The sequence below is a fragment of the Crassostrea angulata genome, chromosome 10 (genome assembly GCF_025612915.1).
Source record: "Crassostrea angulata isolate pt1a10 chromosome 10, ASM2561291v2, whole genome shotgun sequence".
NCBI classification, from domain to species: Eukaryota; Metazoa; Mollusca; class Bivalvia; order Ostreida; family Ostreidae; genus Magallana; species Magallana angulata.
The window spans coordinates 18,867,957-18,940,045 of NC_069120.1; the positions used below are offsets into that span (position 1 = coordinate 18,867,957).

The window sequence follows — 72,089 nt, forward strand, 5'->3', positions numbered from 1 at the left end:
TCTGTAAAAATCAAACACATGTATTTTGCTTTGTGTTCTTTGAAACATCGTAAATATGACATCGATGTAAACTTTACTACTCATAAGAGAGATAAAACATTTATTTTTTTGTATTAAAATTGATTTTATCACATTATCCGAAATCAAATAGAATTATGTAGATCGGTTTTAATGTCTTTGCATTTGCCCACTTAAGATTAATCCATTTTGGCTCTTTTTGAAATTAATATTTTGTGATCTGTAGCAATGATAAAAGATATATTTTTGTTTGCACAGCGGCAGTGGTGGTTATGAGTCTAGTAAAATGCTTAATTCAAAGCTTGGAGTGCAGAATAATTATGGAATGTTGTTTGCTAGTCTAGGCTCTGCATGCAGTTTATTGATTTTTTTTTCATATTAAGAACCATATGTATGCATTCATTTATTTTGATGCACTGAAACACCGAATCAGTTGCTGCAAACAATGTAAACAATGTTACTAAGTCGAAAACTGAAGATATTGCAATAATTACCGGTAAGCTGAGCTTGCTTTGGTTACATCTTTTTTGTTAGTCTAAGATCGGCTACTTTTAATGTGAATTTTCCCGACCCTAATTACTCTCCGCATTTCAATATCCTTCCGAAGGACATGTACCTAGCGTGCATATGTTGTAGGGAGTTTGGTATAACGCCATGAGTTTCCGAAAGGAGGTAACAAATTCGCAGTGACGATTGTTATCCATCCTCACAATGTCAGGGGTCCTGAGTCCACTCGTGTCCGTGGGACCCCTGACAAACTTAATTGAAATTTTGCGGGCTGACTGCAGCGACATCGTACGGGGATTATTACACATCTCAATATCCTCCAACCAATCACATTAAGCCTTACAACTAACCTTTTGGCGATACAGACAAGATGGCGGAATTAGATGTTGTGAACCGAGTTTGTAGAAAATTCAATGTAAAATCGTTGACGGAACAGCAAATTTCGGCAATCGATGCGCTCAACAGAGGAAGAGACACATTTTTAGGAACAAAGACGGGGAGTGGGAAATCTCTAGTGTACGAAAGCTCTCCAGTTGTTCTCGGAGAGAATGGTGTTACGACTGTGATTGCTCCACTTAACAGTATTATGTCTGAACAAATAGAGAGACTGGACAAGCTTGGGTACAGAGCTGTGCAGATATCAAATGACACTGATAGGGAGGCTGTAACGAACGGCTATTTTCAGTTTGTATTTGGGAGTCCTGAATATCTCGTCGGTGATGACAAATGGAGAGATGTCTTGAGAAGTAATATATTCACACCAAAACACAATTTGATAGTGGTCGATGAGGCCCACACCGTCATCCAATGGTAATAAAATATAAATTAAGCAATCCAATCAATATAAAACGAGTATGCGTCTTGAAAATACTTTGTTTACAAAATAAACATTTATGTTTAATGACACTTTTCAAAAACAGTATGTATGTGTATTCTTCAAATTTAAAGTAAAAGTTGCCTTGGTGTATATTTTTAGGGGGCTAGAACATGATCAAGAAGGGCCATTTAGAGAGTGGTTTGCGCACATAGGAGAGATGCGATCTTTATGCATCGGGGTACCATTACTGGCACTGACAGCTACAGCTAGCCCCACACACAGACGCCAGATTATGAAGAATCTGTGTTTTCGTGATCATTCTTGTGTAATTTTAGACAGCCCTGATAGGCCAAATATAAAATTAAATGTATTGAAAGTTAAAAATAATGTAGATTTAGAAAATGTGTTCCATTGGTTAACAACTGCTTTAGTTGAGAAAAGAGAATATTTGCAGAGACATTTAATATTTTGTAACTCTATTAAGGACTGTGCATCAATTTATATGCTTTTTTTTAAAAATATGTGGATCTAAATATACATGTAATTTCAATATGTATCACAGTAAAACAAGTGATGCCACTAAAGAAAAAATTCGTAAAGACATGCTTGAAGCTAATGGTAAAATAAGAGTGTTAATCTGTACAAATGCAGCAGGAATGGGTGTTAATTTTCAAAATGTCAATAATATTGTTCACTATGGTCCACCAAGAGATTTGGACACTTTGGTGCAACAGATGGGCCGTGCTGGCAGAGATGGAACACAATCAAATGAACATTTCATTATCTACAAAGCAAATCAACTTAAAAAGGTGGATGACGATGTAATTAAGCTTCTTAAAAGCACTGTTAGCTGTAGACGGAAAATTATCAATGAAGCTTATATTCAGAAACATGCAAGAGCTAGTGATCATTTCTGTTGTGACATTTGTGAATTAGTGTGTGAATGTGAAAGTGACAGTTGTCCATCAACTCATTCTGCAAAAGATGTTATATTGAGTTTTAGAGACGAAGAGAATGAACTAGAAATGCAAAGAGAGGTAGGAGAAGAAGAGAAAGCCATTGTTCAACAAAGACTTCACTCATTGAAAGACAGTATATTAGAAGGAACCAAATCTTTTATTCACAGTGATATTGTTTGTGGGTTTTTTGTTGATGAAATTATTGCAAAGTTGCCCTGTTTATTTACTGTAAATGACGTACTTGATAAAACAAGTGTTGATTCTTTAGCTTTAGCCAGCAGCATTGTCCAAATAATTACAGAAATATTCAACGACAATGAAATGTATGCATTGGAAGAGATTGATTCTGATTAATATCCTGACAAGCATAAATCTGACTGTTATTATCATGATTATAGTAACTGATATTTAAGTTCAATTACTTAACTGTGCTTTCATGAATTTTCAAGGGCATTGATTTTCATGGATTAAATGTTGCTGCAAATGACAGTTTTACATATTTTGTAATATCATGGCCAATGATTTTTTCAATACAACATAGTTAGATATTGCACTTTATATATAAAGGAACATTTAATTTCCTTGATCAATTTAAGATGAAATCCATGAAAATTAATATTCAATGAATATTTATGAAACCACAGTAGTCCAATGAAGTATGAACAATAAAAAATGTTTGTTTAAGGGTTTCAAGATTATTGGAAAATGCCTTTCTATATAGAAAAAAAATTGTTTTAAATTTGGTAGTCAATTTTAAAAATATATATATATAAATTTCTTAAATCCTATCTGGTTTCTTCTTATCAAACCTTAAACAAACAGTTTATTATAAAAAAATTTTGGGGGGGAGTGTTACCCTCCACATAACTGATCAATAAACAAATGATGAGTTTAATCAATATTGTTTTAATAAGTAATAAGATAAATGGCACAAGACAAAACACATCTAAACAAGTGAAATCTACTGTTGCTGTTCAAAACTAGCTCGTTCTTTTTGGCTTGTTATCCATTTATGGAGATTAACCAAATTAATGCGTGAAAAAGTGTCCTTAAAATCTTTAAATGCATTAAATTTTCTCCCAGGAATGTAGCTAAATATGTCATTAGCTCTAAGTTCGTTGATAATAAGTTGAAGATCTTTTTTCTTGTCCACACTTGGTTTGGTTTGACCTGAAGTTTTCATGCCAAGTTGCTGCTGAACACTGATCCTTATTTCTTCCTGCATTTGCACACATGAGGCAATCTTCTTAGCACTTTCATAAGTAAGATTAGCACCTTGTTCCCGCATTTTTTTCTTGATCACATGTACACATATTTCAACGAGATTGTCATTAGGGATATTTTTCCCCAACACTCCATGAATATTTGAGGAACAATTCCACTTGTACTCAAATGCCTCACGTGGTGACAGAAGAGCACATTCATATGCTAAGAGTCTCCACAGCCACAGTTTATATTTGGAATGGTTAGCAACATCAGCACACATCATTTCAAACTTAGCATTTCTGAATATACGTGTGCCATCACCAAACTTGTAAGCATCTTCTGTGTCCCTCAGTAATAACGCAAGTTTCATAAATGAAGAGCGCCATAGTGCTATGCGGTCTTGTTTAGATGATGGTGATTCAGATGATTCCTCAGTTGCTGTATGAAACACCCAGTTATGTTCATTTTGCAAATGTCTCTTAAAGTGACCTTTTGTCTTGTACTTTCGATCACATGTACATGTGTACTGCTTCGATTCAACTTCATACATTTCACTGATCAACAGCTCCTGGTTGTCCATCTCAGCAGCTTGTGCTGTGACAGTTGGCAAATTATCTGCAAATAAAATTTCAATTCTTTTTCAACTCACAAACAAAATATATCACACCTTACCAAACAGACAGATAATGACACCACAGCACATTTGATTAAGCTTGATAGAAAAATTATCCAGTATAAAATTATTGTAACTATACTGACCAGTAACCTGGTACATACCTTCTTCAATGTAGATAAAGGAGTCTAAAATCTGGAAACATAGTTCTTTTATCCAATCATGCTGTTCTTCTTCTCTTTGAAGATGTAACAAATCAGGGAGAATGGTCCTTTTAGGTTTTTCATCAAGGCTTTTGATGTCTAATACTTCCATACACGCTGTGAGAAGAAATGCATCTAAACAGTCCCTGATGAATGTCATATGAGACCTATAAGAATGTAAAATTGCAATTCATTGTATCATGCATCCTCATCATACAAAGTCAAATATTTTCAGTAAAAATCACTTCATATAGAACATATTAAAGTTAATTTTTAGTTTAATATCTCGCATACTTTTTGCTTAAAGATCAATGAAAATTAGAATTGGATTTTCTGCAAGTTTTTTTTAAATGCAGGAAAAGCACCTCTGACCAAGCTGTTTATTACTAATAGATTTACCTGAACTTCTCAGTGACGCCATCTGGGCCACTAACGTCTCGTCTCTGCAGGACATTTCGCAACTGAAACAAAGTCCCTTGATCTGCAGCTGATGAGGGCTTGTAGAATTGCTGATAAATGTTCTGAAATTGGATTAATAAAGATTCATTTACATATAATTTCTTATTAAGCCTTTTTCATCAACAAAAAAATTTCATATTAATATCTAAAATAAAATGTATATAAGAAAATTTAAACATTTTTAATCTTATCATATCAAACACAGGCCTAAATTTTACATTATCTTATTATTCTTATGGTATTTACTGTGATTTGGTATTAATGGTTAAGAAATGCAATGGAACAAATAAATAACATAATAAACTGCGCAGAAAGGGGGGGGGGGGTTCTGACTTTAAATTTATACTGAATAAATTCCCATAGTAAAATGACAAACAGGCTTTGACATCCCCCACCTAATCTGCTCAAGGATAAAATCAGTTAAAGCATTAGGTTGCAGGGTTGTCTCTAAAAATTGAAATAGAAGGAAGAAATGAAAAAGTAGAACGGGGTCAGGGGGTCTTGCTTATAGGTACATTGCATTTGAAATGCAATAATAGCCGGGTAATTAAGGTATTATAGGCAGGGGAATTCCCCGCTCCCCGGGTCTTAGAGACAACCCTGCAGTTTGTGAATTCAATAAAATTAGTATAAATATAATCATTTGCATAATTAGATTAGTACTAATATAACCAATAACTTAACTAAGTTAGTATTAACTGCATAAAATTACAAGCTAGTGAAAATATAATCAATATTAAATGGAAAATTCAGGAAGGTGGGTTTATCTTCACAATGAATGTAAAAAAACATTCAGAACCATTCAAGAAACTTACTAATATAAGCCATCCAAAAGAATTAAAAAAACTGCTAACATCAACAATAACATCTTGAACAGGAAACATGTTTTTTTAGGATACCAAGAGTAAATTCATGATTCGATGGAGACCCTCAGGTCTATGCACAACTCCTGCAAGGCGGTTTAGTTCACTTTCATTGTTCATCATAGCCAGCTGGCTGGAATATGCACGTTCATTGGTTAGGACATCCCCACCAAATACAATTTTTTCCACAACATCTTCACCTGCATGGGGAACATATTTTCTATGCACATGTTCAAGAATTGAAATCATGTCATCGGATTTATTCTCACTCTTGTCGAGTAGGTCAACAATGCTGTATTTTGATTTTTCTGATAGTTCTTTTACATAAGGGTGGTCAATGTACTTAGGAATGCATTGTGAATATGGCTGCAGACAGTCAATGTACTTGGTAATGACTTGCGCAATATGATGGATCATATTGATATGAAAACTTTCACAATCTTCCCTACTAGGCAAGAAGTTGCTGTTAGCTACCTTCATAATGTCTGCTTTGGGCTTATCACACGGTAAATCATCTGCCAACACTCTCCTTTGTACTGCCACATTTAAAAACCAATGAAGACTTTTTCTCTGTTTATCTTTTGTCATATTTGTTGGTGATATGGTGTGGTCTAAATTGTCTCCAATGATTTCAAACCTTGGAATAGTGGGTGAAATCTGATCAGCATTTCTTGTAATAAAGTCTTTCAAAATCACTCTGCTCCTTTCACTATTGGCAACTACATCTACTGATTCATTTAACTGAAAATGATTCAGGTGCCTTGACGGTAAACTTGGAAATTCTATGCTACCAAGTTTGGTGTTTAAAGTCAGTGATTTCAACTCTGTAGTTGGATTACATAATACATGTACTGGTTCTGACTTGGGTACATCAGTACAAAATTCTTTTCTTGTTACATAATCATTGCTTGATACTGTCAGGCAAGAATGGTCAGATGGACATGTAAAATACTTATTTGCCTGTGGAGTTTTAAATGAATTCACCATATCAAAGAAATGAACATCAGTTGTACCTGATTCTGTTTTGTCTGCTGATGGTGGTTCATACTCCATGACTGACCTCTCTGCTCTCTTGCTCATCGATATTGAATGGTTCAACACAGTTTGGCGAATCTGCTTCTGGAAATTGTCATTCAGCTTTTCTGTATTTTGTAGGACAAGTTTTCCTCGTTTCTTTGACACTGACTGTGGCCCGATGGATAATCCCATTTCAGCGAGAGTTTGAATAGTCTGAAATCATAGCGATATTTTTAAAATTTCAGAAGAAAGTTTTATATTTTTTAGAACAGTAAATTTCTAAACTGCATTATTGTTGAATTAATTTTTTTTTAAAATGATAACAAAAATACCTCATCTGTTGCACCTCCATGGTCTAGAATTTGTCCGATGATTTGATGTACTTGTGACATATGTATGTTTCTGTTCCAAAGCAGAACTGATGCAGCTACAGCTAATCTGGAAATATTTCTCTTTCTGGTAACTGTTTGGAGTACATCGTACAACATTGGTGCTCTCTCTTTCAGCTCACTACAGACGCTCTCAAACTTAAAGTGAATTTCATCTTGACCACGCAATACTGAAGGTTTTGATGTCTTGCATAAAATTTGGCATTGGCTGTTTAGATCAGACAGCATCAACTTAACCAGTTCTTTTTTCAGCATCTCTATTTTGAATTTTTTTTTGGAGATTGTCTCTGCTTTACAGCCTCTCACCAGGGATTTTAATACAGCCACCCAGGGACTGTCTTTGATAAAGCGTGTTCTTACTTTAGAATCATTTTTACCTGGAAAATGCACCTACAATAAAAAAATTCTACAGTTGTATTCGTTTTATTCATCTATTTACTTAATTCTATAACTCTATTTGAGTAAAGTTAATATTCATAAATTTAATATGTGTAATTTTCAATTGAATACATCCTCACAACCTCAGGAGTCCTGACTCAGGACCTCTGACATTATTAGGATGAATTGAATAATGCAAATAAAAATTAACAGTTTTAAATTCACAAAATAACTGTATACACATGTATGTATGCTCCTTGATCTGTAGGCTAGAGCCTACATATATTTGAAGACAAATTATATAAACAAACACAAAAAAATTGGGGAACCATATTAGCACAGCAATAGAATAAACGTACCTTGACTTTGCTTGGTGTCAGTTGATCTTCTGAAAGTCTTTTCCTAACTTTTGGTTGGGCAGTGTGTTGTACTAGGACTTTCTTAGTTTTGCGAGGTGTCGGAGTTCTTATTATAAGACGTTTATTTGACTTGCGTGGAGTGCATGTAGAACTACACGCACCCCCAACATTTTCTGAATTTTCTGATGTGACACTAGGCCTAGCAGGTAACAACACATTTCGCTGAGGTCTGAGTTGGTTAATGATCTCATCTTTTTCCCTCTTAAGTGCCGATAACTTGTTTTCTAAATCAAAGTCAATTTTGCTCAACCAGTTAAGCTTGTTAAAACATCGATAGCAAGTGTATTGCGGTGATAATTGCTGCTCTGGAATAAAACTGAGGACTTCGTATAGCTGCTTTTTTACATTGAAAGTATCACTGTAGATATTTCTGCGGTTCTTCTTTGGCAGTTTCTCCAAACACAAGATACATTCATCCATGATCCATGCTTCTACGCCATATTTGTTTACATCTATGAAAGCCGCAATTTGATTGGTGCTTCTCTACGAGAGAAGCACCAATCAAATTTGGCCCGCAAAATTTCAATTAAGTTTGTCAGGGGTCCCACGGACACGAGTGGACTCAGGACCCCTGACATTGTGAGGATGATTGTTATCATAAAATTGATAATCAGTGAAAATACAGGTCACTTTAGAAAAGTCTCAAAAGGTAATCTATTCTTTTGCTAGTAACCATAGCAGTATTTGGCGAAAATATGTTCTGAAATTTGACTTTAATATTATCTTTCTTTTTAAAAGCAAACGAAAACTTATTGCTTGAAATCAAAATAATCTCTTCAGCTCGAATTTTCTGTGCAATCATGGGTTCCATTGGAATCATCTTTTACACAAAAAGTGAAGCAAAATTAAAATGACCTGTTTCCCTTACTCTTACTAGTCTTTGATTTCAGGTAAAATAAAAAATCACGTTAATCTCTGTATTTTATGACTTTTATTGTGGTTCTTGAGAAGAAGATAAAAATGTGAAAAGTTTACAATGACGACGACAACGACGACATCGACAGACAACAAACAAATTGTGATCAGAAAAGCTCACTTGAGCCTTTGGCTCAGGCAAGCTAATAAAAACCAGGAATTCAAACTACAATGTAATTCATTAGTTAGTATGGAACTTGAAATTGCTTTAAACAAAGCTAAGAGTGCACAATTTTCCGGAGAGGATGCCTAAATTTACTCAATCACCCATGCTTAGTATTTTGTTTTGATGCACTTGGAGACCGAAGCTGTTTTCTGATGCATTTGAAGACCGAAGCTGTGTTTTGATGCATTTGAAGACCGAAGCTGTGTTTTGATACATTAGAAGACCGAAGCTGTGTTTTGGTGCATTAGAAGACTGGAACTGTGACTGCTTACAGTACACAATGCTACAGACAATGACACTGAAAGGAAAACTGAGGATATTTGCGATACTACCTTTTGCAGGAGTCGTTTTAATGACAGCATCCTTTGTAAGTCCAGGATGGGTCAATTTTAATGTAAATTTCATTGAATACCGATTTCTGCCAATCCCCCCATACGAAGGCCCATACGAAGGCTACAGATCGGCTAATAGCGCACATTTGACGGGAGGTTTGTGGTATTACACCGTATGTGTCAGAGATTTCATACCCAACAGCGACGGGTTCTATGATATCTTCCCGAAGACCGGGACAAGATGTCACACAGGCTTAAACTCTTATGACTTTGAAGAGCGGTTATACCATGGTAAGTACCTATATTTTCTTTTTAAAACTTTTGAGGGCATAATTCCTGGTAACATCTGTATCAGCTTAGCGGTTTTTTCAAAGTATTTATTATCTATCGTTTTTGTGTTCTAATTTGATTTTGAGTAAAGCTCTTAAAAAAGATTAGAATGGTTGAATAATATTTAACGGCATACAGGTAAATATTTTTTGTGTAAAGGAGTGCAATTTCAATTTATCACATCAGTATGGCGAGCAACTATGGCTTGCGATGAGGTTGCTTTATTTATCCTTTTTTATTCATAAGGATCCAGTCAAATTAAATGCAAAAAATAGACAAAAGTATCATACTGAAATAATTATTATTGTGTGGCAATAGCCAACTCGACGACATAATTGATGCGCCATAGGGATTAATTATACACAAACAACCACTAAGTCTGTTTACCTCATGATAATTAAACTGGAAATATTCATGAAATACATGTAAAACAACTGTGAAAATTTTAAAAAAAGTCTTTATGAATGCAATTTGTACTGCTGGACATAACTCTGCCTTTGTACAAATTCACCAGAATTTTGCAATCTAAAACAAAATATATAACACCTTTACTTTAATAAACCTTTTAAAATTATTACAAGGTCAAAAAGGACACTTGATGCCAGGAGTCCAAATCATGTGTTCGATTGCTATGTTTTGTGCAATAAATGGCTTCATTGGGACTATTGTCTACACAAGAAGAGAAGTAAAATACAGATGGACTGGACTAACGGCTTTCATAAATCTATCCATTGCAGGTAGCAAGATTGACAACAGTATAACACAGTAAAACTTAAGTAGAACCTTTTAGGAATTAAGTCATGCCATTGGTCATTTTTATGCGTTTTTCCAAATAAACAGCCCCTCTCATTTAAAAAATCAGCTCAATTATTTTTTAATTTGCTGAATGCATGTAATTTTCTTTTTTTCGAGGTGGAACCTATCTTGCAGCGATAGTGAATACAGCTACAGCAACCCCAAATTCTCCAGAAGTGTACTACATGGACACAAAGATTTATAATGTCCAATATTATTGTGCATGGGGTCTCTTTTTGGGAGGATTTGGGTGTGTCTTAGTTCTTGTCTCCGCTCTTGGGCACCTGTATATTCTGTTCAGAAACTTACATGCAACAAAAAATGACGTAAACGATTACCAGACGTTCAAAGTAGCAAACCAAGGAACCATATTACAATTCCCCTACACAAGCATGGTACCACCAAGATGCAACAAAACGTTTGCGTTCAATGCACCTTTTTTCAACAGTCTTCAAGATGCAGCTACAAGTCCAAAAGAAAAAAAAATGACCAAGTAGTATTTTGGTCATGTTTTGTTGAAGAAGAGATTTGAACGGTCATATAATCTCTCAATTGCTATGTTAAAATAGATTTTAAATGTAAATACATTTGCCTGCTTTGTCATGTATATGTATCAGTCACTTTATCCTTTTGCAGCTTGCGTTTTGTTACAAACATTGTATGACATTATGGTTATGTAAGAAATTAATAATAAACTTGAGTCCAAAGGTAAAATACATGTATCTTAATTGACATGAAAGGAGTGTAAAACAGAATCTTAAAAGGGAGAGAGGCGCCCAATCGATTAATAATTTGAGAAACTTTTGCTTCTAGTCAATCACGATTACGAGTAGGTATATTAATTAATTAATCGGCTGGTTGGTTGATAAATTCTGAGTTGAACTTATAGAGAAGATTCAATAACGATGAGCTTTTAACCAACAATCTTTGCTACTCTTCTCATCATGCCAGCGCAAACCATGAAAATTGGTATGTCTGAGCACTTGGCAACCCCCCCCCCCCCCCCCAAAAAAAAAACAAAACAAAAACAAAACACCGTCATGACCAGCTTTTAAGGATAAAATTCTAAACAGTTGGGGTATCGATTCATTATAATTTATTCTAGGTCTCTTTTGATTCGAAATTACATGTACTTTCTGCTAAAAATGGATATCGATTTCTTCGGAATGTTAACCGAAAAGTCAGTTTAAGTTGTCTTACATTTTTAATAAAAGAATGTTTCTTTCACAGAAATTTAGAATGGCAGAAGAAACTTCGTTCTAAGTAAATTTAAAGTTTGCACTCCTGTAGAAATGACGTCACCGCGGGTATTAATTTAAACAAGTAACAGGGGGAATTTTTTTTTGCATGTTAGAAATTATATAAAATTTTCTGCTGTTTTTTCCGAAATGTCATTTCGAGAGAAAAAAAAATTATAAATGATTGTTTTTTATTTTCTCATCAAGCGAGTCAATTTTTCAGATTATACGGAATACATATTATTCTCCAGTTTGATATCGTATTAAACATTAAGATCTAGTTATTTGATAACATTATGGTCTTCTACTGTTTCTAGCAGACATTTACCGGTATATAAAGGAGCTGTTGGACTGAAGACGAAATTAGTTAACATTCAGAAGATAATTAAGTTTCACTAATATTAAACTGATCCAAGATTTGAACGTTTAGTTTTTTCAATTGTTTATTTACCAGAATAATTTAAATAAAATATCGTTTTCAAGATTGGATTTCTTTATCACTAGTTTTACGGACTTCTTCGTTTTAAGAGTTTTACATCATATAAATTTTCTACCGTTTTCATGCAAGACTTTTTTGTCTGTTTATATCAACATTTTATGTTGTAAAAAATCGCTATATGTAGTTTATATAAATATATATTTTTATATTGGCGTTTCAGAGCAGATGGAAATAAAAAAAAATACTACTGCAATCATATCATTTCACAAATTTGAACTGTTTTCATAAACAATTGGTCAGATAGGTTTGAATGCACTCGTTTACGAAATTAATTCTTTCGATCGTATCTCGATCACAATAATGTTAGAAGAAATGATTTCTTATGCACTATTTTCTTTACCTCCGTTTCAGCATTAAAAGTTTGTGGAAAAATGTCCAGATTGATTAATTTTCAAAGACGTTTGCTACTTTATGGCCTTACATGGTTAATAATAGAATGTTACAAAGAGTGTACTACTGCATTCCTCTTAAACTATTTGTACTTTTGCAATTGCTTGCATCAAAGCTTAAAGTGCACCATTACCGAGGGAGGATGTTTATCAGTCATACATCAAAGCGTAATTTGTGCAGTTGCTTAATGCATTATTGATATTCAACCTATTACGCATGCCCAGTATGGTGTTTTGATGCACTTAAAACCGAAGCTGTGTTTTGATGCATATGAAGATGGAAACATAAGTGAAAATGCTACTGAGCCGAAAACTGAAGATATTTGCGATACTGACCTTCGTAGGAGTCGTTTTAATGACAGCGTCTTTTGTTAGTCCAGGATGGGTCAATTTTAATGTGAATGTCGTTGAAGATAGATTTCTCCCTGACCCTTTGGACAATGATGGTAAAGTCGCTCTTAGTGTGCATATGACGGCAGGGGTTTGGTTTTACACCATATGCGTTTACAAGTTCAAACGTGGCAGCAACGGATACTATGACGTCTACCAGGAAAAGGAGAAACAATGTACCACACGCGCAAACTCTTACGACTTTGAACAACGGTTATACGACATCAGATTTGGTATGTAATATTTTTTCCTTTCTTTAAATATTTTGGTTTATAAAAAAATATCGATAAACCTTGTTTCATGCAATAAGTCACGTATTTTGTGGGAAGACCGATGAATTTGGTATTGTTACTTTAAGGCGATAATTCTACACTTTCTTGGCACAAAGTATGAGCGATATGATCTTCCTTTTCGAATTTATCTGTTCCCTGAATCAAACGAAAGAAATTTGTTAATGAACAAAACAAAATAGATACTAATAACAATGTAAATCATGTGGATTTTAAAGGTCTTCCGTTGGAAACGGAAGACCTTATAGTTTTCGTACAGTTTCTTATTATCTTTTTAACTTTTTGTACAAGGACGACTGAATAGAAACCTAATGTTGGAAATCCAAATCATCTCTTCGATTGGAATTGTCTTTGCATTGCTGGGCTTCATTGGAACTATTGTCAACACAAGACGTGTGGGAGAATGCAGATGGGCTGGTCTTCTGACTTGCATTAGTCTCTTAACTTCAGGTAAGAAGATAACATATAATATTTTTGTCCGAGTTTCTTACTTTTTGTAGGGAAGATGTAAGTTACAATTAAGGAAAATTTTCAATAGCTAGTGAATACGATAATAACCGGGTTAGGTTGGTTTAAATCACAATCTGTTAGTCAGAAAATAATTATACAATAATAATAATAATGATAATAAAACTTTATAACATCGTCTCGATCCAGTTATATGAGTATAAAATGGGTTGCTAGATTTGTTATATATCTGATACACGACATTTATAAATGTAAGAACATGTAAAATAACTAGTCAAGATGTGATGGTGAAGGACCGATATATCAATTAACACATACGTACTACTTGTAATTTTATGAATGTCACTGGGACGGAGAGGAATCAGAAAAATGTTGTTTTTGGCAAAAATTTATGACCCCACTGAACCCTCGACTTAGTTTACCCCCACATGAGATAGTTTGTTGGACTGTTTTGTCCCGTAAACAGCACACTAGCTCTGAATCATGCGACCACAATGCACTTCTTGGACCGAAAGTAATGTAACAACGAAAACAAACCGTACTCAAGATAAGTTATACACTGTGTATACTGTACAATACGTTCCACTTCTTAAAAAATGTTTTTCCCCTTAAAATGAATAAAATAGTACGTGCACGTGTTTCATTGATATCATTGAGCAAATGTTTAATTGTATGATTAAAAATAATAATTTTCCGAAAAAAAACCAATCTTCTTTGCTCACGATCTTGACCAATTTCTTCGATTGGTCGGTTTTGGCGATGTCAGGGCAGACATTTATTTAAAGGCAATTGCAAGTTCTTCGGAATAATAAATTCAATAAAATTCGGATAAAATATAAACCTAGCTTATTATCATAGGAAATATCGTGACAATACTGAGACGGTCATATGGCTTTCCTTGAATTTTTGTTCTCTGATTAATTATTATGATAACAAGTGTTAGCATGCGTCAAATGTATTTCTAGATAGAACTATTAATACTGAATCTGTAGTCTGTCCCAAGATATTAATGCAACATATTTAGACGATATTTAATTTAAGTACTCATACCTGTGAAATGCAATTATAATCCACGAAAATATTCGAGATATCCTAACTGACACATTATCATTTTTCAATCGGAAAATACCACAGGAACGAAATAGATTGCTTACGAAGACTCATGAATAATGAGACACGTTAAGGTGGTACGGGACATTTGTTGATATTAATGTGTATAAAGTACATTATAATTATATTATTATAAACACATTCACTGGTTTTGAATTTTCAAATTTTACAATATTTAACCAAAAACAAAGTTATAAAAGTATTTGGAGAAGTAAAAATTATAAAACCCCGAGCGGAATTCGAACTAATTACACTTCATTTTATTGTTTACTTCGATAAACAATATGTCACAACATGGAAGTTTCCCATACCACCTAAACATCTTTTCTCCATTCTGAAGTTACTTTGAATTAATACCTCGCACAATATTTTCAGCGTTATCATCCTGTTACTTTCATTTCTACGTGAAATGCAATCCAATATAAACATGTAGACTTTCCCTTTTAACCGGGTATTGAAACCCGACAAGCTAGAGGGGATGTTTCAGTGGAGAAATTCTAAAGTATTAGGATTTTTCAAATAACTGAATGAGCATCATGTGAAACTTGAGGCATTTATAAATATCGGATAATTGAAGAAAATGTGCTGCATAAATATCTTTGGACAGACTATAGTAAAATTTGCATTTAATTTCATATTCAATGTATCACCGATTTATTTTTAATTATTTTTCTGTTGATTAAGGTGGAACCTATATTGCAGCGATGATAAAGACAGCAGTAGCAACCCCGAACGCACAGAGCGTCTTTTACGACGGCTGGTTTTTTGAGGATGTCCAATTCTATTGTCCATGGGGTCTCGTTTTGGGAATAACTGGGTGTCTCTTTACATTAGTCTCGGCCATTGGTCCTATGGTTGTACTAATAAAAAATAAAACACACAATGACGTAAATGATTACCAGACGTTTAAAAATACAAACCAAGGAATCCTCCAACAATATTCCTACCCTATTATAGCACCACTAGGATACCACGAGACGTTTGGGCTGAAAGTACCACTTGTTGATGAAAAGAGAGAGGAGAATATTCTTGGCCCAGGTACACTGAGTAAATGACTTTTCGACTAGATCATGCCGCAGTAAAGACTGAAGTATCTGAGATTTAGATGTAGTATACTTCATGATGTGTTCTTGTTTTCTTGCTTAATGCAAATGTGCATGTTCAATGAAACTTCTGCTCATGTGTTTGTATAGTAATAAACATAATACAATCACACAAACACAGATATTTTGTGATGTATAAAACCTACTTTCAGATATTTGATTTAAATAAAATGATGGTCAAAATGGTGTTTATCTTATTGATTTTAAACAAATGTGGTTCTTATATGCGGAGTAACAATACAAGAAAATCACCTCATTCGGTAAACTACAGCTTACTAAAAATCACACAGCTTAAAGGACTAGATGTTTTGTAATTAAAAAAGTAAATTAACAAACTTATGATACATTACCTTCCAACCTCCTACTAAAACTCCAGTGCATTTTAAAAGGGGCTGTATTGTCAACAAATTACCAACCAGATATGACATAATTTTAAAGATAAAATTTTTGCTTAAAACTTTTATTCGCCTCCACTTCCTCAAAGAACTGTTTTTGTTTAACAAATGCGTACAGAGGTACATACGTTTTTTAACATAAACTTTGCATGTTTGAGTTATCAACAAATAAATTTAAGTACATGTAATTGAATATTGGAGATTGAAAGAATATCAGGATTAAGTTTTGACATTTTTACCGATATTATTTCTGACTTGCTTTGAGAATATCCACAACGCAAATGATTCCTCGCTGGGTTCCCTCAAGACCAATGTCTTTAAGTTGTGGCGGTTTTTAACGCCAACTTTGCAAATTAACAATGATTTTTTCTGGTTTATCTAAGTTATTTTCATTTTTTTTTCTTTTATTAATTATATATAAAACAATTTACAAAATTGTGGTCATAGATAGCTTATACGTAGATATGAATTTCAATTGAAATCATAATTCATTTTCAAGTATATAGGTAAATGAAAACATTATTATGCACACAGTGATAAATATAATAACACATAATAACATAATGTATCGTACGAAAACATAATAATACATACGAATATTGGAATGTTACATTCATTGGTTTACGTAATAAAATAAGTTGAACCCCTGGCTTACCCGGTGGGCATAACACATACGTATTCATACAGTCCATCACTACGTCCCCGGGTAAAGCGCTAATACACATAGACAGTCCCTATGTGTATCGGGTATATTACTGTTTTGAAAAGAATTACAATGTACAAATATCACAGTTTAGCTATCAAAAGTTGAAAAAGCTCATTTTCTTTTGTACTTTTTAGCATATGTCTGCCCAGTGTCTCTTAAAAATTATTTTCAATTTAAACAATACAAATTGGGTTCATTGAGTTTGGCTATGCCTTCAATATGCATTGTCTGGTCGCATATATTACCTAGATTATATTGGCGACATGCTATTTCAAACATTGCTCCAGAGACATCTAAGCTTCAGATTATCAGTTTTGTGGCTACTCTTCTTTTGAAGAAAGGTGGTGCTTTAATTAAATATGTCGATATTAAACCCAATCAAAGTAATTTATTTCTGAATGACGGGGTTTATTTGTCTCCTTCAGGCAATCCTGAGTTTTGTCAACAATACAGTCAGCTCAAAGGCAAATTATCGAGGGTAAACGTTTATGTTAACCAAGCATGTGATCATGAGTATAGGTTGTTCTGGAACTGTTGTGGCTCTGATTATGAATGTGATGAAAAGCGATTATGTATATAGACGTTTTGTTATGTGGCTTTTGTAAATGATGCTATGTAAGCTTGACATGGTCAAAATTAAACCGCTGTGATGGCAGTTGGATTTCATTTTGTGTTAAATCCAATCGGTGCAGTTTTGACATGTAACCATTTGCCGAGGGATACTGATGTCTCCAGGTCCCCCATATCTTATATGGTTTTTTGAATGAATTTTGTGAATGTTATGCTACCAAAAGATTACAAGTGGTAAGATCGGAGCATAGAGTATGAACATGCAAGTGGCAACTGTGAATGTTGATATGAATAGAAAGCCATGACTGTTCCGCCATTATGTTTTTTAGTAATATTTTCACATATCAGGTGGTTTAATATTTATTACGGGCCGCCAGAAGGCGGTCCGTTATTTGATATACATTTAAATTTTGTAACTGCGTTTCTTCGAGAGAGTTTTTTTAATAGAAATAATATTATGCTTATTTTTATGAATTAAAATAAATTTGCATTTACAAATATGTTTTATACCTTTAAAGAAATATTACATATTTTTTTGTTTTATTTGTAAATGTACAGTGTAAAGTAGTCATAGACTGCCGTGATAGGAGCATTTTTATTGAGACTATAATATATTCGGAAAATATCGGAGTTTTTCATTATTTTCAAAATAATGTATCGGGATCGGTAAACGGGGCATACTAAAGACCTAAAATACTCAAGACCTAAATGACATGAAATTTTATACAAATGATATATTTGAATTTATATGTGCTGCTTGAAATAAAATGACTTTTGCGTGTATTTATTACTTTTCCATGTGAAATAAAGTAGAAAAATATCATGAAATGACATCCATATCAATTATTTACGCAAAAATATGAAAGAACTGAAAATTTGATTTGACCTTAAAACTTGAGCTTACCTGATTTATTTTTAATTCTTTTGAGAACCTCATGCAATTAAATAACCATAATAATCTTCATAAACTTAACTGTAGATAAGATTGATAATTCCATTTAGGAAAAATGTACCTGGTTTATATTTTACCTTTAAAATTGTGCAGATTCTACCGGATGAGCATGACCTTAAATGTATCTTGAAAATAATTCATTTTTATTTAATTATGTGGTCCCTTGAAATCATATAAACTAATGCATTAAGTTTTAATTCAAAACAATGCAACAACAAAATCAAAATGGTTTGAAATACATAATCTCCAAGAGAATAATGATGAGTTGAACTTTGTATTAGAATAATGTACAAATCAATGTGTTCTCCATTACTTCATACAATGGCAATTATCATACAATTACCTTTAGAAATATTTAAAGTAATGAACTCGATTTTTAATAATAATAGTAAAATGTTTAACATCAAAACATGTTGCTGAAAATATGTTAAAATTTTCATAAAAATTAGTACTACCAAATCGTTATTTTCTTCTTTGTGGTGTGTTTTATGTAAAAAAAAACCCACTGATGATTCATACAACAATCATATTTTTGTGGCCCATTTGACGCATGCGTCAATTTGAATTCTTGTGCATTTTGAAGTAACATTGTGGTGTTTTCAGGCATTAAAGCAAAAGAGCTATTGTGCTAAAAGTGAATCTAGATAACATTAACAAGATGATTTTATCTTTTGCATACTTTAATTATTCAAGTAATGAACGTTAATTAAAATGAATTGTTTATTGAGATTCGACCAAAATAAAACTTTTTTTCACTAGATGTATAAACTTCTTTGTTTTAAAAGTTATTCATTATTATTGAGTTTTAAGCGTTTTCATGTAAGAATATTAATGTCAAAATTAAATTTTGTTTCAATTATTAACTACGAGTATTGGTATATTTTTATAATGCCATTTCAGAATAAACGGAAGTGAAAATTGATAACTGCCATCATATAATTTCACAAATTTGATCTTCTTTCATAAAAAGTTAGTCAAAGAGATTTAAATGCACTCGTTTACAAAATCAATGTTTCCAGACTTATCTGAATCACCATAATGTGAGAAATTTTGATTTAAATACTTTGGAACAAGATGTTAGCTATTTTATGGCTTAACATGATGGTTTATAAAATAATGTTTCAAAGATTGCACAACTGCATTGCTAATTAACTATCTATCTGTATTCTTGCAACTGCTTGCATCAAATCTAAAAGTGCACAATTACCGAGGGAAGATGTTAATCAGTCATACATCAAAGCACAATATGTGCATATGCTTAGTGCATTTTTGATATTCAACCTATTGCGCATGTTCAATATTTTGTTTTGATGCACTTTACAACCTAAGCTTCAGGTGTGCTTTGATACATTTGTAGACCTAAACATACCTGACAATGCTATTGAGCCGAAAACTGAAGGTATTTGCGATACTGACCTTTGTAGGAGTTGGTTTGATGACAGCGTCTTTTGTTAGTCCAGGATGGGTCAATTTTAATGTGAATGTCCTTAAATATAGATCTGTCCCTTTGAGTAATGAGAATACATTTGCTATTAGTTTGCATATGACGGCAGGAGTTTGGTTTTACACTATATGTGTTTACAAATTCAAACGTGGTACCAACGAATACTATGACGTCTACCCGGAAGCCGAGAAAAGATGTGTAACACGCCCAAACTCTTACGAGTATGAACAACGGTTCTCCGACGGCAGTGCGTTTGGTAAGTCGTCTTTTTCTCTTTTTTTATATTTTGGTTTATTACCTATGTATAAACCCTGTTTCATGCAATTAGTCAAGTAGTTCGTGGTAAGAACAATGACACTAGTAAAATTGTTACCTCAAAGGCGATAACTTTACACTTTCTTGACTCCGAGCATGCGCGATAGGATCTTCATTTTAGATTTCAATTGTTCCCCGAATCAAAACAAAATAGATATTAATAACAATGTACATGTAAGTCATGTGGGTTTTATTTTTTTTTTTACCTTTCGTACAAGGACTGAATAGAGACTTAATATGGAAAATCCAGATCATCTCTTCGATTGGAATTGCCTTTGCATTGCTGGGCTTCATTGGAAGTATTGTCAACACAAGACGTGTTGGAGAATGCAGATGGGCTGGTCTACTGACTTGCATTAGTCTCTTAATTTCAGGTAATATGATAACATGTAATATTTTTGTCCGTGTTTCTTACTTTTTGTAGGGAAAAATAAGTTGCGGGACCTACGGAGGTTTAACTTTATTTTTAAAGTCAGTGAGATATTCTGTAAGCAATATCATATTATAGATAATACTCACATAAAATCAACTAAACTTTCATGATTTACTGACGGTAGAGCCATCGATATGCAAATACAAAAAGGTAAAATTTACGGAAGCCCATTTAGGACCTATCAAAAAATATTTTTGAATTTGATATAACGAATTCTTGAATTTGTTAAAACGAATTTAAATCGTTATAACGAATTGTTGAATCCGTTATAACGAATTAAATTTGTTATAACAAATTTTAGGAATTCGTTATAACAAATTTAATCTGTTATAACAAATTCACTGAATTCGTTATTTCAAATTTCAAAATCTGTTTTTACAAATTAAATTTGAAATAACGAATTCTTGAATTCGTTATAACAAATTAAATTTGAAATAACGAATTCTTGAATTCGTTATTTCAAAGTTTTAATTCGTAATTCCTGTTTTTTAAACTCGGTTATAACATATTTTCACCCAATTTGTGGTAACAAATTTCATGTTTTGGGGAACAAATTAAACGGGGCGGACTTCATTTGTCCCATATCGGCGTACGACGAAATGCGCCGATCAATTGATCGGCGTTAAACGGCGAAATGGTATTAAATGAAGTAAATATAACCATGGTAACAGATGTAACAATTCCAAAAGGCACCTTACTTTATCAGCTTTGCTAGAATTCCTACATAGATAGAAACAAAATATTTAAGAACTATATGTAGCAATGCAGTTTCACCAAAAATACAATATATACAGATTTGTTTCGACGGGTTTCTGTGCAAAATTCCAAAAATTTGTTTAATCAATGCTATCAATCAATGAGCATGCTGATTAATAACATATATATTCATTTTTCATCTCATTACATCACCAAACCGTGAGATTACGCCATACTTAAAAAGAATACCGGTCTAATAAAATTGATATAAGAATAAGGAATCTTTCTTTGAGTATTACTAGTCTCAGGTGATTTTGGCTGGGACGTGTTCAAATCAAATAAAGCTCGACGGGATTTATGAAAGATATGACCACGCTCTGACCGAAATTATCAACTCATAATATTCAAAGAATGATTCCTTATTACTTTAATACTTATATTTATATTATTTCCAATTTCTACACTTTAAAACAAAATTCTAAAACCACTGTTTTTTAATGAATAAAACATGCTATGTATTATTACGCAGCGCAGCCAATACTGTTTTTCGGTTATGCTGTATGACACGCCCATTTTGTGTCGCTCGTTTTTTATGAAATTATTGGGCTGGGTTATCACAGTAAAGGGCACTTAGAAATATTAATATAATATTTTATATGATGTAGCTACCGGGCATTATAACCAGGATGTGCGAATGCGTGAACCAACTTTCCATCAGAACGATGTATAGAATAGGCTATTTTTAGGAGTTGATTTTAATCAACTCTCCTACATGTATGCAGTTACTCAGGCAAACCGAAAGTGAAACAGTGTTTGGACCTAAGTACAAATCAACATTGCTGACAAAATTTAGTTCTAATCGATAAATTCGATGTAATGAGTTCTTAAGCATTGTTTTTCAAGGAAACTTATTTATAGATACCTTGTAAATATTTAGATTTTAAATGGTACGAACAATTTAGATAATTTTTGAAGTCGTACATTTTATATATTCCTACGCCAGAGCTCGTTCAACCAGATGCTCGGCTGTCTCCGTAAATCTCCGACAATCAGAGAGTCTCTCTTGCTCAGTGTCGGTGATTAACGGATACAGCTGAGAGTCTGGTTGAACGAGACTAGAGTTCAATTTTGCTTGGATCCATACAATTTCTCATAACTATTCCGATTACTGATACATAGTTTGATAGAATAGATCTTTGAATATTATACAACATGATTCATATTGGGTTTTCACGAAATTCCTGTGGAAGAATTCTAATTATTAAAAATGTGCGTAATTCAAATACATATAGGAAAGTACATGTACCTGCCATGCAAAGTTACATATCATTGATTTTAAAATAAATAATAATCGAAAAAATCAACTCCCATCAGTTCTTCAATACTTTGATTTTATATAGTACAACCAGGCACTATAACCAGGATGTACGCATGCGTGTACCGACTTTTCGGTAAACGTTTGGGAGGAAATTCGAACTGATATTCGCGCAATTTAAAAACGTATAATAGTAAAATTCGAAATTTACATTATAAATGTTCATTAAAAGAGATAGGAATGTTGTGTACAGAAATTTACATTATAAATGTTCATTAAAAGAGATAGGAATGTTGTGTACATTAGATTTACACCAAAATGTTGTATAAATAATATGTTTACGGTGTGACCGTTGGGGCGAGCGCAGGGGGAACTACAGATTTCTCATCATTGTTAAATGCAACCTGTGGACTTTCCCAACCAAAAACTTTGGCTTTGTCTCGAAAACCTTTACCACCACAATGAACCCGTGGTTTTCAAACATTTATTCCAATATGTCCCACCCTAGGCTAATACACTCACACAAACTACATGTATCAATGAACATTGATAAAATGTTAAACGGACATATCAAAATATCTTGATGTAAAATACAAAGCCGTTTTAGTTTTTTTTATGTAAATATAATTATGTTTTATTTAGCATTCCTTTGCTTTTTATTAATGATCATTAAATCAGTAAACAATAAATTACGTGTCTGTGTTATTTCTCATTTTTGCCCTTGTTCTTATCTGTGTTTTAATTATTTTCCTCTCTAACATCAGTTTTGTTTTAATCTTTTTAAATTTTTATATTTTTTATTTGCTATATATGCGTTGTAGACATTTGCCCTCACCCTTTTTAGTGTGTGATATCCAATATTATTTAAAGATTTGGCCACATATTTAACAGTTTATTTTTTTTCATTATTGTTTTATTCATTTATTACAAAATGACGTGGCTGCACGTAGATCTGATAATTTTCTTTTTTAATAAATGTTTGTCATCTACCTAACCGTAACGTATGCATATATGATTGGATCAATATACAGTAAATTAAGCATGGAACTTGCATGGTTATTTACTAACCAAAAACAAATATCAAACCAAAACTAATCAGCTAAAAAGTCGCAATTAACACTGATACTAAGTACTTCCTACATCATGTGAAGATGCTTGATCCACCTCTAGCGCGAGATCACTTTGACGTCAGACTTAACTTTCTTGCTCTCGACAGTATTCGTAAATGTTCGGATAAATTCGGGGAAGGAAATGACGTCATATGTCAACAAAGGTTCAGATAGGTACAGTTTTTTACGTAAGCAAATGTGTTGTTTACTTCAGTGTTTTTAAAAGGATTTTTTGTTGTTAAATGAAAATGATGTATGCGATTAAGAGTTAAGAATTTTCCGTAGAAACGCTTCCTGTTCCACCATGTTGCTATGCACCGCAAAGGATTATTGGGATATGTAGAACTTTTTCACGTGGCCTCATAAAAATTTATTTGAACAATGTGCAGATTTCAACTCCAATTTTCTCCGGATCCGCTCCTACACGTTGTCTTTGGAGCTCGCTACGCGAGCGGCGCTTCGCGCCGCCTCGCTGCGCTCGCTATTAGTATTTAAGAGAACAAAAAAGAGCAATGTTACAGGAAAACAACAGGCACTTAGCATCGGAGGGGGAGGGGGAGTGGAGTAGAGCAGGGGCAGGGGGACGAGCTAGACTACCCCCTTCAGCACAAGCTTTCTCGCAGCAAACATTTTTCTTAAATTTACATATAAAAGGTGAATTAACAAGGAGTCCCCCCTAATATTTTTGGACCAGGTAAAAACTGAAATGAAAGGGAGGAAATAAACTGTAGAATTGAAGTTTAAGGTACGCCTTACCACATACCCCCACGGATTAGGATTTTTAAATGTTTTAATAGCATAGTGTATGTATCACTAGGGTCAGTGTTCGTATCATCAGGGTCTGTATACCCATAAACTGGGTCAATATTACGATTATCAGGATGTCTATATCTATTACCAGGGTCAGTGTACGTATCACCAGGGTCTGTATGCCCATCACCAAGTCATTAGAACCCATCATCAGGGTCTAAATGCATATCACCAAGGTCAGTGTTCGTATCACCAGGGTCTGCCCATTACCAGGGTCTCAAAACCTATATTGTTATAGGTATTTAGACCCAGGTGATGGGTATACTGGCTCTGGTTACGCGTATACATGTACACACTCTTGTAATTGGGTACACTAACCTTGGTTATAGGTACACCGACTCTGGTAGTACTTACTCTGACCCTGGTAATATGTACTCTGACCCTGGTGATGGGTATACAGACCCTGGTGATGGACACACAGACCTTGGTGAGGGTTATAGATAGAGCTACATGGGGTCAGTGTTCTGACCACCCATACCCCTCCACAATAACCCCCCCCCCAGAAAAAATAGGAAAACAAAATAAATTGTCCTTCTCCTCCTAACCTTGAATTTTTTTAAATTGAATTTAAGCGTAGGTGTTTATAGAACCTGGTGAAAAAGTTCTACATATCCCACTCTGAAGAGGCGTAACTCTATTATTTTTGCATCGATTTCGATGCAGTTTTTGCATTAAATTCTGGTAAATAAATTCTATGAAATAAGTTCGACATTGGCTGGGCTGCATGTACCCTTTTATAAATCAGCATGCTCAATAATTAATAGCATTGACTAAACAATTTTTTGGCATTTTGCGCAGAAACCCGTATATCTGTATATCCTGCACAATATTTTTGGTGAAAATGCGTTGCTACATATATAGCAGTTCTTAAATATTTTGTTTCTATCTATGTAGGAAATCTAGCAAAGCCGATAAAGTAAGGTGTCTTTTGGAATTGTTACATCTGTTACCATGGTTACAGCAACAGCTGTGACAATATGTTCCTCCACTTTTGTTCTTACGCCAGTTTACTTCATTTACCATTTTGCCGTTTCGTCGTACGCCGATATGGGACAAATGAAGCCCGCCCCGTTTAATTTGTTCCCGAAAACATGAATTTTTTTATAACAAATTGGGTGAAATATGTTATAACTGATTTAAAAAACCGAAATTACGAATTAAAACTTTGAAATAACGAATTCAAGAATTCGTTATTTCAAATTTACTTTGTTAAAACAGATTTAAAAATTTGAAATAACGAATTCAGCGAATTTGTTATAACAGATTATATTCGTTATAACGAATTCCTAAAATTTGTTATAACAAATTCAATTCGTTATAACAGATTCAACGATTCGTTATAACGATTTTAATTCGTTTTAACAAATTCAAGAATTCGTTATATCAAATTCAAAAATATTTTTTGATAGGTCCTAAATGGGCTTCCGTAAAAATTAAATAAAAAATTTGAAAAAAAAGAGTTAATAATATGAGTATAATATGGGTTAGGTCGGTTTACAATCTTCGTAATAAAGCTAACATCGTCACAACCCAGTTTATATGAGTGTAAAATGGGTAACTACGTTTATTATATATCTGATAGACGATAATTATAAATGTAAGAGCATGTTAAAATAATCATTGAAGATGTGATGATGAAGGCCAACATGTCAATTAACGTAGTTAGTACTAGCTACACGAATATCATTGGGGGGGGGGGATGAAAAAAACTAATTTTTATTTCATTGCAAATTTACTTGGACTCATTGGAAGATTTTTGATTCAGTTACTTTTATTGGGTAAATTACTTGTAGCAACAAAGCTCAAAGTTGGGCAAAATCAATAAAGTGTTTCTCTTGGAAATGCTTATGTATTAATTTTATGGAAAAATTTGGTTGACAAAAAAATGTTTTTGGCAAAATTTATGACCACACTGAACAGTTTACATCAAAATGAGATAGTTTGGACTTGGATTATAAATTTGTTCTGTCCCGTAAACAGCATACTTCCTCTGAATTTTACCACAACAATGCATTTCTTGGACCAAAAGTAATTTTAAAAAGAATCAAAGTACTGGGAGTACTGAAAGACGGGGTCTTGAAATTGTCCTGGATTTCCTCGAATATGCTTCCAAAATTGTTTGAAAAGTTTGAATTATTTGTTACAATCTATGTTAATTCGGCTTTTTTGCAATTGTCTGATACTTTGTCTAAATTTCACCCAAATCCGGCCTTCATAATTGTAGAAAATTGACAAAACGGTATATTATGTAAAATAAGACCCCAAGGAAAATTTTTAAAAATTACTACTAACCGGGAAAATCAAATAACTATATCAAAGTAGATAATTTTAATCATAAAATTTATTCAATTTTGTGATCCAAGGGAAATTTTAAATCCACAAGTCGGACGGTATCCGCAATAAAAGTTTTATGAAAACCCCAAAAACTCTAAAACTGCTGAATTAACAAACAAAGTGAACATTTGTATACCGATAACAAACACAGGCATCTGACGTTAGAAATATTTTTTTGTCCCCCACCGCAACGCGGTGCAGGGACATAGAAATGCCGGGCGTCCGTCCGTCTGTGGGTCCGTGTGTCCGTGGGTCCGTGTGTCCGTGCGTCCGTCCGTCACACTTTTTTGTAAGCGCTCTCATGCCTACAAATTTTGACGGATTTTCATTAAATTTATACCAAATGTTTATACCACTAATACCTTGGTCAAGATCGAAAATCAGCATTGGTCGATACTTTTTGTTGGAGTTATGGGACTTTGACCACAATAATGACTCAGTTTTGTCCAAAAATTGACCTTGTAAGCGCTCTCATGCCTACAAATTTTGACGGATTTTCATAAAATTTATACCAAATGTTTATATTACTAATACCTTGGTCAAGTTCGAAAATCAGCATTGGTCGATACTTTTTGTTGGAGTTATGGGACTTTGACCACAATAATGACTCAGTTTTATCCAAAAATTGACCTTGTAAGCGCTCTCATGCCTACAAATTTTAACGGATTTTCATTAAATTTATACCAAATGTTTATACCACTAATACCTTGGTCAAGTTCGAAAATCAGCATTGGTTGATACTTTTTGTTGGAGCTATGGGACTTTGACCACAATAATGACTCGGTTTTATCCAAAAATTGACATTGTAAGCGCTCTCATGCCTACAAATTTTGACGGATTTTCATAAAATTCATACCAAATGTTTATATCACTAATACCTTGGTCAAGTTCCTAAATAGCCTTGGTCGATAGACTTGATACTAGTATACTGCTTGACCGGCGGGGGACCCAGGAATTCTATTCTTGTTACAATAAGATTCCAAGAGCTTTGACAATAAAAATATTTGTCACGGTCGTCATTTTGATTTTTAAGACCGACTTATCTGACACGATTTTCTTCATTTGCGATTCATGCAAAATTAATAGGTAAACAAATCCGTTCGCCACTTACTACTATTTTGTGTAAACTCGTGCATCACCTACATGAATTACGATACAACCGTTCCTTTCATTAAAAATCATGCTCCGAAAATCAGAGAGATTGTCAACTCCGCCATTAGCGTGTAAATGTTACGGGACCAACCTTACTTTGAGAACTACAAGTGCAACAGCAATCTTGTATAAGTGATTAAATTTGAACCTGATAGTGAACATGAACATTAACCTGTAAATATTTTAAGCATGATTTATTTATGAAATATTTACAAAAACTCTTTATTTAAGTTTTAAACTACTTTTTTTAAAACTTATTGACTTTTCACAAAGTAATATAATGCATTACTTTACTTATGTAATGGTGATGTAATGCATTACTTCAAGAAATTTAGTAATGGTAATGGTAATTTAATGCCCTAATTCATGAAGTAATGGTAATGTAATGTATTATTTTACAATGTAATTCACCCTAAGCCGGAAAAACATGAACATTTATTTAACATTTAACTTGGTTCTTCAATCGATAAGATTGTATATATTATATGATGTAAAAGTCTTCAAAAATGTATAATCTATTATAGATTTTTCTTACAATGCATTGTTTAAAATTTAAATTCAGTTTAATCAACTAAAGAGTCAACGAACGAGAAGGCAAATTCAGACTTGTTTTTATTTTCTTTGTACAAAATTCCTTTAGAGACGAACAGCAGTCATACCGCAAGTAGACTGGAAGCCAATGAAACACCTATTAAATTTGCAAAACATCTGTGTATAACCCGTCCCGATTTTAACTTCGGCTTGCGCATGAAGTTTGGTAGTATTAAGGTGAAAGATTGTCAAAATAAAATTCACAACATTTCATAAATGGCACATTGCGTTTGGGAACTTTAATTTCGATTCCACCACCAACCTCTTCTATTGATTAATGAGGTCGTACACCAACTGAATCGTCAACGGCGCTGTGCATTCTGTTACGTAACTCATTCCACATTTGAACCCAAGCAAGAATATTTTGATCAATAAAACTATTTGTTTATTTTCTAAATAGAATTTTGTTTATACATAGAAGACTTAAAAAGATTTAATGCGTGTTTTTATAATACATATCTACTGAAATGCATAAAAACTTTGGCACTATTTTCTTACGCGTAGAATAAATTCATGTGTTCTACGCGTGCATTCCGGTTTGAGACTTCGGCTGACAGTAAACCAATAGACGGGGTCACGTGACCCCGTCTAAAAAACAGACACAGGACAGGTTATACAGTGAGTGTATAATATAGAAGATGACAAATGAGTACACTCCACTTTTTATCCCCCCTTCCCCCGCCAAATTGACGATTGCTTAAAACTAATAAAGATTACATATTTGATTGAACTAATGAACAAATTTTGAATTTTAATGAATGAAAATAATTTTAGAATCTTTCCGACGTCTGTAGCGGAATATTTATTCATATTTGTTTATGCACACCAACAATTCATTTTGCTCACATTCTTGACCGGATTCTTCGATTGAAAGGTTTTGGCGAGGTCAAATAAGGCATTTGTTTAAAGTCAAGTTCCTCGGAATAATTGATAAAAAATGGGAAGTGAATGAACATTTTTAGCATAGACAATATCATTCAATCGTGACAAAACTGAGACGGTCATATGCCTTTCCTTACATTTTTGTTCTCACGTGCGCCTAATTAATAATTATAATAATAAGTGTTAGTATGCATCAACTGAGTTCTTCAGATAGAAATATTAATTTTTAATATAAAGTATGTCCCAAGATACTTATGCAGCACATTTGGACGATTTTTAATTACACTTAATTTTAATTTAAGGAGGCCGATTTGGGTTTTTTTTGCGGAAAAACTGCAATAGCATAACTCTTTATTTTTTAATTTAATTTTCTTTGTAATTTAAACCAACTCTAGTTTATTTGCGAAGGTTCATGAAAATTGACCGTCTGGTTCTTTTTAGGGACCATCTCAAAATAGAGGTACATTTACTATAGTAATATATAGGAAACTGTCATTTTCCGCACATCAAAGCAGTTAAAAAAAAATACTACAATAGCTTTTTTTCTCAAATTGTTATATATGATTAGTAATATTCCTTAAGTACACATACCTGGCTGTGAAAGAAGTGCAATTCATACAGACGAAAGGGGAAATGTCTAAGATACCCGGTATCCCCATTGACATCATCTGTCACTCGGAAAATATCACATTTCGTACGGATATTTATGATGGAAAATGTTGACGTCTATTCGCCATTCAGAATACCTCGTAAAATTTTTTAGCGTTACCAACCGGGTTTTTTTAAAATCTAATTGCAAAATAACGGTAGACTTTTTATTTTTTAGCTCTGTATTGAAATCTGACAAGCTAAAGGATGGGCTTCAAAGAGGAAATATTAGAATATTTTCATAGTATTGAATGGACATCGTTTGAAATCGAATGTATTTGTAAATATCGGATAATGTACGAAAATGTGGTGTATAAATATCTTGGGACAGGATATAGTAAAATTGTCATTTAATCTCACATTTAATATTCTACAGATTTGATTTTTAACCACTCATTTGTTGATTAAAGGTGGAACCTATACCGTAGCGATAATAAAGACAGCCATGGCAACCCCGATGTCACAACAAGTCTTCTACAGCAGCACGGTTTTTGAAGATGTCCAGTTCTATTGTCCATGGGGTCTCATTTTGGGAATAATTGGGTGTTTCTTTACATTCGTCTCAGTCTCTGGTCCCATGGATGTACTAATCCAAAATAAAACACACAATGACGTAAACGATTACCAGACGTTGAAAAATACAAACCAAGGAATCCTTCAACGATATTCCTACCCTATTATAGTACCACCAGGATACCACGAGACGTTTGGGTTGAAAGTACCGATTGTTAATTGATGACAAAAAAGAGGATAATATCACCAAGTAAATGACTCACAGAGTGCATCATTATAAAAATTTTTTTTGTAGTTTGGTGCTAGAACATGCTTGAGTTTTATATCTATTTAATGGCCATGAGGACGATAGCAAGTTTTTTGCCCCCCGAGACAGGAACTATTTGACGAGGCGAAGCCGAGAGAAGTACATGTAGTTGATGTCGAGAGGGACAATAAACTTCCCAAACAAAAATTTTTCTTAAGAAATCATATCAAAATCACTTAAAAATCATATCCAACTCACAAATTCATGATTTTGTTCTATGATTTAGACATGATCCATTAAATGAATCATACCCAAATCATAGGTGACAAATAAGGAAGTATGATCCTGATGTGGTTTGTTTCTTGGTTTTGAGTCTGCTATGATTTTCTTGTGATTCTGGTATGTGCTATTATCTTAGAAGGCAACAGAGCATGCGTTTGAAATGATTCGTTAATTGCCAGATAAACTGACCACTAAGAATTAAGATTTCTGCATAACAGGAAGTTGAGTTGCAAATTTTGAATGTTCATCTTGGAGCCTAAATGTGATGTACATGTCAGGAAAATTTGTTATTGTTGGGCATCTTGCTCTATCTTGGCATATTTATAAAGTGAATTTATGGAAGTATTTTGGGGGGATATATTCTTATTCACTTGAGGTAAATAATATTTTATAAAGACTAATTTACAATACACTATCAAGTGATTTATTAAGTGAAGCAAGCAACTAATGCATGGATGTACATGTATCGTTAGTTCAGACCGGGAGCTACAGACCTGCAGCTAGGTTTTGAAATGCATACATGATATTTTAATTTGAACAATTCATGTAATAATTGCTAGAAGAGTTTGAAATAACAGTATAATTATCATCTAAATTATCGAAGACTTTGATCCTGCATTCTAATTCAGATTATATTGGCTTAACGATATAGTACATGTGACATTTATGTATACTATTTTTCATATTTGGTAATTGTCAATGTATTTCAAAAATTAAAAGTATATAATTGTCTGTTGCAAAATATTAATTAAGTGGTCATTTTTTTCTTTAAGAAATTATTGTATAATTGTCCTTTAACAGGTCATATAAGGATCATGGTTTTGATATGAGTTGTTAGTTACAACAGATCATACCAGGACCATGGTTTTGATACGAGTTGTTAGTTACAACAGATCATACCAGGACCATGGTTTTCTTGCAATTTGTTTAGTTTAACAGATCACCCGAGAATCATGATCCATTAACTCATTTGCATGTGAAATTTTCCTATACCGAAATCATCTCAAAACCATGATTTACACACAAGCCATTGATATGATCCCGTAGGCTATTTTTTCTGTTTGGGTTGCTATCGTCTCTCTAGTCAGTAAATAGGTATTTTATTATACCGATGAAAACTTCATTTTGTTACTTGGTAACAAATTAGAGTTATCAAACTTTGCATTTAACTTAAATAGGTATTTTATTATACCGATGAAAACTTCATTTTGTTACTTTGTAACAAATTAGAGTTATCAGACTTTGCATTTAACTTAGCAACTCGATTACACCAGAGTTGTTTCGAGATTAAAAAAAAAGGAATCGAATACCGCCGGTGAATATTACCGTAGGCAGATAGCATGGAAACTATTTCAAGGTTAGATAGAAAAGCGTGTTTATATGTTGTAATAAACATAGAAAGTATATAGAATTGTATAATTTTAAAGACTATTTAGAACCATTTTAACAGCACCTTGAACTTTCGGTAGAACGTAACTATCTATTTCTTGCATCAAAACAAGTTAGAACCGTTTTAACAAGCCCTCGTACATTTGGTAGGACGTAATTATTTATTTCTTGTATCAAAACAGTTTTAAAAATGACGCTGGTTTTGAGTGAAATATACACAGATTAAGGATGGCCTTTACTCAGAATGAAAAAAAAAATCAACTGATGATAATAAAAAAAATATCGATCTATTGTATGTTATAGACCTTTGACTGTAGAGTTATTTTTCACTTTCAAATGAGAAGGTCAATGACCTACTTTTTTAGGTTAATGGCCATTGAATATTTTTGAAAAATCAAGAAAAATCCCATAAAATTTTACAATACGATTGAAGTTTTCTTAATTGTAAAAGTATTACAAATAATAAAACACTTTAAAAAATGAAATACAATTTATAAATTATAGTGGCACTAAATATGTACAAAGCATTCATATTTAAGCAAACATTTTAAAATATATTCCAGTCCGAATCTCCTCTATCAATTTTCAAACCACTAACCAATTTTGATCCAATTTTACAAAAACTTGAATCATGATAATACAAAAACAATTATAGTATTGAACTACCCATATTGACCTTATTATGCTGGCATAAAATTTATATGAGGTCAGTTATCAAAATTTTAAGATATGGCAGCTTTTATCGTTTTAAAGCATTTTTCAATATTTTTGCAATTCGTGCCAGACGATTATCTTTAAGTTAATGAATAAGTGAGGTAAAACCAACAGAAAATATGCAAAATATAGACTAAAATATAAACTCTTATAAAATCTTAACTTTTAATATCAGAGTACTGCCAAAAAATGTTTTAGCGAAAACAAAATTTACAAGATTTAGTCCGAATTTCCTCTGTTTGGCTAAAAGTCTATTTTTGTTTGAGCCTAATTCCAAAATAAAGTAAAAATATCGAATAATTTGTCAATAATAATTCATTTCTATATCATAAAAGCTTTTTTGTTTAGAACAAATTTTACTCATTACATTGAATCCGAATTTGAGAACTCAAACCCTGAGTAAACAACACCCTTAAGTGAGTGGTCTTAGCTCAAAGGCCAGACAAATCTTGTTTTCAAAGACTCATGTCTGAGCACGGTATAAATATCACATGGAAACTTTGCCTCATTTTAAAGAATTATTTTACGTAGAGCATAGAGGACATCAATTAAAAGCGTGTAAATGAATATACTTTTTCAATAAACTATGTTTGTATAAACATATGTTCAGTAATAAATCTCCAAATTATGCTAATTGAAAATTGGAGATTTGAAAGATTTTATATTAAGTTTGGTTTTGACTGACTATAGATAAATATCGGGTTGATCAATCTCATAGACGGCGAGGCGAAGCCGTTATGTTTCCATACTCAGTAACAAACCTAAAAGGTGTTTGTTTTTCCGAGGACTAACAAGTGAGACATTTATTTCACAAAAAGCGATTATCTTCAAAAATTCATTTGAAAGAGTCCCTATATCTCATTCAATTTAAGACATGCAAACTCTTCAAAATTCTTACCTTTCAAATTGCCTTGAAAATCTTTGCTGCAATGTTTTGTTGTAAATATTAACTCCGCTTCAGACATTACATGACATAAATTCAAAGGGCAATTACTCTAATTTAAAAGTAATTATCAAGGGCAACTACTTCAAATATCTTAAGAACTTACGGAACTAGATTTCTGTACTAAATATAATGAAATGTCGAATTGAGTAGGCGAAGCGTCAGCAAATTGCCGAATATTAATTCTCACCAGACGGACATAGAGATATACTAGTATCCGGCAGTCACGTGTCATGTTTAATCCAATGAAAGTGTGATATTTTAGTCCGAAAGAAAAAAATACATGATATGGACATAATATGGCATCTTTGTTTCCTTTGTACGGATATACATGTAAAGTTTCTTTTCTCATTATTTTCCTTTTGATCCAAATGCCAACAATTTGGAAATAAGACATTAGAAATATTACCCTTCCCCGCTATTTTTGCATTTTTAGCATTAAACGGCTTTATTCAAGCAGTTTTCCTTCAGAAAACTTTGAGCGGTTGCCGGAAGAAACTAAATATGTTCATCAGATATGTTTTTCCAAGACTTATATGTGAAAAAAGGTTGTTCTTGTTCAAAGCGACGCTTTATATTTCCCATTTAAAAAATGTAAATTTTTAAATGAATTTGATTGAACTACAGAAAAGCGTCACGTCTGACGTCGTATACTGCAAGTAAGTGGCAAAAGATCAAATAAATGGGTGAAAAATTAACATGTTTCATATCAAACTGTTCTAAAAAATAACATAACAATCTAATGGACCTGAAATATGGGGGCAAAATTTGACTATATGATATATAATTCTTTACTTTATATCTTAACCTTCCCCAAATCCCTTTCTTGCATTTTAGTATAATTAAAACAGTTTTGACCATGAAGATAAACTAAAAAGATATGTCCATATCGATTTGGTGAAAATATTAAGCTGATTATTGTTGTTTCACGTCTTGTCAAACTTCTTTCAGTTTTGTTCAGACTGTTGTACTGCAGTAGATGACGATGAAAAGTGAATTGAAATTACATTGCGCCAATTCATTCTAACTGTACGAGTATATAAAGCAGAAAGGACATTATGCAATATAAACTTTGGTTATTTTAATCTGCGAATAATCAAATTCTTTATCCTGATTATGAGTTGTTGGTTTTCTACACGAGTTTACGACAAGTTATTATAATATGACTGTACACCATTTAATAACTAAAATAATTATTGTATCTGTACGATAAAAAGAAAAAAAAAAGAAACGCGATTGTTTGCTAATCGTGCATGTGTCTTGAGTTAAAAATATATACAAATAGTTTACAAAGTATAATTAGATAAAATATCGGATAGTCTAACAAAACTGTGACAACATATTAATTACTTATCCCATATACATATAAACAACAAAAGTTCATAAACAATTTCTCTCTTTCTTTGAAGCAGTTAATTACTATTATGCAATAACTATTTATAACATTTAATAATATGCTTATAATATATATCTTGTGATTGGAATCGTAGGAAAAGACACATTCAATGCCTATGTATTAATAACAAATCAAAATATTATTTCTATATTTTTTTTCAGAAAACGGGCTAAGCAACAATCTGCAGCTTATTACCCATGTTAGTGATAAATAGAAACATGTTATTTGAATTCTAAAGTTGGCTAATGCTTTCGTGTGAAAAAAATTAAAACATACAATGTAATATAACTTGACTTTAGCTGCGTTGCCTCTACAAATGTAAAAATCTGACGACGAATAACTAGTGCACTGCATAATAGAATACACTATTAAAGTGGTCTGAAATGATGAACATTAATTGACATAAGGAGTATATTTTTTTTAATCATTGCGGTCTTTTCTTTGATTGTGAACTCTTAGGTGGAAGGCCGTAACAGGATCGCATCATTAAGTCAAAGTAACAGTCATCGTCTATGGTTGCACTAACTCCGGCGTAGTAATTCATGAATTCGTCACGTGTGACTTTCCCATCCGGGTTACCGGGCGTGTCGATGCTGTCAAGGAAACTTCGGAGTACCTCGTCCTCTGTCCATTCTCCTGACTGATATTTCGGATGGCTTCTAGCATTGGTTGCATACACCACTAAAACAAAACGAAATGAAAAAAACATGTTACCACAAAGCATTGCTTTTATGTCATGTTTAGTTATTTGTAATACATGTATTTACATTTTACATGTATTACAAAAGAAGGAAGTATAAAGGTTTATAAGACGTTACAAAAATTCTTTAAATAATACATGTGAAATGTTTATTATTATTATTTAGGGAAACTTCCCACTCTTTGTTTTTAAATGATAATGGTACCATATAGTATAGTAGGTGTGCATTATTTTGCCATGTAATTCACCAGATGACGCGGTTATATATATCTTGAGTACTTGGGCCATTAAGTATTGGAGTTGGTAGGCACCGTTGTCCTTAATAAATTATTCATTAAAGTTCACTTCGCTAACTATTACTGCGTGAACAAGAAGACTATAAATTAAGAAGATTTGATTAAAATCTACAGGTGTTTGATTGTCTTTTCCTAGAAGCCAGGCTGGTGATTATTTTTCAGTTTCTCCTGGGAGATTAGGAAAACTCTGGGAGCCAATTTAATCGTGGGCGAAGTATTCCCCAGATAATAATTAAAGGTAACTAAACACAGAAGTTTGATACTTTGCTCTCCTAGAATACTTTAATAATTCACAATGTTTATAACAATAAAAATGGGTATAAATTTTATTCGATGTAATAAAAGCATTATACTGGAAAACTTTCATAAATATAGATTTATGATATATTTTTTTAAACATTTAAACGATGGTAATTATAACAGTAAACGTATATATTTGATGATTGGTTCTATTAATTAGATTTGGTTCGATTTCTACAAGTTCTATTAATAGATTTTGTTCGATTTCTACAAGGAACAAAATACTACACATTGTTAGCTGAGCGAATAACCAAGAGGTATGTACCGTATATTTAATAGATTTGTTGAGCTGAGAAGCGATTCAATTAACCAAAAACACTTTATATCCATTCTTTTTAAATTCAGATTATAACACAAGAATAACACTGATCAATATTAAAAAATTTACAACGGTTACGAAATCTGTATGCGCCACGATATGTATATGTTTTGACTGTATATTCTGCATACTCATCTGTGATGTGAATACAAAAAACAAAAAGTGCAACATCTGCTGCCCGCATTAACTGTTTACATTACAGACGATAAAGAATCCCAAGAAAGAACGCCTGCCTATGTTTTAATTTCATTATTTACTCCAAATTTACAATTGAATACCTTTTAGATCTTCTAAATTCAAATGCCCATCGCCATTTACATCCCATTTGTCGAATGCCTCCATTATCACATTTTTCCGATTTTGAGACATTTTTGGCCTCAACCTGCTGAGAAACTCGGAAAAATCTATAGTTTTGTTTTCATCCATGTCAAAAGATAGGAACAAAACATTAAGATCGCTGTCATTCAGTTGTAAACCATACACGCTAGTCCCATTCCTAAGTTCTTCCTTGGTCAACCTTTTGGAGAAGTCGATGTCCATTTTCCTGAAGACGACGCCGAGATCTTTTATACCCCCACATCCTCGGGACAGGCACTTGCTGCGTAAGATATCAAACAACTCACTTGCGCGATCTGCCATCTCTTTCTTCCAAGTACAATACATTGCTCCAGCCAAGTTTTATATATATATAGCATGTGAAGAGGTCAAATGTTACCCACGTTTACACATATCGTTTTTTTTTCTTAAGAGTTCCTCCAATGTAAATAAATGTCCAGTTCCAAAACACACAGATCAAGTTAAGAAAAAGTCGAAAAAATTAACACCTGTCGTCCCATACAATTGACTTTTTCAATAATGTGATTTCCAAATAGTTTTAAAATGCTCTTTTCTTTGTGTTTATTGTGTCACTGTTTCCATGACAAGTATCAGAAATCCTTCCCGTTACCCGTAACGATTTCCAATATTGAGCAGCAAACAGGTGCTTTGGCGAGTCAAGCCACCCTTTATACTTATTTTTATACAAATGACACTTTATTGATTGATTTTAAATGTTTTAATATTTTTGTGCTATCATTAATAATTCAGACGAAGTATAATTTCTGAAAACGTTTTAAGTTACTATTTGTATCTAGCTAAAGTTATTTGTAGAACTGTTCAAGGCAGCTAATAGAGAACTTCACATAAATGTTATAAAGCTTATACATCAAATTATGTCAAGCTGCTTTGCTTTATATGTAGGTGTGTCTATAAATGCGGGTGTTTAATATCTACGCTACAGTTGATAAAACTTATCAATACCTTCTAATATAAAACAAGTAACGCTTCTTTCATTTAAAACTGAAATCAATGAAAATGAGAAATTTAAATCAAACACAATCATAAAACATTTCATAAAGGCCGAGAAATTCAGATCATTGTTGTCTTGAAAAGTTAAATGAATGAGCAATTTATGGATGAAATTCAAAGAAACTACATATTTAGAATTGTCTTAATCATTAGAGTTTTTTTTTCTAGTATTATTTTTATCCACTTTGTTTCGTGATTTAAGGTTAGATCAATTCCTGTAGAAGATTATTGTACCAGTTCTCAAAATAAATCTCTTAGCTTTGACTCCTAAATGTATCAAAGGACACTACTCCACCTATGAATACCATTTACTTTTTGACGAAGAGATCTTACCAGAATTTTACATTTGAGGAATATGATCTAACTAAAACTAACATGGGAAAATTTCTCATTTCTATCATAACTGATTGCATCAACAAAACCATATGCCGAACTGTTATTCAGTATCTGAGTAGGGTCTTGAATGAAACTGACACGAACTTGATTATGTAAAATTACCCAATGATTTTGATCTATTTTGCGATTTTTATGTCAGTCTTTTATCTTCGATCAAATCTTCAATAAATCTACCCGAATGTGTTATAATCTTCCACAACTATAATTATGAAAAGTGCTTTCTACATTTGTCGGTGAATTATACACCTACTGGTTGTCATGTGTATGCAGTAACTATAAATAATAAATATCCAAATGTAACTGTTTATTGTCTGTTTGCAATTATTTTACTCGTCGGGACTACTCTTTCAATTTAGCGTCCATATTTCGGCATCTGTATCACACATGCTAATGGGCATGCAATCTATTATTGAAACTCGAATATCTAATTTTCGCTACAGGTTTAAGCAGTTGGAATACAATGTACATTTGAAATATTAACAACCATATTATATTTTTCACAAAAGATATGTGTAAAATTGTAATTATTTTCTGTGCTCAAATCATGCGAAGAAGAGCAAATTCGCATTTCATATGAAATTATGAAAAAAATATTTCAATGGCACGTTGTCTACCTTAGCTATCCGCTGGAAAAAGTTAATCGACTAATGGTATCATCAATCAATGCAACGTCGTCATTTGATCGTGTGCTATAGGAATACATGTCTTTCACATAAAAGGTATAATTATACCAATAAATCTTTCAATGTTCACATGATGTTTCAGTGCACGATGGTGTCCTATTATTTATATATCTATTTTTTTTTATTTTCAAACGAAGTAAGCCATTGTTTGTATGATGTTTTACGTCTTCTCCTGAATCAGAGTATGGAAATTCGGCGACACGACCAAGGATCACGGAGTAGCCTTTGTAAAGCAGTAGTATGAAATACTGTCCTTTTTTTTTTTTTTTTTTTTTTTTTTTTAACAATTGGCCGTTATAATCAACAACATTTGTCAGGCTGTAATCACTGATCGTTGTGCCTCAGTACATGTATCATTCGTACATTCGCTTTTTCTTTACACATTGGACTAAGTCGTTTACCAGATACGGAAAAAAAAGTTTATGCTGAGAAAAGGTTCTGTATGGCTATGACATGAAAGTGTTGTATTGTGATGTTAATATGGCATCATTGGCATTGACACAGATAGATATAGATGTACGTAATTGTTACTAGTTAAATACAATCTTAATGGATCTAAAGTAGATCTTGGATCTTGATGGAAAATTTCATCATCAGGGAACCCGAATAGGCTTTGAAGAATACATCTCGTGATAATGAACATTGCCACTTGATTTAACATGCAAAGTAATGACGAGGATATAAGCCTGAGTGGAACCATTCTGTCGACATTACAAAAAGTTAAAATCGTCCATCCTCCTTTTTCCTGATATGGATTCAGACAAATTGTTCCTTACGACCAATTTTTTTCAAAAGAGTAGTTAGACATGCTTTAGTAAAATTAAAAATAAAAGTTAATATTTCTTTTCGAATTCCAAGATTAAAATTCTGAAAACTAAAACTATCATAAACTGTTCGAAAGGTTCCAGACAAATTTTAAGTATTAAACGAAGGCACTTAAGTTTTATTGATTGGATTGCTTTTCAGATGTTAACATCGCTGCTGCACAAAAGTTGTTTATCGGGCTAATATTACGCAACAAATATATATTACATGAATTTATGACACAAGCGTACACCAAGAGAAAAAGATTCTTTTTGTTTCAGCTCTTATTTCATGATTGATTTTCTTTTCTCTTTCTATCGTAACAGGATCGGATGGAGTCCCTAATAATACGTTCTTATCACTTTTTTGGAAGTTCGTCTTTACCCGTTTATAGCTGTTTCCATGTGAAAAAACACGAATTCAAAATACACGTCATTCCGTGCTTAAAATACCATCATTTTCATACCCTATTTTTTTATCCGATATAAAATGATAGATTTACTACTTTTCTCATCATGAAACTTCCAAAAAATAGTGTACAAGATAAAAGACCAGCTATAAACAACAGTACCTACCCTTCATATCTTCAACATTCAAAACATCATCCTTCGTGACATCGAGCTTATCAAACGCTTCATTGATGACCACCTTTCTGTGGGATTTCATGGGTGGCTCCAATGCCTTCATAAATTCCAAAAAATCGATGCCACCGCTGTTATCCTTGTCCAGGGCTTTGAATAATCTCCGCAGGTATCCTTCTGACATTCGTATCCCATAAGACTCAATACCTATTTTCAGTTCTTCAAAGACAATTCTCTTTGAAAAGTCGATGTCGAGACTTTTGAAAGCTAGAGCCAGACCTCTCATTCCTCCATAGCCTTTCTTTAAAACTTGTGCCCTCAAAGCTTCGATCAGAGTTGCCGTTGTTTCGTCCATTGTCAATACTTGCATAGAATGCAAATTACCTAGACTGATTTAGTTCGGAAACGATCATAATATTGTTCTTGTTCAAAACGAAAATAGATATAGCAGTCAGCGAGAATACAATAGGCTTCATTTACCATTGGAGCGTGGCAACAATTTTCTGTCGCTAGATAAAATGTAAATTATTAATTAAATCCATTGTCCTACTGCACATCGAAGAGTCCTCGGAGAGCTTTGGGTATTCCTTACAAGTTAATTATCCAAATACATTTTTCATAGTTGTTGCAGCATATTAGTGTGTCATTCCGAAAATCGTTAGCATTTGACTCCTAAATATGAAATGAAAAGTTAATATCTTCAGTGCCGAGGAAGATCCAGGATAAATGCTCTTGAGGAGATCAATGTCTTTAAGATATGTGTAAGCTTTACTGATTTCGAGTGCTTAGAAGCGAGGTGTATGATCTTAAGTAGCCGCACACACAGAAGAATGAAACAGAAAGCTGTTTAAATCCTACTCGAGCCGTTTCTCTCCTTGAATCACTTTCGAAATCACATAGTTGACATGGAATTTTAAGTCGTCCTGTTTTTCACATAATTAATGGTAGCAATAGAAGTCAAAATGCATTTGTTTACAATTATGATGCTAATTAAAAGACGAGAATATTCTTGAGCTCTAATGCATTACGGCGCTTGCCACAAATGCCTTAATACTAGAAGCGTTTGCTACGCCGCGTTTTGCCATAACATAACAAAGTCAGTGTAAACTTCTTTCACCTAATTCAATTATCTAAAACATACCAAAAAGTTTCGTTGATAGAATAAAAATTCAAAACATTTTGAAAATTTCTAGAAGTGAAGTTTGATTTTTAGTCGGGCTCATTGCGTAAACATTTGACTGTCTATGGCTACGTCGCACAGTTTGCCAGATGTTTACTGAACGACAGTTGAAATCGTTCTTCGCACGAAAATATGGTCATAACTTTAAAGAGAACGTATAATGTATATGTATAACATACCATTTGGTCATTTTAATTTTACATCTTATATATATTTAAACAACACACGGTAATCTTGTTCTTTATAACTTTCTAAATACTTCAAGTTTGCAGCGTAAAAAGTTGCTGAGCGGCCGAATACGTTTTTAACACTGATAGTTTAGGTCATTCTTTAATAATAGATCCTGTTATCAAGCTGAGCGACAGAATTGTTGCGGGAATTCTTAAAAGAGCGTGTACATTAGTTAAACTTAGTTAAGGTAAAATATCTGACCCTCCCAAGATTTATTATTTGGTATCAATAAATATGTACAAAAACGGTTATAAACTCAGTTCATTAATAATGACTCAATGTGTCTATTTAGTCTGATATAATACAATTTTTTTAAAACGATTTCAATACACATTAAATGAGCCCTATTATCTGTTCTTTGGGTAATCTAAATAATGGTTTATATGTTCCTCCAAGGATTAAGAAAAAACCCACAGTAAATGATAATGGAGTCTGTAGGATCGTTAAACGTTGCCAAAAAATTAACTTTGAAACTACATATGTAGTGATGGATGACTAAGTAAGATCACACGAGTATTTGGAATTTCAGAATATTGTTTTTACGATTCACAGAGCTTGCTGACATTGAGGCGGTGCAAAAACGCAACATGATTTTTGCTAATTATGGACTTATTTGAAATAAACATACAGGCATTCATATGTTCTATATAAAATCTGAAAACATATATCTCTGGAAAAAACAGTATTTTAACTAAATATATATTAAAATCACCGACTAATTATAAAAATTTAAATGGAAAAAATATAAACAGACGAAAATTAAAGCCTTCATTTTTTAACATTTACAGTGTATTTATTTTAAGTAATTTCTTTTTTCTCAAGTTCGTTATCCCCGGGTTTTGCTTATGGTACACCAGGATTGTGGTAGACCTTCATACATGTACACCATATCGGTATCACCAAGGGTAGATTTTCATACATGTACATCATATTGGTATTACCAAGGGTGTCATCATTAGCTCTCTCATTACAGGACCAAACTGAGTGTATGAATGACCACAACCCTCATTTGATCAGATATATCACTTTTACGGGTAAACGACTCAAAACTGAAGTTACTGTATTTATTTTGTAGTTTCTTACACTAATTCGTGTATCATGATCTTATCACGTGGCCAATTTTTATCTGTGAATATTATGATAAATGACCTTGAACAAAAACAGAAACTTTCGGGAAGTTTTATATATTTGAAAAAGACAGTTTGTGATCATAACACATTAGGTATGCTTATAGTATTTTATCTGTAGGAGAAATCATAAAATTAAGTGACTGAAACACGAAACAATATTTTACATATACATGTACATCAGAATGCTTATGACTGTTATTCGGTGAAAACATTTCCATGCATTTGGGAAACTAACAACATGTCTGCATAATTTTGTCTAGTAACAGCAAATGACATATTGTCGCCTATATAATCTGGATCTAATTGGCTTTTGGTATCAGAGGACCATCAATGACCTTTAAACCCAAATGGAAATTTAGTAATTTTGTCCTCTTGAGAGGCAGCCCGTAACGATCAGGACTTTTTCTCTTTGCTACGAGAATTCCTCATTGTTGTCATTGATCGTCTATAAGAATTACCAAGATTTTCAGGATGAAAAAGTAGCAACTGTATAGTCCCTCCAGAAAAGACCTCTCACATTATATTAATAAAGCTCAGGCGACGATCCATTAACTTGCCTATAACCCACTTAACTTTCATCAATTATATAGACTATAATTTAGAACTAATATTACCGTAACTTTTAAAAAGAAATTTGGTTTAATGCCTACAATAAAGCATGCGAGCATACTCTGACGTTGCGCCAGTCTGTATGAGGGAAATTGGAATAACGTTTATTGATATTGTGTTTGAGACGAAAGGTTTAGTGGTCATCAAAAGTTGTTTTTGCTCCGAAATAAAATTCGTAATATTATGATTTAAAATTACCTCAAATTCAAGTTCATAGGTTCCAAACTGATAAATTTGGAATATCGGGTTTGTCGAGAAAGTCTTACAATTGCTAATCGTGGATCGGTTAATCGCAATTCGTTCCGACCGATTAACCGGTTACTTGTATCAACATACGCAGATTTTGACAAGTTTTTTATTATATTAAATATTAATTGTTATAAACATCACAGAAAACCCGATAGTATAATACTCTGTTTATGTGTAAATAAAAATATAACATTAACATTATATATCATGGTAATTTTTCAAACAGAAATCTTTAACAACGAGCAAACAGTCATGAAATAATTTCACTAACAACAAGTCGCAATATCTCATACACTTCGACTTCTCATAACAAAGTCTGTCCATTACAAGTTATAGATCTCCGTTTGAAATGATTATATCCTTTCGGATAGAAGTAACAACATATGTCCCAGCTTTAGACAATCGCATTTTCTTTGTGATAAATTCATGTGGTGTTCAAGGGAAAAAATAAAATAAACACATTGAACGCAGGTACAAGTGGTAAGTTTAGCGGTACTCAACATTGGTATTATGCATATAGTATCATTCATGAATTATGAAAAGCTGAATATACAAGGCAGTGACGTGTTGTTTGCGGTCTTCAATTTAACTAGATTATGTAATAGACTCGAAAGAATAAAAAATAAAATTGATTTTGAAATTGCTCTAAACTATACATCATTTTTATTTATGCGATTAAGCGATTAATGACTTTGTAACCGGTTACCAATTGGTAAACCGGTTAGAGATTGCCATCCCTATTTAAAACATATGTCTGTAATGATTTAAATATAGTTTGGTAAACGTAATATTCTAGTCGGAGTAGTGATATTAACGTCTATGAATACGTATATTTCGTTATTACTTTTTTCAAGGGTAAGAAATTCTTTCGTAGATCGTTCTCCTTCTTAACACCAAATTGTATATGATCTTACAAAATGAAGGTTTGTTTTGTTGTTTTATATTTTTTAAAGCTTAATATTCTTTTAAACTTTCAGGGAAGGATTGTGAAACAATGTTTCAAGTTTTTCCTTGATTTAGATTCCAAACTATGTAGACGAACTATATCATCATACGTATACGTATGTATTATATTTTTGTGGTTGAATTCAAACTCATCGAAAGTTATCTTTCTTTGATAGAGACGGAGCAAAAGATTGTTGACAGAACATGCTAAACTCAAAACAACACTGATCACTGATGCCCCATTTTACAGTATAATGTTTTAAATACAGTAAAAATAAAACATATAATAATAATAATAATAACCTTTATTTATCCAGAATTACACGATTAGCTGTAGTTAGTTTTCATTGTGGTCCTGCATACATACATTCATAAGGCTTTATTAGTGTTCAACTATACAATCTACTTTTTTTTTGAAGTTTTTTTTTACTATTAGATTAGATCAGTTTTGGAGAAGACAGTGAACAAATTATCAGTATTTTATAATATAGATTTAAGTTAACACGAAGAAAATATTGTCTTTAAAAATATGAAAAATTGTCTGTTTTATCGGAAACACGATGTGTTTGTTAAATACAAATGCCTCAGAAAGTAGCTAATAAAAAGATCTATATCGATAGAGGGGTAAACATTTTTTGTCGCACAACTCAAATTTTGTACCTATTTGAATTATATATAGGTGGACCGACGAACGATCACATTGTTTTATATCTTATTGCATTAAAAAGAAAATCAATAGATAAATATGTGCCTTTTCAAATTATATATATTGACAGACAAACAGATAAATATACTGTTGGTTGAAAAAAAGTCAAAAGAAATTTGAGGTTCATCCATAACCTCCACAAAATAAAGAATAAAGCAGATTTGTTTAGTATGAGAAGAAAAAAAAACATTCATGACAGAAACGTGGTGATTTCGATCTTCGTGGGAATAAAGTAATAAAAATTCGAATTTCGTCACAGAGAATAATAATGTGTACGAGTAACCGCCATCACGGGGGTTGTCGTTCGTAGTACATGTATGTACAATTTTCGAAGTCTCTGAGATTCATCGGTTTTCACATGTTTCAGGGCATTTCTTTTTAGATCTCGACCGTGAAAATATATATCAAACTTAGAGTTAACGAATAATTAATGAAGATTTTAATTTGATTTTGAACGACAACCGATTATCAAAATCAATATAAACATTTTATTTCATATCGTAAATACCGGTACTTTGAATTGTAAAGACTGCTATCATATTGAAAATTATCTATTATTATAGTTATCTATGATTATTGGCGCATGTTCTAAAACAGAAAGATTAATGTTCGGGGAATTTCCCTACCTGATGAATGGTATAACCCTTATTTTCTGACATACATTGCGATCAAAATACACTTAAATTCTTAGAAAACTTGTTTTGAAATTCACAATATCACATCATATGATATTGTGTACAGATGAGAACAAGCCGATTGGTTAACAACAAATGCGTTTATAACTTACAACTGTTCGCTGAGTTCTAACAAAGGAAGCAATTAATATTTTACGATGAAACAATTATCTTAGACACATCGACGAGCGATTTTTGATAAAATTTGAATCTTGAATAAAATTACCTGATCAGGTGACGATAGTGAGAAAAACTTGAGAAAATAGTTTACTCAGGATAAAAAATAATGTGACCCTTGTTGATATGTATATTGAACAGGCTGCAACAGTAGCATGCCCGCTGTTGTTGTCTTTGTATCGCGCTGAGTCAAGGAGTTTGCCTTCCTCCAGTAGATTTTATCTACCTCTAAACAGTCGTTACATTTATGTGATGGTTCGATACAGGATCATGTCCGCACGTAACGGTTGGTAAGAAAATAAATGACAACCCGATCTTATCTGTAAATATTCACGAGAGAGTAAAGTAAAATTCTATGCAGTCACAATGTTGTCAGTTAGGTTAAAAGTCTTAAACGATGAAAATATCAAGCTGTAGCTAATGGCAGAGTTTTAGAAAAATTCATATATCCTCTTGAAAAAATTCTATTCTCTCTCTCTCTCTCTCTCTCTCTCTCTCTCTCTCTGAATACTATGAGGTGTCACCCTTACAAATGTATTCTGACAAAATGTAACGTAATACAATAAAGTACATTATAACCTGCCAGTTCAGTCTGTTTTTAAGGATACGCTGCACTTTTAAAATTGAGATAGTTGCGTTGCACTTTTTAAGCTTTCCCCTATTTCGTATTTCAGTCATTGTAGAAAGGTATCTTGATACCTTTCGCTACTACGTCATTGGTAGACCTTGATGCTCTCATTTATTCTTTTGAACCATCCCACGTATGTCGGAATAAATTAAAATATTTTCCCACAGAATAATAACAAAAAATATCATTTCTGATGATTACGTAAACAGCGGTGAGTTGTAATATTTTCCGCTGCAGCTGAGAGGGCGGAAATCGCTTAATCTTCTCACCTTAGCCAGCCCGATGGCGCAAACTGCAACAATTGACGAGATCATTTTAATGGCTAGCTCTATTACACAAAACACGTGTTAGCTATTATATTCTGTCTAGTGTCACTTTATCTGCACCTCACAGAGACTGAAAAAACCTCAGAAATCCTGGTTTCCATAGTTATCGTTGGCTGAAACAGATATTGGTAAAATTAGAATTTGAACATTTTCCCACGGGAGGCTCGGTTAGTTTTGTTTCTCTTGGTCTCTTAAGATGTTTTACAGTTCTTCTTACAAAACGTCAGTGTTATGTCAGAATCGGAGTCGTTTTTGTGGGCGAATTGATTACCTGGTAACGTCGCTGTGAAAAACGTTTCTATTATTGTAATCCATTATGCTAATATAATATTTTAGGTGTGCGGTTGCGAGGGAAATAAAAGGCAACAAAATCTGTTCAAATGCAAAATGCATTTTCCGTTAATGAGTTTTAGAAATTCTTAATCATGATATCATATAAATTTCTGTTGAAAAATGACACGATTTTGTCTTTCATGGCGCGACTCAAGCCGTTGCTCTCTAGTTTTAAAAAGGCTCAATAATTAACTCTAAAACTGTTGTGGTAACTCTGCAGAAGCAATAAAGATAAACCCAATTGACTTTTTGTCATTGGTGACAATATATGGACTTTTCGACCTTCGTGGTCACTTTGAATATCCATCACATCTGCGGTGCTTGTATGGGGTTTCTAAACATGTCTAATTATGATGACGCAACTATGTCTGTTTCACAACGTCAGTGATTAGTTAGGGTTTTTAACGTGGTGAATAATATTCGTTACAGTAATCTTTCATTTTTAAGTAAACAAGGATATGTTTTGCAAAGTAACTTTCGACAGCATCAAACTTATAAATTCAAATATTCATTAGCTACCAATGTCTCACTTTGATTTTATTTAATTTTATTAAACAAACAGTATATCTTTCAATGTCTTTGTAATAAAAAAACCAAACATTGCTGGGCTGATATTACATTTTCATCATCATTATGAAACTGAAAGTTTTCTAACAATTACAAATTCTTCTTTTTACAAACATCTTACAATATATTTCGAATGGAATTTTTTTGGTTACCTATCATCAATACTAGAGTAAAAGTCATACAGATTTTTTTTCCTGATTGTATCAACTACTTCTGATCTGTTGAAAATTGCAAATTTAAAAAAAAAACATTTTGGAATAAATGTTTTTTAATACGTTTTGTCCTTCAAGGATCATAACTTAATGATTTTAAAAATGATGATTTTGTCTAAAATTCTCTAGTAAGAAACAGTCTAGTACAGCATGATGATTTTTTATTTCTGTGGTTTGTGAATTCTAATAAGACAAACTGAAAATGAATGAGTATATGACTATACTTAAGTTTAACATGTGAAACGTTCTGTGATGTGAAAATTGGAAACATAATGAACCTTCTATTCTATACCTTGCAAATGCTTTTATCATTTTAAAAGCCCAATGTTCTCTAAATACATGTATATTGTAAAAATAGAGTGATTTTAGTCTTTTTAAAAGAATTTTTCGAATTTATCACCTACAATGTATTCATTGAAATCAAGACTGATCAATTTCAATTTCTGATATACTATTCGGGTAGACATGCCAACACTATAAATCTAATAGGTGTTATCATTTCGGGTATAGTATCCACAAACAGTAACCTTGACAAATAGACTACAAGGATTAAGTCTAGATAGAAGGCTTGGGTCTGATTTTCACCACGACATATTGACCTGTTTCTTTTCAAGCGTTTTTCACACCAATGTGACTTAATTGTCTACCAAGTATGTGGTACATACTATAGTATTACTCCAGTGAAATCCGATGTGCGACAAGGAGTGATTTGGCAAAAACGGTGTAAACGGAAGATACGCTGTTTGTTGTGGCCCATTTTCTGGAGAAGAAAGCAAACCGGGCCCAGATAAGGGAATCCTTTGTTGCAAATTACCTCCAATTTATGCAAATTTGTCAATCCAAATATTTGATATATCAATGGTCCTTTTTCTCGGCGTCATTAGAAGTTGCTTTGGATAAGCTTGTCTTATTGTGAATACAAGCAAATGCTAATTTATTGTTCTTTTATGCTTTTTATAAACGATTCTTCTTTCATATAGAATTTTAAAATGATATGATAGAAGAATACAGTGTGACGCACAATGTCTTATAAATGCCCCTTTCCCGTTTTCGCTTGACTGCCAGAAACTGCACCCCACTGATTTCTGATGTTACTTTTTATTTCATAATTGATTTTCATAAGCCAAAATACATTCATATTTTCGCCAAAATTAACACTCTTAGCGACCTTTCAATGAGGGTATTCATAACCGATTAAATAAATTTTTGCCTAATTTATTCAGAACATAACACCTTAAAAATGAATTTCAAAAGAACCTGCTACAGCAAATGAATTTTAAGCTAAATGTTCCCAAGAGGTGAAATAGCGAGCTCGTTTTCGCTTTTCAATGTTATATATTTTATTACTAATGATTTATGGGTAATTTATTCTCTCACTAACCTCCACTCTGACGTTCAATTGGTTCAATTGCCAATGACGGTGAGATTATATTTGAGCCTCCCATCCGTTAGACAACGGCAGCCAAAAACCTTGAAATGTTTTTGTTCAAAATATCATTTGTCCAACCACCTGTAAGTATTGTGACATTTGTCAACATATAATATGAGAAAATGAGGTGTGAATTGAATTTCAGTTGACTTCCTCTGACCCCATTCATGGCCAGGGATGCAATAAACTTTTAATTAATTTCAAATAATTCCTATAATAGATAGACCCAAGCCAAAAACCAAAATCACTGGTATCATCTTTTTATTAGCAGATGCACATTTAGTAAAAACTATAAACTGTAAAACTGGAAAAACTCTAGGAAGTAACAGATATAATTTCAAGTGTAGTAGATTCAGGTTGTTTCTTGAGTTCTTAGCTCAGGTTGCGCAAAAATTGTTTCAATGCGTTTTGAAAATTAAAACTTACAAATTTTAACAGAGAACCTTCTTGTAACTATAGCACATATTTCAGCTTTTCTGTACATATGTGCCGTTATGAAAGCAAGTTTTATTTTTTTCTTTTGATAATGGGGTTTAATGACACTTCACTGGTATGGTTATACTTTCTAATTTTGTATAAAACATCAAAATAAAGAATTGATCAGTGTATACTTATCAAGTTACTTCGTGAAATGATTTCACTTCTTTTTAATTCTTTAGTATGAGTAACGCCTGCATTACGAAAGGAAGTATTTATATTTTATCACAGTTTGTTAGAGAGAACCTTCTCATTAAAATGGTATCTTTATTTCTATAATTATTCAAGATATGGGCATCTTTAATAGGACGCACGTGCACTATTATTTCGAGTATTTTAAATACTTTTCTTACCAACCAAGAAATAAATGTGATATTTCCTAACAAAGATTGTATATCAACTTGTTCTGTAGATTCAAATTCCAAAAAAGATATTTGATTTGCATTGGGGCCACATGGACCCTACTATATAGAACCAATCTTAAAAATGTAGCGTAGTATACTCTTTAAAAATGAGGACATTTTAAGCATTTACTTGGATTTGTCCAATTCTAATTTTAAAAAAATTCTAAGATACGCAAGATTTATCTTTAAAAATCTTTTCTGACATCAAAAGAAATTACCTTTCTACCTATTTGAAAAAAAACCCCACACACCATGCCGTAGTGTTCATCTAAATTCACTCTACAAAGAGATATTCAAATGTATAGTAATATACATTTCTTTCTACCAAGTATTAAATATATCACACGACATGCTAGAATAGTTTAGTGCACAAATGGTGATGAAAAAAAAAAGAATGTACTTTATTTCTATTTATAGTTTGACACAGCATTCAAACATTTTATTGACCATGTTTGTATCTGGACGAGACGGCAGCTGGTGCCGTGTTTTCTACATCTCCGATACAACACTATGAAATCGTTTTTCTATTAGGAAATTGTTTTATTTGTATAATTGGGAGGATCATATGTAGATTTTAGTAAAAAGGATTGTCAAATAAAGCTCATATTTCATTAATGTTTCGTTTAATTCGCAAATAAGCGACATTTAAAAGCAATTTTGTGCAAATAAAACGTATTTCAGATTTGAATTTGACACTATGACAGGTAATAAGTCAAATGGCTGTATAATTATGAAATGTAAAAGTTAAAGAAAATAAATTGATATTTTATTACAATGTAAACATCAAAGATTTGCCATGTAAAGCCTTTTTTGGCAGTTTTGTTATATGAAGATTAGCTTCTTGCCAAAATATGTTTTGTCATTGGGAAAATCTGATTTGGTGCAAATATTTTAAAGTTTTTATCATTTTCAATGGTAAAAAGTTAGATTATAAGATTGTAGAAACAGCTTTTCGTCTTACAAATTGCTTGATTAGCGTCAAGTATGACGTAAAAATATTATGGTAACATAATATCTTTAAAAAAAACTGCATTTATTGAAAAATCGAAATGAAATTTAATTATATCTGCGAAAAATCCCACCCTACTAACCAGATGGACTGAAGATCATCTGTCAGATATTGCTAATCATTATAAACCAAATCTACCACCAAACGTAGCAGCTATAATGACTTACCTAATATATTTGTTTTATAATAACGACATGCAGGTAGCTGTTACAGTAGAAGGAAAAATTTAATTGATTGATGTTTTCAATTTATTCAAAAGACAACTAACGTGCTTGTATTATTCTACAAATATTCTTACAATGTACAGTCGTTCAAAAACAAGCATTAAAATCAACAAAACTGAACATTGTGTTTATGTCTATCATAGTTTCTGAATCATATTACAGACAAATAATCAAGATTATGAAGAATAAATATATCTCTTATTTCAACCTATATTATTTCTGCTTAAAAGAAAGAAAAAAAAACATTGTACATGCACAAAGAAAAAAAACACGAATCACTACAATTCATAAGTACAAGCTAGTTGTTAGATGTTTTGATAGCCGATGATAATCTTAAATATAGAAACTGAAGATATTTTATATACCAATACAAAGGCCAAGGGTTGCAACTTTCAATTTGACATTTTATATAGTATTTCATAACATGAGATTATACAAATAAATTGAAATAATAAAATGATATCAATCAGAAATCGACAAAAGTATCGACTCTTCATTCATATCTATTAACCATATATAGACATTTATTTTAGTATTGAATTTTCGATGAGAACTCAGTGGGGGTTTCGTATCAGAATACAAGTATTGTGCCAAAATGTAATCAATTTGCATTGATTCGAATCAATTTCTTCTCTCTTGCTACATTACATATTCGCAAGGTTTATTTTTCTTCCTTAAGTTCTATTTTCTCTAGAATGTCACACGAAATAAAGAAAATTTTTTAGGGGTGTCTGTCACAACACGTTAGGTTTCGATTTCACAAAATTCAAATGAAACAGAAGTTTCATCTGTATACATGTAATATTTTTAAAAAAAGTAATGAACAAAAATAGTGTAATGTTAAACCACACATTTTTATGCAAGTAAATAAAATATAAAAAAAGAAATTTATGAATGATACCATCATCCCGTATTCTTGATCAATATAAAATCCGAATCTGTTTAAATGGACTTGCTTAAACACACTTACTTTGTTCAACAAAAGAAGGGGTAATGTAGCATCATATTTTGTTTTAATATGTATTAGAAGAAATTCGATGTGGTATTTTAAACACCAAATCTATTAAGAACCATATCGATTTTTTTATACAGATTCTACATCGAAATGCCTTGATACGTTTCAAGGTCCAAGTTTTATATAAAAACGCACAGTCATGCTGAAACTTATATATATATATATATATATATATATATATATATATATATATATATATATATATATATATATATATATATATATATATATATATACACGAGTATTTAAACAAATACAGACTGAAAAAAAAACTTCTCGTAAAGTTCATCATAAAAACATTAAATCCAAATTAACAACTTTCGCTCCTTTTACATATGTGTCGTTTTGTGTTTTCTACAACGGCAGGGGGCATGGAACAGGACCGTTTCTTCAATTGAAAGCCATTAAATGCTCCCGGAGACTGAAATTCGAAGACCGAAAGAATAAAGAAAAGTCATAGTCTTATCACTATTGGCTATTTAGTATTTCAATTTTCTCAATAGAAAGTAATAGGAGAACTGGATCAGTTTCATTTCAACTGGCATATCAATAGAAAATAATTTCAATATTTGACAATTTATTTACGATACGATCTTCAGAAGTAAACAAATTAAATGTAAATGACATCCTTCAGGTTTCACGGTAAACGCATGTGAAGGTTTTATTCTAGAGTTTATTATGCTACATTCTTATTCAAGAATCTAAATCAATGTTAAAGTACATTGAAAATGTCACTTTTGTTAGCTGATTATGAAATTGAATACTAAAAGTTTAAAATTTCAATTTACTGGATGGAGAAATCTTTTCAATACAAAAAGTAACTGAATTATGCAATTATAAAACACTTACAGAACGAAAGAAATATTAAAGACAAGCCTTAGCTTGACTGGGATAAGTCTTGTCAGCATCAAGGGGTATTCTTTGTGGGAGAACATCTTCAAATCTTCGAATGTGTGTTTTGAATTGAAGAGTCCCATAGTCACCAGGACCTTTACAACTAGAGGATCTCCTCACCTACTTAAATAAAGACTCAAATGTAGAGCAACATTTAAAATTAGACAATTGTTGCATGAGATGCATAATAAAACTAATGTCTTAATAATCTATGAATATTATTTGTAGAACGACTTAACAAAACGCTCAATAATATCGTCCAGTTGATAAATTGCAATGTTCTGCTGAAAGAACATGTACTCAGAGAGGAAAGGAAGGTTGCCTTTAGTTACATTATGTAGCATTTAACAAATTGCAACATGTTTTTGTAAACAAATATCTTTGAAAAATCATTTTGAAATCATCAATTTTTTTTCATCCAATTTTTGATATAGAGAATGATTCACGAGACTACTATTTTCAGAAGATTTTCATGATGCTTCATAAACACAAAAAGAGTAAAGGCTCGTAGATCCAAAGAATGTTAAATCCAAAGCAAGACGTCCAGATTTATCCAAATAAATATATACCCAAAATAAAACATATGAGCTAGAATCATTCTGAAAAATGATTTTAAAATACACTGTACTTCAGTGACTTCAAATGATATGAAGACACGATTTCACAACATTTGTATTCTTTTCAGACAAAAAAAATATTCTAGATCTAAATATTTTCTACACTCAGATACACAATAAAATTCATTTCCAAAATCTTATCAATAAATAAAAAAATGTAGATAATATGATTCATTGTTCAAAAGTACGCATCAGATCAGAGAGCAATGAGTTGGATAATTTCAATTTTCATGAATTATACGCATACTTAGTAGCCTTTTTTCACTGTTAATAGGGTTTTCCAACATAAAGATTATTCTGGGTAAATACACAAAACGCTTATTTTAAACTGTTCATAGAGATGTTTCTCCGTAGGAAAAAATCCATACTTGCGAATTTTTACTTTTTGCAACCCGATTGTAATTATTTTAAATCAAATAATTAGAAGTGTGGTACATGTTTCTATCTCAATAAAGCAATTGGCGGGAAATGTATTATTTGTTTTGCAGTATTCTCTTTGCTGTGCCAAAGCTCCGAATGGAATCATTTCTGTTGAGTTTATTGAGTGGGAGCGGACCAATAGAAAGTTACACACTTTTATATTCCTCATTGTTACTTGGGATCAGATACTGTAATTATCACCTGTAGGATAAAAATACGTTGCAGGAAAAACACCTAGGCTTACAAATGCAAAATGCACAGGAAATAAGGATCAGATTATCTCGATGTGTGTCATTTTCAGATCATAAATGTTTGCGATAGAAATTGAAAATCACATTTGCAAGATGTAATTTCAAGCCTTTTGATACTTAGCGTTGTATTAATGATACATTGCTAACGTTTTATTGGAAAAAAATAATTATTAACTAGAACCAATTGAATTAAGAACCGTGTTTACGTACACGCAATAATATGTTTGTTTCGTCATGTAATCTATATCCCTTTGCTTATGCAATTAAAAGCAATATATGTTTTGTCGGTTTCTACATGGGTTACTTTTAGAGGTATCATTTCTCTAAATATAATCATGCATTTAAAGTCAATTTTCTTGCAGTAAAATTTGCAAAAAAGGTTTCTCTTTGAAGTGTGATTGCCATAGCACTTTCTCCCATTGCAAATAAAATCTTAATTATATTGAAGAGAAGATACAAGATGAATTCGATCAATTATGAAAAAAGACATACGATGTAATTAATCAAAACTACATCATATCACACTCATGGATTGTGTTGACTTAAAGCAATGATGAGAAATCAGTAGGGTTTAACTTAATTTTCTAGAGATGTAGCATTGCGGTTTCCTTGATAATGCATTTTTTTAATACAACGACTACTTTTTAAAGAAAATTGGACCCACCCGTCAGCAAATTGCTCATCAATCGGTGGATTGAAAGTATAACGAGAGCGTAATATACTAAACGTTAAAGGCCTTTCAGATTACTTAATTTTTGAAAAATAGCAAAATACGAGCCAGAAATTCAGTCTGTTGCGCTCATTGTCTTCTTGAAGATGTTATCACATCCTAATTGTTCAGAGAAGGCGCCATTTTGCATCGCTTTTAAATGACGTAAATAACGGACGACAACAAGGATAACCATCTTGAACACTTTCATACAAATGCTGATAGTCATTTACAAAAGGTATTCAAAAGTAATCATTTTTCAAGCTAACAGACGTCATTATTCAATATGATTTTAATATTTATCATTTTCCTCTTCAAGATAAGTATCTTCGTGATTAAGCAATTACTACCTATTGAAAGCAAACATGTACCGCGCAAAAATCCGCTACAATGCCAATTATTGTCAACACCACGTATGAAAACTGACATCTATTTTGTGAAGTGTATTTGATAATTTAATCTGTTGCAATTACAGCACATGTTTTAATCCCCCTTTAGAAACTGAATGATACCCGAGAGACAAGTGAAAGTAAGTTATTTTATGGTTTAATGAACTATTCTAGCGCGTTGAATTGACACTCAAGACTTGTTCAAGTCTGTACAAAGACAGGACTTGTTATCTTTCTATCTATCTACTATCGCCCACTTCCTTTAAAAGATAAAAAAGAAGGTGACCATTTGCAAATGAATCGAAAATAATAAACAAGATTTTAATTTCACATAAAAACTTAAATTTTACAATTAATTTATAATTTGGTATCATTTGATGAAATATCAAGATATATGACAAGTCTTATGACGTTTAATTTCGCGTCTAAACACTTATGATATACGCCTGACCAAGCGTCCCTTTTACACCGATGCAGCCTCGACTTCGATTGATCTTGTTCCCACTTGCTTGCTTCCAAAAGCTGCGGGGATTTGCGTGATGAATAGACAAGCGTTATACACTTGTCTCGTTTGTATACAATACGATTATTGTTGTTTTGTTGACTTTGAAGTGATGATAGCCATTCTCACCATATTTCATTTTTTATGACAGTTTTGTTTACCGGAATCTCATGTTACTTACATACAATCCTTGTTTAAAATTTAATCACCTTTCATTAAAATTTAATACAAATTAGGCAGAATTTATGATAAGAAAAGACTTAAATATTTAAGTATTCGAAAATGACTTTTATAATGAAACGGAACCCGGCCTTTGACCTCAAGTAAAACGCAGTCATGGCATAGCTAGATATTATTTCATCTTTATCTCAGTTTTTCACGAAATGAATTGAAAAGGTAAAGATGTAATTATTATAATAGGCTCATTATGATATTGAACTGAAACATTTTAGTACTTATGAGTGAAAGAGAATCAGCAACTGAAAGTCTTGAAATGCCATCATCACGTAAATGCATTGTACGCGCAACAATAGAAAGCTGAAATGCTATAGACTTTGCATTGAATATCAAATACAGGCCTTATATTGAGTATTGTAAGAGTTTTCCATTTGAATGAACATGCATTTGGTTGTAATGGGGGGTTAAATTTGATACGTTAATCGAAAATTAATAATGCAGTTATAATTGAACAATTTTATGAAATACGTTGGTCCTCATTTTAGGATATCAAAAACATTCTTTTTATTTCAGTTTCATTCAATATTTTTGTTGGCAGTCACGGAGTTGATAGTAATCAAGTTGCCACACTATTTAGTTGCCAGATGTACAATTGAAAAATTCATATTAAATTAAACATGCAATGTGTCAGAGATGAATCTTAATTACACCATGTAGGATGGTGGTTCTAACTTCTTAAAAATAAAACTAGGAAATGCCGAATTCAAATGATATTCAAATGCATGTTGCTTTTTGTTCATGTAGAATTAAATATTGATTTGCTGGTACATCATCCGCAGTTCACCTTTTATTTATAAAATAGATTCAAATCCGAACGACCCTTTTTTAATTATAACAACATATTCTTGTTTAAATTCCAAAGCCATATACTATTTGTTCCCTTTTCTAAACTATTAGACAATTGAAAATTGAAAAAAATTCTCCACCCTACAAAACCACACTTAATATGTAATCAGTAACTTAAAAACAAACAAACATTTAAAAAGTATTTTAAACTTTGAAACATGATTTATGATTAATCATCTATACATGTATTAAATTGATATTTGTTGCACTGTACAACAAGTTCTAGTTTCCGTAGCAAAAAAGTAACCCCAATGTATAATAAGACTATGAGGTGACCTTTTATTAATCACAAAAAATAAATGCCCGTGTGTTGAACATCTCTACTGATTACAAATTACCGTTCTTCTTGCAGGGGAAATTAAAGAAAGTAAATGTTATGAGAATGGAATGATGGATTTCACAACCTTGAAAACGCTCATTGTCAAAGATGTAATGTTTACCGTGAACAAAAGAAGCTGATGTTATCAACATGACAATCACATTCCTATTAACATCTGATTGTCAGAACAGTTGTAAAATTTAATTTAGTTCGAGATTTATAACGCAAATTGAATATCGCAGGCGGAAAATATTAACCCCTGATTCAATCATGTGTCCAAAATTGTACAATATTTCAAAAGGAGATCTATGAGTCGACATGGTTAATTCAGCGCGCCGGACATTGTCAATGAAGGACTGAACTTGGAAGAAACTGTACAATCTTTTGGTCCCTTCAACGTAATCATCTGTCAAAAGGCACAAGGTAATCTTCAAAGAGCCCTCTTTTGTCCGGTTCTATCATAAATTACCCTGAAATTGAAAATAATGTTCGATATTATCAAAATATCATTCATTTTAATTTTGACTGAAATTATCTTTTGATATTTAATAAAAAAAGATTATTTACCAATTTTTGCTCGACAACACTCAGGTGGGTTCAGACAAGATGCCGAATATTTAAACGAAGCATACATTAGTGCTTCGTTAGAATGATCAAATTGAAAAGAAAATGAGAAATGTATTTACTTTCTTTATTGATAAATTGTTTAGCCCTGTCCTTGGTGTTATTTGTGATTCTACCCATGACGAAGTCAAACATCTTAAATAAACGGTATAAATTGCACGTAATGTAACGATTAATCGACACATTATGCTAAATAAGTGACTTAAAAGCATTCAAAGTGTTTAATGTTGAATATATACGATATACAGTCCGTGATAAAGTAAGCCAGATTTTTATCTGAAGAGAGGTTAGAAAGCCATTCATCTGAAGTAATAAGTTTCTCGTTTGTGCCAAAGGAAAACGAAAAGAAGTAAAAAATGAAATTAAAAAACTTGCATTATTGTGTTCTTTAGGGTACCATTAAAAATTGCAACAAAAATTCATTTGCATTGGATATAAGCAAATCAATTCAGCGGTAATACATTTTGGAATAAATTTTAATGGGCGTTATAATGACATAACAGCCTGCATTCTAAATATGTAAATATTTGTCGTAAATGACTTTAAAATATTTACATCTTGCACTTATCAGATTTTGAAGATACAATAAAAGATCTGCTTAGGGTACATAGCGAGGACTCGAACTGTTATGATAAAATAGTTCTATAAAAATATGAAACGACAAAGTAGATATCAGATAGCATACTTCAGTTTCCTGACATTTAAACTTTTGATCACATACAACAACTATATATATGTTGTAAACTAATCAATTCGATAATTTTTTTTTATCTCAATGCAATTTCGTTTATAGTGTAATGCATCATAATTTTTTAGATACCAGACCAGTAAAAAAATGAATTAAACCCTAAACACTCTATCCATCATTTCAGCCCCCTTCATTCAGAAGTGAAACTGTATAGGTTTGCTGCAAAGCATTCAACTAAAAAACCCACGCTCAAAGAAAGAACAACCATTTTCTTTTCTTTATAATATGAGTGTTTGGTACGGTATAAATCAGCAATTTCTCCAAAAGATACAAAATGCAACAGGTACAAGTAGTTAATATTCAGAAAGTTAAAAATATATCTATGAAAAAAGTTGCAACGTCATCGTGAATTTGACTGCTGACGAACGCCAAAGGATATCTACTCCTTTTATGCAAAATTTTGCAATTATGTAACGGATAACAATAAAGCACCACTTAACTTGTATTTAAGTTTCAATTAAATTGTAAGTACAAGATTTTTCATAGTTATCAAAAATAGAAAGCACATTTACGCATTTATTAAGTTTCACCCCTCTCTTGAGAGTAATTTTAGATGTGAACTTTAAAGGCACCTTGTGCGTATTTAAACTTTCTTTTTAACTACAGGCCATTTCAGTGTCAAGTTAGAAAATTACATGTTATTACAAACCTACAAATTATCCTGTCAAGTTTTTATTCATCCTATAGATACAATGTACTCCTGTGAATCGAATACTATATTGTAATGAGAAGGCTAATGCGTCATTAAATTTCTTTTAAAGCAGAAAAATATGATTTGAAACAATGTCAAAATATGTTTCCATTTAACTGCCAAGGCAAGAACAAAATTGATATCTTCGATGTAGGCCATTCCTTATTCGGTCTATTTTTTCGTATGCAAGAGATATTATCACATCTTTGTCAGAAATTCAATCCTAATTTTATAATTAAGATTACCGTTTAGTTTCCCATTTCTCTTCTTATTCTAACGCCCTTTCGAAGGACAAAAATGTTGAAACTTTTGTTTTAACGTTTTATCTGACGGACAGGGGCGTCTACAACAAAAACCACGGGGGATCTGAAATGTACCCAAGCCTAAACACAGTTCAGTCTGAGTCACTTTTGAACAATGAAATGTGTCACTTTCGAGATAGTATCCAGAAATTTAAATATCGCATTTAACCCCTTGCATTGCTATTGTTTCTAAATGTTTGTAAGGCATTCTCTATTGCAGGAATGGTTAGTGCGTGACTCTTGGTCGTGCGGTATAGAACTCCAACTAAGCATAAACATAATTTCACTGATGTCATTTTCAGGCCTTGATTTCTTCTTTATTTTTTGTTCAAATACTTTTTGAACTTGGTTATTCTTAATTAAACCTCTTCTCCCTTAAAATAATTTATCATTCTCAATTTTTAGATAGCGACTCTATGTTTAAATTTAGACTTAATTTTCAGTGTAACATTTTATTTCATGTTTACTATAAAACCATTGTTTTGATTCAATATGTGATTTCTATTAAAACCAGTAATATAACAGGTACAATCAGGTTTCCTTTCCTTTTTACAGGATGTCGCACTTTTAGCGTCATATATCACTTTATCACCAGTAATAATAGAACACACCTACAACTGTTGGAAATATTATTGAAGTTCATTTTTAGACAAAAAATCAAAGAGTACATGCAGGCGGATCATAAAGGAATAATTCACAACACTATATCTTCCTCCAATTTTATAGAAGAGAAATTCTGAAGTGATAATTATTTTTGACTTAAAGGAAAATTAGATTTGCAGGTATCATTTTGGGTTGATAGCGCTCTGTATTATTACTTTATTATCAGAATGGTTCACAATATAATATAATCAATGAGCCTATCCCGATATACCTTAATTTCTGGGCATTGTTTTGCGCTAGACATTCGTTTTCTATCTATGTGGTCCCAAGATTTATCAAGCGTTTTGATAATAGTCTAGTGGGAAAGTAAAGAAGCTCAGAAAGTTGTTGATAATTTTCATAATTCATCTGATTCTTGGGATAGATACCAGCTTCTGCGATAACCCACGAAGCGTCGAAAAGGTAATTTATAAAAGATTGTAAACGAAATCTTGGTTTCATGATCTCAAATTGTTGGCTTCAAAGCCGGGACTTACATATACCGTCGACACTTTTGCTTTCGTCCCCGATCGTCTGTTTTGATTAAATCTGATGAAATGCGTAAATATTGTAACAATTTGTATCTTATCGTCCTAATGGGCGATGTTTCGAATATAAATTGTGCGAATCGTAGCGATTTCCGCGATAAACGTTGTATGCTCTGCTGGTCTTAGGGACTGATAATACATCATCCCAACAATATACACTGATAAGTTGACGATTAAAGTTCACAAACTTCGGATCAAAAGACCAAGGTAGCTGTTTATCTGATAAAACCAAACTTTGAATACGTTTAATTTTAAATATTTTAAATACATAATTTAACTACTCTGAAGTTAAACTCAGATCTTCACCCTTCCAATATAACTTCCATTGTTCATTCTTATGATATTTAGATACTACTAGGCGTGTATCTAAATTGGCATTTTATCAACTGCAACATTAAATATGAAACGTATAGTCACCTTTTACCTTTTGAATTTAAAAGGAACATGAAAAATCAGCGATAACTATTTACCCTATCTTAAACGCCTTCATAAACAAACTACTCGAGAGTATTACGAGAAGACAACAAATAGGCAACTGTCTCCTAGACTTTATTTTATATCGAATTACACCTGTTTAAAATTACATTAATTGCAAAGCCCTTCCCAATAACAGGTCGCCGAGACGACGTCTTCATATTCTCTGAACTGACTGGTTTAAAAATGATGTAGGGCATTAGAAATGTTTTATTATGTGATTTTTTTTTCTAATCTTTGCTTGTTTCTGGGGAACCGGCGCCTAAAAAATATATATAGTTTTATTACTCACCTGCAGAACCGGGAAAAAAACTTGTGCATACGTGCATATAGTGGAGTTCATATTTTGTTTATTCTGTACAAAAAAAGGATTTGCAAATTTATGTGAAATTGTATATTTGAGTTTATAATTTCAATCCCCAAACAGATGTTCAAAGTTAACAAAAAATAATAATATATTCTGTCAGAATATCCTTTTTCTTTATTCCTTCTTAAAACTTTAAGTTTAACATTCATAAAAGTTTAAACACTGTGGTCAAAGTTGGTGTTCTTGAATTTTCACGACTGAGAACATTGAACAGGGGTTTAAGATTTTTTGTGTTAAAATTTACAGACCTGAAAAAAAAAATGTTGAAATTCTTAAGGCTGTTGTCAGATGAACGTATCCTCGGTTGAACGCTTCACTTTCTTGGTGGTTCTCTGTCATTTCTTTGAGCTACAAATGTATATAATCCTGCAATTCATCTTCCCTTACCCTTGAAAGGAAAAGTTAAATCTCATTGACGATAGAAATGAATTGTTTTAAAGGCTTTCATGAAATTGTATTAAGTATAACAGTCTCACAATAACCTTCCAGAGTTGAAAAACCGCATTGAGTTTCCGACTCATTGTATTACTTTGTAAAATAAATTCTCGAGTAATAGAGACATGGCGAAAGAACGGCAGATCATCACCATTGACATGAACTGATAAAATAAAAGACTATCAACTCAAGGGAAAGGGCTTAAAACAACTTGTCAAGAAAAGTCAATTACTTGGTTTATGTAGTGCAACGTATCTAGTGAACATTTAATTTAAATTTTTTATCTAAAACACCCAACTGAAAACTTGCAACAATGCAAAACACTTTTGATCACCGTCTGCCATCTTCTTTTGTAATTCACGTTGTGGTGAAATCAAAACCCCTTCGGAACAATGTGATGAGTGTTCAGCATTTTGCAACATTAGTTGCCGTGAATTGATGTTACCTTGAAGCTAACAAACTGGTGAAACCTTATATTATCTAAATTGAGGTAAAAGATAACTCGCCGCTAAGTGGTCATTTAGTGTCACATTCATAATAATCAGTCAGGAAAATTTATCGATATTTTGAGACGTCTTCATCTGTCCCCACCAATTTGGTCAAAAATTGGAGAGCAGATGAAAACTGTAATTCGCAGACGACCAAAAAGCTCAATGTTTTTATCTTTGGTCCATCACAATAGAAGAATGACTTCCCTGCTACAATTAGAGATGTGGCGACGCCAGATCTCCCCAATGTTAGAATAGCAATGTTTGCAAAGCGTAGATTTTATCTCATCCGCACTCATTGTATTTCAGTTTTATTTTTTTGTCGACATTACAACGCAATTAAAGTGTTATTGATAAGTTTAAATTTAATCTTTCTATATTTCTATCCATGAGGGGAAGTAACTAATTTTCCGGTTATCATTTTCAATTTTTAATGGTTCTGAATTCTGAAGCCTTTTGGCAAGATGTCATATTTTCGTAATTTGCTAGACTGGGTGTGATTTTGAGAAAATATGATACTACCCTTGTTATTGTCGAAAATGATTTAACTTAACATTCACAACAATAAGCTGAGAAAGCCAACATTTAATTGCAATCCATGTGCGTAAATGTGCAAAAACCATTTAACATCATATATACTTGTAGGTATGGCCTTTGAACTAACCTTATGAAATCTCCATTAGAATTTTTAATGTGAAGAAGATTATCATTAATTGTAGAAGGTATTGGTTACATCCTCTCGTCGTTAATCATACTATCTTGAAGATTGCTTTTTTGAAATACTGGTATTTTTAAATCACGGCATTGGAATTGAATGAAAATTCTTATTGTTATCTATGAATACGTGCAAAATATAATAGAAGTGATAATAAATTGATTTTAAGGTAATTTAATTATCAGTTTTCATAATCTGAAGGTTATTAAACACTATTAACTCGGAATATTATGTTCAAATTTTAAACTGAATTGAGAAAAATCACAATAAATTTTAGCAGATACATAAGAATGCGGGGAGTTTTGAATAAACTTTTTTTCTAATTGAAGAGTTTGACATCAGATCATATTTTGGAATTAATCCCCTTCCTTAACAAAGGGTTCACACAAACAAAAAATAGTTCCTATTTAGTAAAGTGAAAGGGAACTATCCGAGTTATACATGGCTAAGCTGTAAACATTAATATGACAATTATTTTGGACTGACTGAAATGAATTGAAATGGAATCATTTATAAAGACTATTTTTATGTATTTCCTAGGATTCTTATTTTTAACAGTTATAGAGAAAAGTTTTAGAGAAGATAGAAATGTATATAAGTGTATAATTTTTATTACAAGTTCTTCAACAAATGCTTTGAGCTTGCAGTTTGTACAAATGGATTTTTAAAATTCTAGCATTTAACAAGTTTACTAATTCTAAAATAAAAATTTTCGAAAATGTTTCCAGATATAATCATAGATAGATTTTTTGTTACCCATTTGCAGTCTCTTCCATTTAACATTTCTCGAAACTTTGATAAGAGGTGTAGAAAGTTAACAGAATATTCATGACTTTTACATTCGTTTTTCCAAATGTTTCTCACATCAAATTCAGCATTTGTTTCTGAATAAAAAAATATATATATCAAATTCTACAATCAGACTTTTTAGTTTTTCTAGCTAATAAGCATTTTTATTTGGTCAATGAAGGAAAAACAATCTGACATTTGGTTAATGGGGCCATTCTGATGAAAATGGGTTGTTTTGGGAAAAAATGTCCAATTAATCTATTAAGAAATGTTCTTACTTATTGATAATATTTTAAGAACTTAATGTACAATCCTCAAACACCTCCAGTTTTATCATTTTCTTAATTTGAAAACTTTCGATTTTAGACTATCATTAAAAATCTTCCAATAATTTGTTTCATTTAGTGTTCTGAAAAATTAAACTATTACTACTTTTTGTAGTATAATTGACAATATATTTCTCCCTTCAATTCCTTCTATTATGAGTGAACATTTTTTTTTTATTTAAATATTCATTAAAATAAAGTGAACAGTTTGTGATAAGCTTAGTTCTTGTAATGTGCTATTGGTGTTATAAATGGACATAAGTAATTTTCGCAAACATGTTTGAAAGTGTTGAATGGAAGGTAAATGTAAAGAAATAGAAGAGAAAAAAAACATTTCCTAAATGTTACGGACAAAGTGAACTGTGAAAGCGATTTAAGCTAAAAGTTAAAAGTTCAGAATATACAGTTGCTTTTGATGTTAAATAGACTGCGATAAAGTAAGTGAAAAGTAATATGAATTTTATGTAGGATTATTACTCTAGATTTACAGATTAAAACACTGGTCTGTTAATTTAGAAAAACTTTCTTAAGTCATGATATTTTCAAAAGGCTATTAAATATAGGATAATTATTAATGTACCACCTGCAAACTTTTTAAAATGTAATGTTTTTAAGCAATCACATATGATAAGAATAAGTTGATGAAGTAAAAGTTAATTTTTTTTGGTCTCTAAGCCTTTGAATTATAAACCTGAACTTTATTATTGATATGCTTATTTACTGTGGATAATAAAGCAGGTGGGTCAGTGTACAACCTGCATTCAAATATTTGGTAATAAAAAGATTAAACCAAAGAAATTATGCCGTGTAACTTTATCACATATATTCATTATATTATTTCACCATCTATTGTTGTTTCTCTTTGCTTAAAATAAAATTAATAAACAGAAACAAATATCATATGTGTACTAATGTAATATCTTTTAATATTTTTAATACTATGAATAAAGATGAAGAATACTCCTTTGCATCGAACCATGATCGACATGATTTTTTTGTTCGATGAAACCTTTTTAAGAGCAGGGTCAATTTATGGTCATACGCGTTGAAAGCAAAGATCCTTTTCCATATAAAAGAAAATGACCTGAACGGCAATTAAATCATACGAACTTCACAATCTGCAGATGCTTCGATTTTGACTCCGGCGCGTGACATTGGCATTGAAATAGAAATAATTCTCTTCATTGGCTCACCCACGATTTTCAAATCAAAAACATGATAAAGAGACGGCAAGTTCATTTTTTGTAAAATCCGCATTGTGGTTCAGCAGAGGCAGACTGTCTACTGCACTGGAATTGTTGGCTTGATCTGAAAAAAGAAAGCGAAACAGTATTCATCGGGCATAAAATACAACGCATTGTCCAGTTCTCAAAACAAGATCTGATAGCTTTAATTCTATTTTCCGTGTTCATCGGTGGCAATGAAGAGTGTTTTCTTCTAAATTCTTTCAGAAAACAAAACTGTGATTTACAAACCACACGTCGTGTGTCGGTCAGAAAAAAAGAAAACTCCATTTAAAACAACGATGAAAGATGATTTTTTTTTTTAGAGTTAATAGATCTACTACGTTATTCAGACAACATTATCATAACGTTGCAGTATGGGCAATATTTTCACCTATTAAAATATTGTCATTGATATTGACTGTAATTTATTTGTCGTTTCTGTGATTTTAGTTTATCTTTTGTAGTCTGCTTTTCAAACAGTAGCAGCTCTTTGTAAACGCGTTTATCACTTGTCTTCGTGAACGTGAGAAAGTGTCATGGAAATGAAAAACGTATCAAATTATAGCAGAAAGTATACACCCTCTTTACACAAAATGTAAATATCTGTACAAGTAAAAACATGCCCTCATATTTTCCCTTCGAAGTTACAACACAAAATAAACATTTCAAGGTAACACAACTGATTTTATAAAACATTTATTTTCCAGTAATTTGAACTTTATGAAAGGAAACTGAGCAGGCCATCAAACGACGAATTAAACATAAAGGAGTATTTATCCTGTAAGCTTTGTGTTTGCCTAATGATATATAAAATGCGAACCACACAGATTTTTAATGATGAAGACCAATTCTCAATAATTGCAAATTACAAAATGATTTCATTTGGAAACATTACAGTGGAAAACTTTTCTTTCTTAAAGCCAAGACGCCAAAATGAATGTGGTCTATATTATCTAAAATCTTAAAAAATGACACATTGCTGACAACTGAAACCAAGTATTTAAATAAACCTAGAATGACGGAGCAAAATGTTTTGTACACTTATCACAAATACAAAGCACACCCTTTTTCATTTTAGTTTAGCCAATTTGGTCGCTCTGGGTAGTCTGCTTCGAATTTGTTCTTTGAAGTTTTATTAATTTGATGTTTCATTTTTTAAAATTTTACATGAGTTTTTAAGTCTGAAATTACGTATACATGTCATATTTTTTTCCCCGAAACTAATTAGATTTTTGTTTGAATGCATCGTGAAATGGTGAAATAATAATTATTGCAAAATTGAAAAGCCTCCATACTAAATATCATCTATAACATATTTATATTATGAGGTAAACAAAATTTACACGGTCAGTCAAAATTAGATTGAACATTGTTCATAGTGTCTTGGAAGTATCTGTATTTAATTAAATGTATTTTTTGAACACGAATATTTTGTAAGATCTTACCAAAACATGCTTGGGTGGCGCAGGAACTTGCATGCCTAGCATGGCACTAGTTTTGGCTTTATTGAACACATACTTTTGCTATTTTAGCGTATGAAGTCTTTTTAAATATATATGCATTTGTATAATTTTTTTAAAACTTAATCTTGTAAATTTGTAGATGCATTAAAAATATTACAATTTGCATTAGGCCAAGCCAAACAAATGTTGTGTTATTTTGTTTAGCTTGTAATTTACATATTATTAAATGGAATTAACATATTACCCCCAACAAATTCTTTTCTTAATCGTCATATGTTTTCTAGCAAAAAAAAGCTGCGAATTGCCAGGATCTTCAGCTTACTGAATAAAGTTTGTGGACAGCCAACTATTATCTTTATGTACAACATACAAAAGTTTTTAAACACGGTCTATGAGGGATTAACGCATTCATAAAGATCGAAGAGTCTGACAGAAAACAAATCTAATGTCGGGCCGACTGAAGAACGAAATAATTAGACGGACGGTCAAAGAAAATCAGTGCATCTGTAAGATATGTGGACTGTGGTATATGTTAATACGTGTGAAAAGGATAAGATACATGGACATGTATGCTTTTAGATGATTGTTACACTATTAGAACAATCCTCTGATCAAATGTATCAACTTATGTAATATGTTTGTGGAAGTTGTCTGAACATTAACCAAAATACGCTCTATTCTTGTAAAAAAAAAAGTTCACGTAAAACACAATTCATGTATAGTTCTATGGAATCTCGATATATAGTCATGCCAAATATGATTAATTGAACAAACCGTTAATATTGTCCTACTAATATTTATATCCTCGATAGACAAGCTTGTAAACTGAAAATGATTAAATCCATAGCAAAAGTCAAAACTATACAGCTGCGAGACAATTTAATTTAAACAATATCATAATACGCGCATAATTTCACTCAAAACGGGATTCATTAACCCTTAAACATCCATACAATTGTTTATTCTCGCCATTTTGGCTCCGAAATTATTAACTTTGGATAAAACTCATTTTCATATATACAGTCCATCTTTATACTGTAGTATTGACCTAAAGCATGTCTTTTGATATTTTGAATTTGTTCACCAGAATTGTCAGTGCCATTTTAGAAATCACAATAATCAAAGTTTGAGTCTCTCATCAATAGCCCATGAAATCTTATCCCAAGCATTTTTAACAAGACCAAATATCATTGTCAAACTTTTATTTTGGCGATTATGTTTCATTTTATCAGTATAAATAATCAAAATTCTACTGTTCTTTATAGTCAGTTTGCAATTTGATGAGCAAAGAAGATGAAGGGCAAATGAGTAGTAAAGGGGCAATTTTCATTTTTATGTTGGAATAACTGCCTCTGTCTAATTGTCTTGAAACATCGTTACAACTTTAAAGTTATTTTAATGCGAATCAACAATATAACGAGAACTATACCGACAACATCACAGTTTATCAACCGGGGTGATCTTGTCTTGTCATGAGGACTACTGCAATGTTATTTTTCCCTATCTAGCGGACACTGTAGCTGATTTTCAACTTTCTTAAAAATCAAAACTAAACTGTTAACACAATAAAGCGTTTAATACATACATTTCTTTTCAAACATTTTTTCATATTTGTTGACTTGTAAGTTAATGTTATTATTTTGACATAAACGTTTAAGGTAAATGGAGAGAGATAATCGTTTTTTGAGAGTCAAAACATTGCGCTCAATTTAACATATGTATCTCATACCATCAAACGAAGGCAACTTCTCTCTGGGGACACGATTCGTTAATTTTTCAAATTTTGGAATTACAAATGTAACGCCTAGGCTAGAGAAATTTACAATTATGTCTTTAAATATTTAATCTCCAGCCTCCATTTAAACATTAAATCAAAATGAGAGTGAGAAAGGCTTTTGTTAGACTACGGATATGTGTTTGAACATACATATTAGAACTCTTCAACTTTCTTCGTGATTGATGATTTCTACAGACTGCTTACTTACGGATACTCAATTTTGACTTTTTCTTGTATATTCATGGTTTTTTTTTCCTAAACAAACGTTTTATCAAGATACAACTTCTGAAAAAAATCTTTTATTGAGATTTACTTCCTTCCCTCGTAAAAAAAATAGAGAAAAATTATGTATCAGAAAATGGAAAGTAAAGCATAAACTTTTTTAAGTGACAGAAAACCCTTATTTCTTTGAAGTTTTAAGTGTTCTCATTAAACCCGAAGTTTACTTAAAACTCAACACTTAATCATTTCCACCTGTCTTGCGAGTATCGTACATCGCTCATTAGATTATCACAGTAGATGTCTTCGTGTAGACCTTTCATTTAAAGATGCCTTTCAGATAATGAGTATAAACTAGTATGAACTGTCTGTTTAAACATGTTACTATTTCATTACTTCACCAGGAATGTATTGTCTCATGAACGTGTCAAAGAAAAGGCGACGCTTTACAAAGAGATGGCCAGATAAAAAGTTAACTCGCGCCGAGTCAATTATGACTCCACGACTTTCATGATTGTCATCATTCAACACAGAACGCTTCACAAAGCGCAGATAAGAACATGATCTTGGTCCGATAAATGTTTTGATAAATTTAAACAAAAGCTTAAATTTTTTTGAATTGGCATTCTTTAAGAAACAAAAATGAAAACACGATTGACCACGCGACTTGAAGTGGCAATGGGAGTGATTCACGCTTAAAAGATTGAAAATGTTGAATAAGAAACATTCTATGTTTGTCAGATTGCAGGGGTCCAAGGTAATCGGTACAGCTCTTTCTTCCAGTTAAAAAAATCTTTAAAGTCAATTATAATTCAAGAATAGCTCTAATAGACGGGAATTTTTTTTTTGACATTTGAAGAATAAATGTAATATTACTTACCGATGCGAAAAGATGGCACGAAGGTGACTGTTGCAATTTTATACGAAAGTTTTTAGTTTCAACTCTTACGTACCCAATGAAGCAGTTTTTTCCCTTTCAAAACAATTGTACAATGTGTAAATAAAAGTGTTTCGATGCGACGCAGATGAACCTTGAAGATAATTAGCTGAAAGGAATTGCTTACTTTATTAATGCTCTCTGAAATGGAAACACATTCAACCTGCACAAGTATCATGCAAGATTATTTAATGAAAAAATTAATCAAATAGTGAAAACCGGTTTTATTCAAATGTAAATGGGACAGTTTTATTAACCAGATATATGTTATTATAGAGTCAGTCGCTCTTTAGACTAGGATTTTGACGTCCCGGTCATCTAAGTTAATCTATTTGCATAAGGTTTGGTTATTTCTATTTTTAAATAAATCAAGTAATTTGCATTGGATCAGTGTCTCTCTTAAGTAAATGGACTAAGTTTGCACTAAACATTTTGAAAAGGTGTTTCGAATTAGCAGGAAGAATTACCAAAGTT

The 72,089-nt window shown here is 32.1% G+C and overlaps 5 protein-coding genes across 10 annotated transcripts; 3 read left to right on the forward strand and 2 right to left on the reverse strand.

The window, feature by feature from the left end:
* Positions 1-737: 737 nt before the first annotated feature.
* On the forward strand, positions 738-11,653 carry LOC128168370 (ATP-dependent DNA helicase RecQ-like). Of its 3 annotated transcripts, XM_052834628.1 has the most exons (6): positions 738-1,335; positions 1,502-2,163; positions 7,332-7,387; positions 9,446-9,552; positions 10,504-10,672; positions 11,617-11,653. In XM_052834628.1, the coding sequence occupies exons 2-6, from the start codon at positions 1,894-1,896 to the stop codon at positions 11,651-11,653; spliced, it is 639 nt and encodes a 212-aa protein (XP_052690588.1). In that variant the 5' UTR covers positions 738-1,335; positions 1,502-1,893. The 3 variants fall into 3 exon arrangements, with proteins under 3 accessions (XP_052690588.1, XP_052690587.1, XP_052690586.1); XM_052834626.1 differs by lacking the exons at positions 738-1,335; positions 1,502-2,163; positions 7,332-7,387; positions 11,617-11,653 and adding an exon at positions 10,173-10,328 and having other exon boundaries at positions 8,581-9,552; positions 10,504-11,178; XM_052834627.1 differs by lacking the exons at positions 7,332-7,387; positions 9,446-9,552; positions 10,504-10,672; positions 11,617-11,653 and having other exon boundaries at positions 739-1,335; positions 1,502-1,895.
* Positions 3,194-7,309, reverse strand: LOC128168368 (uncharacterized). Of its 3 annotated transcripts, none has more exons than XM_052834625.1 (5): positions 6,995-7,309; positions 6,659-6,875; positions 4,723-4,844; positions 4,285-4,490; positions 3,194-4,122 (listed from the first exon to the last, which is right to left on the reverse strand). In XM_052834625.1, the coding sequence occupies exons 2-5, from the start codon at positions 6,689-6,691 to the stop codon at positions 3,263-3,265; spliced, it is 1,221 nt and encodes a 406-aa protein (XP_052690585.1). In that variant the 5' UTR covers positions 6,692-6,875; positions 6,995-7,309; the 3' UTR covers positions 3,194-3,262. The 3 variants fall into 3 exon arrangements, with proteins under 3 accessions (XP_052690585.1, XP_052690584.1, XP_052690583.1); XM_052834624.1 differs by having other exon boundaries at positions 5,598-6,875; XM_052834623.1 differs by lacking the exons at positions 3,194-4,122; positions 4,285-4,490; positions 4,723-4,844 and having other exon boundaries at positions 5,672-6,875.
* A 1,058-nt stretch (positions 11,654-12,711) lies between the features above and the next one.
* On the forward strand, positions 12,712-16,053 carry LOC128167625 (uncharacterized). The gene is made up of 3 exons (XM_052833444.1): positions 12,712-13,135; positions 13,484-13,642; positions 15,455-16,053. The coding sequence occupies exons 1-3, from the start codon at positions 12,808-12,810 to the stop codon at positions 15,823-15,825; spliced, it is 858 nt and encodes a 285-aa protein (XP_052689404.1). The 5' UTR covers positions 12,712-12,807; the 3' UTR covers positions 15,826-16,053.
* A 3,818-nt stretch (positions 16,054-19,871) lies between these two features.
* Positions 19,872-30,965, forward strand: LOC128168176 (uncharacterized). Its single transcript, XM_052834308.1, has 3 exons — positions 19,872-20,196; positions 20,474-20,629; positions 30,636-30,965. Exons 1-3 carry the CDS (start codon positions 19,872-19,874, stop codon positions 30,959-30,961), a joined length of 807 nt encoding a protein of 268 aa, XP_052690268.1. The 3' UTR covers positions 30,962-30,965.
* Positions 30,966-35,334: 4,369 nt separating this feature from the next.
* Positions 35,335-41,973, reverse strand: LOC128164939 (calcyphosin-like protein). Of its 2 annotated transcripts, none has more exons than XM_052829053.1 (2): positions 41,130-41,973; positions 35,335-36,390 (listed from the first exon to the last, which is right to left on the reverse strand). In XM_052829053.1, exons 1-2 carry the CDS (start codon positions 41,503-41,505, stop codon positions 36,134-36,136), a joined length of 633 nt encoding a protein of 210 aa, XP_052685013.1. In that variant the 5' UTR covers positions 41,506-41,973; the 3' UTR covers positions 35,335-36,133. The 2 variants fall into 2 exon arrangements, with proteins under 2 accessions (XP_052685013.1, XP_052685011.1); XM_052829051.1 differs by lacking the exon at positions 41,130-41,973 and adding an exon at positions 37,603-38,249 and having other exon boundaries at positions 35,367-36,390.
* Positions 41,974-72,089: the final 30,116 nt, after the last annotated feature.

Coding starts and splice junctions, on each gene's coding strand:
- LOC128167625 (XM_052833444.1), top strand. CDS start 12,808: ATGCTACTGAGCCGAAAACTGAAGATATTTGCGATACTGACCTTCGTA. Junction 13,136..13,483: donor GTTATACGACATCAGATTTG/GTATGTAATATT, acceptor TTTTTGTACAAG/GACGACTGAATAGAAACCTA. Junction 13,643..15,454: donor CATTAGTCTCTTAACTTCAG/GTAAGAAGATAA, acceptor CTGTTGATTAAG/GTGGAACCTATATTGCAGCG.
- LOC128168370 (XM_052834626.1), top strand. CDS start 9,210: ATGCTACAGACAATGACACTGAAAGGAAAACTGAGGATATTTGCGATA. Junction 9,553..10,172: donor TGAAGAGCGGTTATACCATG/GTAAGTACCTAT, acceptor AATTATTACAAG/GTCAAAAAGGACACTTGATG. Junction 10,329..10,503: donor CATAAATCTATCCATTGCAG/GTAGCAAGATTG, acceptor CTTTTTTTCGAG/GTGGAACCTATCTTGCAGCG.
- LOC128168176 (XM_052834308.1), top strand. CDS start 19,872: ATGCTATTGAGCCGAAAACTGAAGGTATTTGCGATACTGACCTTTGTA. Junction 20,197..20,473: donor CTCCGACGGCAGTGCGTTTG/GTAAGTCGTCTT, acceptor CTTTCGTACAAG/GACTGAATAGAGACTTAATA. Junction 20,630..30,635: donor CATTAGTCTCTTAATTTCAG/GTAATATGATAA, acceptor TGTTGATTAAAG/GTGGAACCTATACCGTAGCG.
- LOC128164939 (XM_052829051.1), bottom strand. CDS start 37,987: ATGTATTGTACTTGGAAGAAAGAGATGGCAGATCGCGCAAGTGAGTTG. Junction 36,391..37,602: donor GAATTTAGAAGATCTAAAAG/GTATTCAATTGT, acceptor GTTTTGTTTTAG/TGGTGTATGCAACCAATGCT.
- LOC128168368 (XM_052834623.1), bottom strand. CDS start 7,306: ATGCTGAAAAAAGAACTGGTTAAGTTGATGCTGTCTGATCTAAACAGC. Junction 6,876..6,994: donor ATGGAGGTGCAACAGATGAG/GTATTTTTGTTA, acceptor CTATGATTTCAG/ACTATTCAAACTCTCGCTGA.